This window comes from Peromyscus eremicus, chromosome 2 (assembly GCF_949786415.1).
Source record: "Peromyscus eremicus chromosome 2, PerEre_H2_v1, whole genome shotgun sequence".
In the NCBI taxonomy this organism is placed as follows: domain Eukaryota; kingdom Metazoa; phylum Chordata; class Mammalia; order Rodentia; family Cricetidae; genus Peromyscus; species Peromyscus eremicus.
In genome coordinates, this window is record NC_081417.1 from 71,729,026 (window position 1) to 71,801,114 (window position 72,089).

General features: G+C 39.4%; 1 protein-coding gene and 1 long non-coding RNA gene across 5 annotated transcripts; one reads left to right on the forward strand and one right to left on the reverse strand.

Moving 5' to 3' along the window:
• Positions 1-22,627: 22,627 nt before the first annotated feature.
• Positions 22,628-24,128, reverse strand: LOC131904703 (uncharacterized). The gene is made up of 2 exons (XR_009377804.1): positions 23,999-24,128; positions 22,628-23,273 (listed from the first exon to the last, which is right to left on the reverse strand). It is a non-coding gene; the product is annotated as an uncharacterized LOC131904703 (long non-coding RNA).
• Positions 24,129-29,568: 5,440 nt separating this feature from the next.
• LOC131903647 (E3 ubiquitin-protein ligase Topors-like) lies at positions 29,569-56,224 on the forward strand. 4 transcript variants are annotated; one of them, XM_059254352.1, is made up of 3 exons: positions 29,569-29,697; positions 32,355-34,434; positions 56,010-56,224. In XM_059254352.1, exons 2-3 carry the CDS (start codon positions 32,625-32,627, stop codon positions 56,015-56,017), a joined length of 1,818 nt encoding a protein of 605 aa, XP_059110335.1. In that variant the 5' UTR covers positions 29,569-29,697; positions 32,355-32,624; the 3' UTR covers positions 56,018-56,224. The 4 variants fall into 4 exon arrangements, with proteins under 4 accessions (XP_059110335.1, XP_059110336.1, XP_059110334.1 ...); XM_059254353.1 differs by lacking the exon at positions 56,010-56,224 and adding an exon at positions 40,404-41,137; XM_059254351.1 differs by lacking the exon at positions 56,010-56,224 and having other exon boundaries at positions 32,355-34,975.
• Positions 56,225-72,089: the final 15,865 nt, after the last annotated feature.

Consider the following 72,089-nt stretch of genomic DNA (forward strand, 5'->3'; position numbering starts at 1 on the left):
TTCTTTTAAAGAAAAAATTCTTACTTTAGTATATAGCAAGAATCTGATAATTTCACAAGAAAATCCTGCCATTAGGTTTTTGTGATCATTTGCCCCACCCCAGGAAACAATAGACAGTAAACCATACACATGCTCACTCAAGAGGCAATTCTGCAATGCTGTTTATGAACTTCTTTTCTATAAGATTCCCTGATTGTAGTAGCAGGTTCTTCCCTTGATAACTACATTAAAATTTGGTTGGATTATTCCTTGTCATTTTCCCATTGTCCTTGTTATTTATTACTTATAATGTAGGAGTAGAAAAATCTCTGTGCTTCCTTTAGTGCAAATATTTCACATAGTTTTCCTCCATTTCCTCTCTAAATCACCTTGAGGACTCTTGGTCACATTTCCCTCCAAACTTTCAACCTTGTGCCCTCCTTTTAAAAATTTCATTTTTAATTAACTCGTTGAGTGCAAAGAGTACTGCCATGGGCATGGGGTCATCCACTGGGACTTGGGGAACCTACCAGTGGCCACACTCATAAAGAAAAGTGACATTTTCCCAGCGCCATAAGCTGTCAACAGCTCCTCATAAATCAGTGAATGATACTTTATGAATTAACTTGGGATACTCTTGGGAACAGTTAATACGTGTGTGTGTGTGTGTGTGTGTGTGTGTGTGTGTGTGTGTGTATGTGTGTGTGTGTGTGCGCACACACTGCAGTCTCATTTCATAGGAAACTGTTAGGGTTTAGCTGTGCCTGACCCCCCACAATGGAAGCTCTAATTTATGTTTCCCTCAAATCTCAAAAGATGACTGCATACTCTCCACTCCCCTCAACCTTTCGGGCTCCATTATGCCTCACTCCCCCTTCATGCCACTGGCGTTCTAACACCCCTTTCCCTTAAAAGTTCCCCCATAATCTATTACTACCTTCCTTACTTCTATAGGTACTCCACTTTAAACAGAAACATCTAAAGATTTAAAGCTAGGATCCACATTAGAGACAGAATATATGACATTTGTCTTTCTGTGTCTTGTTTCCACATTCAATGATTATTTCTAGCTTCATCCATTTACCTGCAAATTTCATACTTTCCCACATAATACCAAATGTATACATAAAGTGAAACAGATCATAATAGTACAGTTAACACATTTTCACAAAGGGATGTGATCCCAAAATCAACATCTACATCAGAAAAACAATTTTTCTATCATGCCCCTCTCAATATCTACATAATTCAAAATCAACAGCAATGTAGACTTCTAGCACCAGAGATTAGTTTTACCTTCCTTAAGTTCTATATCAGTGAAGTATATTGTAATGTAGAACTTCCTTTTGTTGAAAGTTTTCTAGCTGTTGGATAAGAATTTTATTGGCTCTATGTTTAAATAGAAGGGACCAAGCAATGACCATCAACATATAACAGACGGTACAGAAGAGAAAGAACACATAAACTTCTGAGTGAAAGGAAAGAAAGGGAGGGAGGGAGAGAGGGAGGGAGGGAGGGAGGGAGGGAGGGAGGAAGGAAGGAAGAAAAGAAGGAAGGAAGAGAAAGAAAGAAAGGTAATTTAGAAAAAGAAAAAAGGCACATTAGATGGTAGATTAGAAGCCACTTTTGGCAGCCTAATGAAAGATGAAGTTGGGAGTCAAAGAATAGGTCCAATTACTACAAGAGAACGAGCGAAAAATAAAATCACTAAGTCTAGGCAGAACTTTCTTTACAAAGAAAAGGCCAACAGCAAATGCCAACTGGCACCCAGTTACATCATGGTGCCAGGCCAGGGTTAGTGGGATCTACCTTTCTCTCCTGGATACAGGCATGACAATAACAGTGACGTGGAGAGAAACTGGGTTTGGGGGCTAGATTTCAGCTTATGTGAAAAGACAGAATAGTACACGCTGTGGGGCTACAGGGTGCCTAGGTTGTGGAGACTCAACCAAGAGTCGCATGTTATTTGTACAGAGAGACCACTAGAGCAAAGTGGGCTGTGGAGTCAGGGGCTGTGGTGTGGGAGCCTAAAGATAAGATTCCCTGTGGGTACCATGGAGTCAAAGAATGAAAAGGCACCATTCCCAGCAGTCCCTGAGTGAGCTACAGAGGACAGAGGAATTGTACTGCTAAAGTTAATGTAGTCTCCTTATGAATTGAGCCAGGACAAACCTCCCAGAAACCAAGTACACTAATGTCACTGTGTCTTAACCTTACCTAGGGCATGTCTGTTTTCTACTACAAATTGATACTTGGACTTAAAGTACTGTGTGAGTTACTATACTCAGCTTTCCCCTAAATAGTAGTGGAGAACATAAATGTAGGTGAAAATGAGTCACCAGGAAAACAGTAAAATAAACAAAGAAGTGTGAAAGGAGGAAAAATAAAAACTGGATAATAAATCTGTACAGCCAAACACAAGAGAAATTTAGAACCCTAAACAGATATGACCAGAGAAGAACATCACTAAGGCAAAGCATAGTCAAAATGGCAAAAATGAAAAGCAAATATTAAAAGTCACAAGGAAAAAATGTCAACTACCTGTAGTGGGTAGCCATTCCAGCTTTGATCTGGAAGTTCCAACCCCCATTGAGACTTCGGCAACTGTCACGCCTACAAGGCAGGGCCAAGGGAGGAGCCTGGAGACCTGAGATCTGGATGGGCGGTGCACTCAGTCGGTTCCGGGACCATGAATGGTGAAGGTGGGCCAAGCAGAGCTCCAGAGAACACCGCTGAACTGCGATACACCTTCCCCAGACCCCGCGACCTACCTATCCCTTAACTTGTAAGTTACGCCATTAAATAAATCTCCTTTTAACTACGTGGTGGTCTTAATAATTTCACCAATAACTACCCTATAAAGACGAACATGTCACAATCACATCAGAACTCTTTTAAATATAATACTGTTATTCTCTCACAATTTCATGCAATGTGTTTTGGTTCTATTCACCCTGACTCCTTGCCTAACTCCTTCCAGATCTCCCACACCCCTTACCACTTTTGTGCCCTTTTTCATTTTTAATAACTCACAAAGTCCAATTTGTGTTATCCATTTTCCTGAGTGGGTCTATTCACTGGAGAGCAGTGACCTACCAGGGGATATCCCCTTGAGGAAAACTGACTCCCTCTCTCCCCAAAGCCGTTCACTGTCCATAGCTCCTCTTGCAGGGATGAAGGATCATGAACCCTGCCACCTTCCATGCTAGAATGTTGACTTGCTTGGTCTTGACAAATATATGAGTTTATGAGTATAGTGATCCTATTGTGTCCAGAAGACCTCTTATCAGAACTCCTTAAGCCAAGAAGGAATGTAATATATTTCAAACCCTAAAAATAAGTTTGCTCTACTTGAAAAAGTTATCACTTAAAACTGCTGAAGAAATAAGAATATTTCAAGATAAATTTGAATGAGGATGACTGGTAACAATCAAGCCAGCACTGCAGAAAATACTCAAAGGAAAACCATACATAGAGGAAGAAGAAAGTCTTATTCATGAAGACACAAGAAAGAATTTGTTAGAGGGATAGATGAAAGTATGAGAGTTGTGAAGGAATCCATCACATCTAACATGTAGAACCAGCAAAGCCCGAACACTTATAGGGCAGGAAGAAAACCCAGAAATAATTTAAACAACAAAACAACCACCAATCCATAAACAAACCCCATCAATGAAAACCTTCAATGCAAATAGCCCAACTCACCATTTAAAAGATGCAGATTAATTGACTAAGCTGTGATCAAACAAGTCTCGGGTATCGGTTGTCTCCAAGAAATACTTTTCAATGGCAAAGATCCCTGCAAACTGAGAATCAAAGGATGAACATCAACTACCAGAGTAAATGAAAGCCAAGAGCAAGCTGGTAGAGCTATCCTCCTATCCGATAAAGTTGACTCTAAACCAAAATGAATCAGAAAAGAGAAAGAGAGTCATGACACACTAACAAAGAGAACAATTGTAAATTTATCCACCAAATATTAGACTTTCAATTTCATAAAAAAACATGAAGAGCATAGACAGTCGGGGTCTGGTACAATAGCTGTGGAAGACAGCATTGACACCCACTCTTATCTTTAGATGGGTATTACAAACTAAAACTCTGAAAACGAAGCTAAAGCTAAATTACACCATAGAAAGTTGGATTTAAGAGCTATCTGTAGAATATTCCATTAAACAGACGTAGAATACACATTCCTCTCAGTGTCCCCCCAAAACTTCTAAAAAATAGTCACATTATAAGCTACAAAGCAAGCCTTAACAAATACAGTCATGTTAAACTAATTCCTTGTATTTTGCCAGATCTCAGTGAAGTAAAACTGGAAGCCTCCCAGCGGTGGTGGCAAATACCTTTAACCTTAGCACTCAGGAGGCCGAGCCAGCCAGATCTCTGTGAGTTCGAGGCCAGCCTGGTCTACAGAGCAAGATCCAGGACAGGCACCAAAACTACACAGAGGAACACTGTCTCAAAACCCCCCAAACAAACAAACAAACAAACAAACAAAAACCCACAAAACAAAACAACAAAAACTGGAAGCCTATACTATGAGAAAGCACAGAAGTCACACAAATTTGTGGAAAGTGAACAATACATTTTTTTGAACGATCAGTAGGACATTGAAGAAATTTTGGAGGAATTAAAAAGTTTCTAAATCAATTGAAAATAATATCACAATTTACCAGAACCTCTGATATAGAGCTACGGAAGTTCTAAGAAAGTTTATAGATATGTGAGTTTGCAATTAAAAGATCAGAAATATCTCAAATAAACAACTAATGGTCTAGCTCAGGGTTTTAAGTGCCAACTGGAAATGCAGTAGACGGCAAGAATAATAAAGATTATGGGAGAAAATCAGGAATAGAGATTACAAGAACCACACACTGACTCAATCAAAAGAGAATTGGCTCTGTGGAAAGAAAATATTTACAAAGTCCAGACAAGCTAATGAAAAGAGGCAAAAGACCCAAACTAATAAACTAAGAGATGAAAAGGGAAATTTACAACAGATTTCAATAAAACCCAAAAGCTCATTAGGGAATACTCTGAAAACTTTTATAAAAGCTAGAAAAAAAAATGAAAATAAATAGATAAATTCTTAAACACACATAAACTACCAAAATAAAGAAAATGTAAACAACATAAATAGAGTTATAAACAGCCATGAGATTGATGCTGTAATTAAAAGTCTCCCCACAGGGATGAAGAGATCCTCAGAGCTTAAGAGTCCTGGCTGCTTTTCTAGGGGACTCAAGTCCAAATCCCATCACCCACATAGTGACCAACAACTGTCTGCAACTCCAGTTCTAGAGGATTTAACATGCTCTGCTGGGCTTTGCAAGCATTGCTCACACAAAGCACACAGAAGTACATGCAGACAAAATATCCATATCCTTAAAGCAAAAATAAATAAATCTTTAAAAAATTTTAAAGTTTTCTCCACAAAAAAAAAAAATCCATGATTAGAAAAATTAACTACTAAATTCTACCAAACTTTTAAAAGGAACATCACCAAACTTACTCTATAACATGAATTATTACCTTGATACAAAAACAGTTAAACTAACAATAGTAACAACAACAAAGAAAACCACATAACAATTTCTCTGATAATAAATTGAATTACAAACTGAATTCAAGAGCGCTATGAAATGATCATACACCATGACCAAGCTGGTTCTATTTCAGGGATCCGAGGCAGGTTCAACATATGCACATAAAAATTTTAATACAATATATAAATAGATTTAAGGACAGAATCCACATAGTCATCTCAATAGACAAAGAAAGTCCTTGATGAGCTTTAACATCCCTTAATGATAAATTCCTGAAGGATCTATGAAAGGAAACACTATATTCCAACATAATAAATGTTATGTATGATAAACTTAAAGCCAGCATTATTTTGAGTGGGAAAACTGAAAGCATTTCTTCTAAACTTGAAGTAAGGAAAGAGTGCCCATCCTCTGCAATCTTATTCAAAATATTGCTTGAAGCATCAGCTAGAGTGTTAAGACAGAGAAAGAAATAACAGGGATACAAATAGCAAAGAAAGAAAACAAATTATCCATGTCTGCAGATACCATGATCTTATATTTTAAAGTTCCTAGAAAGTCCATCAGAAAGAGTATTAGATCTGATAAATATTTCAATAAAGTAACAGGCTACAAAATCACCATAGGAAAAAAATCAAAACTCACTGAGAAACAATAGCTTAAGAGAGACAGAGAGAGAGAGAGAGAGAAAGAGACAGAGACAAAGAGAGTAAGCCCAACAAAAGAGGTAAAAGACCTTCCCAATGAAAATTGTATGATAATGAAAAGGAAATTGAAGAAGATACTAGAAGATGAAAGACCTTCTATGCTCATTGAATTAATATCATGAAAATGCTGGACAGATTCAGTGACGTACCCCATAATTATTTTGATTGCATTCAACAAAGAAATGGGACAGAGAATCCTTAAAAAAAAAAAAAAAAAAGGAAAAGAAAAAAACACACACACACACAAAAGACCTTAAAATTCCAAAGCAGTACTAAGCAGAAGAAGCAATACTGTAAGCACCACAATGCCTAAAATCACAATGCTTAAACTCAAACTGTACTATACAGTGAGAAAATCAGCATGGTGCTGTCACAAACACAGACACGCAGATCAGAGGGACAGAACAGAGTGTGTAGCAGAAAACTCATACAACTACAGTCACACAATTTTTGACAAATAAATAAAAACATACATTACATAAAAGATAGCATCTTCAACAAGTAGTCCTAAGGAAATTGGCTATCCACAAGCAGAATGAAACTACTTCTATATATCTCTGATCCTGCACAAAATTATCTGTAATGAATAAAAGATCTGAAACTGCTCAAGGAAACCCTCAGGAAAACACTCCATGATTTAGGTGCAGAAAAAGACTTTCTGAAAAAGAAAAAAGACTTTATTAGCTGAGGAAATTACCCCCAAGAATTGCCAATAGAAATTAAAAATCTATTTCAGAAAAAGGAAGTAATCACAATGATGAAGAGATAGCCCACAAAATGGGGAAAATTTCCCAACTGTACATCAAATACAGGTTTATCGTTTAGGGTATTTGAAGGACTACAAAAATTAAACACTAAAAACCTCCCCATATCTTCCAGTCAATAAATGGGCTAACGTATTGAACAAGCAGTTATCAAAAAAAGAAACACAAAGCTAAGTATGTTGGCATATGGCTTCTATCCCAGAGTTTGGGAGGTAAAGGCAGAATGAACAGGAGTTCAAGGGCAGCCTCAACTATACAGTGAGTTTGAGGTTAGCCTGGGCTACATGAGACTTTGTCTCAAAAAGAAGGACAAGGAGAAGCTGGTAGCATTGGTTGGGGGACTAGGAGCAGCACACACACAAATGATCAGTAAATATTTGAGGGAGTATTTAACACCCTTAGGCATCCGGTAAATAGAAATAAAACTGCTTTTAGATTCTATCTCCTCTCAATAAAAATCCTAGCCATCAAGAAATCAAATGTATTTGCTGTCACCTTGAATGGGGTATAAGAAAAGAGGAAACTTTAGTCACCACTGGTGGAAAAAACTGGCGCAGCATTAGAATAAAAAGGATGGAGATTTCTCAATAAACTAAAAAAGGAACTACTTTATGGTTCACCTATACAACTCCTGGGTAAATTCACAAAGACACTTCACATTGTTGTTTTTGCTATACAAGTCACCATATCTAAGAAATGGAACAACCTCTGTGTCTATTAGCAAGTGAATGAATCAACAAGCCCAGGAAATAGGTACAATGGAATCTTAGAGTTCCGAGGAAACAATGGGATCATGGCATTGGCAGGAAAATGGATGGAGCTAGAAATCACTGTTAAGCAAAATAAGCCAGACTCAGAAAGACCAAACACTCTTTTTTCCCCATAATGGATCCTAGGTTTTAATTGTATGTGCACACACACACACACACACACACACACACACACACACACAAGAGTTCTGTGAGTAATGAAACTAGAAAAGGAGATCATAAAGATGAAGAAGAGATAACAAGGGAGGGAAAAAAAAACAGTGCCCATGGAATCCTTGTGCTGTGAAAGCAGGAGGCTATTTGGAGGAAGAAAGAGAAAGGAGCAAGGGGGCAGAAGCACTGAGGAAGGGAATGAGGGGGGGTTAGCAAGAAAAGAAGTACAAGAGCTACAGTGAAACCCACTTCTTGTATGTTTAGAAAATTAATTTTAAAATATATAAGGAGCTATAATGATCTAATGTCCCACTAATAGAAGTCTCACAGGGAGAAAATAGAAACAATTGAGACAGAGGAAATGTCAAAGAAATTGTAGAAAGAAAAATTCCCAGAAGTCAAAGACAAGGGTCCTGAGGCTGAAAAGGCCCATCAAGGGGTTCAGTCCAATAAAACAAATGGCTTCTCAAAGTCTGAAAAGGTCCATGAAGGGTTCAGTACAACAAAACAAAGGGTTTCTCAAAGTCTAGATGTCTTTAAAATTCAAAACATCAATGATAGGCAATCCCAAAAAAGGAATCAGAGAAAAAAATATATGATTTATTTTTAAGGCAAAAACAGTAACTTTAGCATCAGCAAAATTGGATGTGCAGTAGAGAAAGATGTAGTAAGGCCCCAACTTTCTAAATCAAAGATATTTTTCCATACAGCAATCTAGATTCAGCCAAGGACTCAGGAAGCATTGAGAGATTACCTGCTTTATGCCATTAATATTTTGTATGAAGTAATTTGAAGAGATATTGCAGCCAAATAAAGGGATAAATTAATACATTATGAGACAAACACGATCCAGAGAGCTTTAACTTTACTTTAGGAAAGCAAAGAAAACAAAGTCCCCTATTTGCAGCTTTTTAGCCAACTTAGAAAATGATGGAGAATGTGGTACTAAGATGGGCTGCTCAGTGAGAAAACAAAAGAAGGCAGGAAGGAAGGAGGGAGAGAAGAAGGAAAGAAAGAAGAGGGAAGGATGAAGGGGGGATGGAGGGAGGGAAGGGAGGATTAAAGGAAAGAAGAGTCCACTGTAATTGAAAGTATGACAAAAAGAAACATCACTGAGAGCAGCATAAGACAGATAATGTAAGACTAGGAAAGAAAACGGAGATGTGATCAGCGGCAAGCGGTCATCAGGACTCATGCAGCATTAGCTCATTTGGTTTGATGCTGTTCAATATCTCTTAGTATAGAAGTTACTTGTTTTATAGAGAAGAAAAACAATGCCTGCAAACCCATGGTGTTCATAAAAGTAAAGGCCATGGCTTCTAGATTTTGAAATCGTCCTATTATAGACAAAGCACAGGATCTGATTGCAGAACATGATATAACCATTAATGACAGTTTAAGAGTGGAGCTGATGTCACGTGAGAAGGGAATAGGCAGAAGGGTGGGGTGGACAAAAGTGTTACTACTATCTTTCAACTAAAAAACAAGAAAGGAAGACTGAGGAAGCTGACGGAAAAACTTATACAGATAATAAAATAATTAACATATCATATGACTATAAAACCAAAAGATGGATTTGGGGGAAGTATATAATTGTATAAAGTAAAATCCTATCATTTCGATGGGAGAGGCTTTCAAGTTGTTTATACCAGCAGAAAAGGGAGTCAATGATAACTGACTACTAACAAAGCACTTGTTAAGGGTATTGGAAAACTGTGTAATTTTCAGGATAATAAAATAATGAGGTTCAGGATTAATCTGCCAGGAACAGTATCTAAGACCACAAAGTAGGACTAACACAGTAAGGAGATTAAAGTGTCTATTGCACCCAATACTGAAGAACACCAGGGTCAGTGATGGACTCCCTTCACAGCCAACTAATTATTACCTTCTGCAGAATGCCAACCAAAGCCCATTTCTTCAGCTCACTTCCAAAGCAAACCCTCACCCTGTTGATTATCACTGAGTGGGATGAGACACCAATCTGTCCGCTAACATGTCCTCTGACTGAAAAGGAGCCTGAGAGTTCTTTTCCTCATTTAAAGGAGAAAAGATGCATAAGCCTACATTCAGCAGGCACAGAGGGGTTGCACAAGCAGAAATTTGAATAAAAGAGTATTGTTATTTGAGGTTGATAAATCCGAAAACAGAGTAGGAGCAGATCCTCCACAGCTCTAAGATAAGCACCAGGCAAACCAGAAAGCAGAAATCATCTAAGGCACTTGCATTCTGGGTAATGGAACAGAAGGCAGAAAAGGGAGGACACAGAGATGCTTTATAAGTTCTTTTGTTGACTTTATCATTACCAGAATAATTGGGTTTGCTAAACTTAAAAGTGTTAAAAGAATAACGAAGTTGGGGGTAGGGGGACCTGCCTGGACAGATAAATTCTCAAACAATGGGCTAGAGAATTGAACAAGTTCTTTTTAAAGCTAAAAATTAAAGGATGCAATTTAACATGACAAAATATGGCAATGTTTTAGCAGAAATAGATTTCCTATACTAAATACTATTTTTTTTATTTTAATGAATTTTGAGAAAGCTCACGTTTGAGCATAGAAATAAGGAAGAAGCAATGGTTTCAGGTGCTCTGACTTTTGTTCCTGCACCAAGCCTAATGACTAGATTAGCCTATGGGGACCATTTTCATTCAAACTACCACAGCATGTGACTGCAGGTGTCTATGGAGGCTTACATGTTGTATCCCCTTGGAGCTGGAGTTACAGGCAATTGTGAGCTGCCTGACACCAGTACTAAAAAGTGAACTTGGGTCCTTTGAAGAGCAGTGTGCTCTACAAACTGCAGAGCCATCTGCCAAGTCCTTCTTTGTGTAATGTTTAACAGGCAACAACTAATGTTCACCAATCCCACAACTGTACAATTAATTAAGCACCAGGCTGAACTCCGGGAATCCAGTTGATGAGAGAGAGGAGAGATACTGGAGGCGAGGGACGTCGAGATCATGATGGGAGGACATGCAGAAATGACCGGCCACACTAATGGAAGCCCATGAACTGTGGACTGGTGGCTGTGGAGCCCCCATGGGACTGGTCTAGGCCCTCTGGATACGGAAGATGGTTGTTTGGCCCGAACTGTTTGGGGGACACCCAGGCAGGGGGATCGGGATCTGTCCCTGGTCTATGGGCAGGCTTTTGGAATCCAGTGCCTGTGGTGTGACACTTTGCATGGCCTTGGTGCAGTGGGAAGGGTCTTGGACCTGCCTAGGCTCAGTGTGCTGGCCTTTGCTGACTCCCCATGGGAGACCTCGATTTGGGGGATGTGGGGATGCAGGGTGGCTTGGGAAAGAGGGCTGGGGGGTGGGAGGAGAGAGGAGGGGGGGTCTATGGATTGCATGTGGAGTGAGTAGAAAATTTCTTAATAAAGAAAAATGAAAAAAAAGACCATCTCTCTGCTTACCTCGTTCCTAACAATATTTTTGAGATAATCCTAAATTCAGAATTTCCTAGAATTAAAATATAATGTTAAATACATTTTCAAGAAAACTAAAGGATCTGGAGGTGATGAATATTTTATCTTAGTGATAAAATAATAAATCATTTCAAATAAGACCCATATTGCTTATTTCCAAAAAAGTTCAGGTTATACTTTTTGTACTAAATGTGACCAATAGTGACATTTTAAAGAAACATTTTGTTATTTAAAAATCACATAGGAAACAAACATTTCTATATAGAAAAATATCAGGACTTGAGGACTTCAAAGTAACAATTGCCTCTAAAGTAATATGATTAGTGCAAATTTGACTTTCTAATGATACAACATTATTCTTTCTCTAATCAAGAAAACTTGGTAGGATGATGCCTGTACTTTTGTAAAGCTGCTCCTTTGTCCACTTACTTGCATTCCTATTGCTTTGATAGGCAGCTAATGAAACCCATGCTTTATGAAAAATAGAGTATTGTCTATGTATTTCTTGTGTGTGCAAGGACACACACACACGTGCAAGCACACACACACATGGTGTATGCATGTTCAAGTGTGTGGGGTGCACTTGTTTGTGCATGCTCATGTGGATGGAAGATGTTGGCTTTGGTATTTCCTCTATCTTTCTCTACCCTATCTTTTCAGATAGAGTCTCTCCTAGAACTCATCATTTCTACCAGACTGGAAGACCAGTAAGCCCCAGGATTATAGATGTGCTCCATCCTGCCTGGCTTTTGTGTAGGTTCTGGGGATCCATACTCAAGTCCTCGTGCTTGTATGGCAAGCCTTTTCCCAAGGAGCCATCTCCTCAACCTAGTCTAAGCATTTCTAGGACGCTATATATTTACAAAACATAGGTTGTATTCTAGCTACTATCTGCCTATAAAGTCTTTCATCTTCTGGCCATATAAGTTGGTATGAGTTAAAATAACAATAAGAAATTTATACTTAGAACAACGTAGATCTTAGGCAGGCAGTTCTTTTTTAATATATCTTATAATTCAAGCCTGTGTAGTGTTGTTTGGTAGACTGCTGAAAACATCAGTCATCTACCCACTTAAAATATCTGCAAATATTGATAGTTAGGTGGCGGGGTTAGAGGGTCTGTCAGCAATAGAGCATTTATCTAGCAGCATAGAGCCCTAGATTTGATTCTCAGTGATAACCCCTTAGAAAAGTATTTTAAAATTACAGGTTTAAGGTAGAGTACTTCCTCAATGAGCTCTAATGGTGCTGATGGCACAGGTCTCTAAACAGTCATTCAAAGTAAGCAATCCCACTCAATGGCTGTGTGGCACTCTGGATTAAAGGTCAGGAGGGAAAGCAAACACAATTACAGTGCAATGCAATAAGCATAAACTTAAATATACTTGCCTTTTTATCCCTAGCAACTTTGAAAGCCACAAAGCCCTCAATGCTGATGTGATTGAATGCTGAAGGCCATTTAAAGTTATTGCAGAGGAAGATTAGACAAAATACACCTGGGGCTGATTATGAACCTTAATAGATTTGCAATGCTCTGGTCCTGTGCTGTATGCTGGTGCCTGGGGATCTTAAAGCTGGCAGATGAGAAAAGGCCTCATAGTAATTCATAATACTATCAAAAGATGAGTTCAATTCCCATGTATGCATAAAAATGAATTTCTTTCCTTTGATTTTTTTTCTGAAATCAGTTATTATACGTGGTTTCACTAACTCATGCCAGCTAGATCTAGTTGTCAGATTTACTTTTATTTCAATAGTGAAATTCAAGAAAAAATGAATTGTTCGACATTAGAATTCTTTCAGAACTTTTCAAAACATTAATATATATGAAAAGCAATAGGTTCTTGATAATAAAAGGGTATAATATAAAATGAATGTATATTCATTTAGCCACTTAAAAAATTTTAAAGATATATTGATTACATTTACTTATTTTTGTCAGTGCATGTGTGGAGGTGAGAGGACAATTTGAGGCAGTAGGTTCTCTCCTTCCACCCTGTAGGTCCCAAGTGTCAGCTTGGCAGCAAGCTCCTTTATCTACTGAGCCATTTTGCCAGCCCTAGACACTTTTTTTAGAAGCTGAGAATCTCCAAGGTTTAATGCTCCTGTGACAGATCTGGAAGTATGGATTCACTGGTCTCCTAGGTCCAGTGCACATTGTTTGTTAATAACTTATTGTCTAGTTTATTGAAAGAGAAACTAGTTGGGAGATTCCCAGGCTGACGTGAATTTCCAATAAGTGACTTACTAAAATTGCAGTATTTCTTCAAAGAAACTACTTGCTACACGTCTGGTTTCACTATCTATGGGGGATTATATAAAGTAGTTCCAGGGGACAGAAAGAAAAGTGCTATTGACTAAGAAATATTGAGTGGCAGGTGCATCTCATCCATTATTTCTTCCACCTAACTTCACTCCTTTGACTTGTTATTACCACTCTTAATTCACAAAAGGGGGAAAGTACAGTCCACCAGGATTCAGGAGTTTCCCCACTACTGCGTGGTAGACTTTGAGTTGGCACTTGAAGTTGGGACTCTTTATCCACTTGAGTCACTTTTGAATGGACCCAGATCATTAGAAATTGAACTCAAATATTCATTTTTAAATATTTCGTGGTGAAATATTTTTTTGTGAACTTTGATAAATAGTTCAAAACTATGTTTAAAATTCCATGTAATAAGACTGTGTAGACATAATATGCCATATCACTTTGTGTGCACATAGTTCCTAAGATGGAGTCAGACCACAGTGGAAAGAAATGGAAAGAAGGACAACCTTTAGAAGAAGGTAAGTGTATTAGTCAGAGTTCTCTAGAGTCACAAAACTTAAGGAATGAATCGCTATATATATAAAAAGGGAATTTATTGGAAAGGCTTACAGGCTGCAGTCCAGCTAATCCAACAATGGCTAGCTGTGAATGGAAAGTCCAAGAATCTAGAAGTTACTCAGTTCTACAAGTCTGGATGTCTTAGCTGATCTTCTGTATATGCTGGGATTGTGAAGAAGTAGGCTCCAATGCCAGTGTGCTAATAAGGTAAGGGCAAGCAGGCAAAGAGCAAAAGCTTCCTTCTTCTTTGTCCTTATATAGTCTTCCAGCAAAAGGTGTGGCCTAGATTAAAAGTATGTCTTTCAGCCTCAAGAACCAGACCAAAGATGGATCATTCTCCCTTAAAAATAAGGACTAGAAGTGGATTCACCCACTTCAAACCAAGCAGAAAATCTCTCACAGGTGTGCCTTCCATTTCTGGATTGCACTTTATTCCAGATGTAGTCAAGTTGACACTCAAGAAGAGCCATCAAAGTAAGAAAAGTTCTCTGACCTACCTTAGCTGGGTAAATAAATATTTCTCAGGCACAGAACTCAAGGGGAACATTCCAACATGGCATAGCTAACTGATTACTGATAACTAGTGACTGCTGGCTGTGAAAAGGTGAGCACTTGACACGTGAAAATCTCCACCGAACCCAGTGTCCTGAAAGAGGGACGTCAGCCTCCATAGAGGAACAGAGTTGGAGTAGAAAGCAAAAAACAATCTTCTAAAATTCTTTTCATTTATTTTACGTATCAGCCAGTTTCTCCTCCCTCCTTTCTTCACATTTCTTCCACCCACCTCCCATCTATCTCCCCATCCAGTCCTCCTTTGTTCAGAACGGGGAAGGCCTCCCATGGGAGTCAACAAAGTATATCATATCACATTTAGGTAATCATAGAGAAGAGAGTCAGAATGGCAGACAGAGAGAGATTCAGGAAGTAGAAGAGAGGGACTTTGAGTGTGGCGATCTTTTTTGGTTTGGAAGAGCAGAAGGATGCTCCCTTTCTGAGACCCCGGTGAAGAAGGAAGGTCAGCTAGTTGCTCCTCAGCCTCTCTGAGCTAACAGGTTTTCACCCTAGCCTCTGACTCACAAGTCTTATTGATAAATAGAATGATAGCAGTTTAGTTCAAAGCTACATTTGGTGGCAGCTGTGGTAATAATGTGTTCTCCAATATATCGTGCACCCTAATAAACTTATCTGGGGTCAGAGAACAGAACAGCCACTAGACAGACATAGAGGTCAGAAAATGGTGGCACTCACACCTTTAATCCTAGCATTCCAGAGGCAGAGATCTGTCTGGATCTCTGTGAGTTCAAAGCCACACTGGAAACAGTAAGGCATGGTGACTCATGCCTTTAATCCAAGGAAATGATGGCAGGAAGCAGAAAGGTATATAAGGCGTGAGGACCAGAAACTAGAAGCTTTTGGCTGGTTAAGCTTTTAGGCTTTTGAGCAACAGTTCAGCTGAGATTCATTCTGGATGAGGACTCAGAAGCTTCCAGTCTGAGGAAACAGGATCAGCTGAGGAATTGGCAAGGTGAAGTGGCTATGGCTTGTTCTGCTTTTCTGATCTTCCAGCATTCACCGCAATACCTAGCTCTGGGTTTGTTTTTATTAATAAGACCTTTTAAGATTCATGCTACAGGCAGCAGCCTGAGAAGTAGGCCAGTAACTGTGCAGCCACAGTTACTGGCTGAAATAGCAGTAAATTCAGGTGCAGCTGCTATGTTAATGGAAAAACTACAAAAAAGATTTATTTTTGGCCTACTGGTTTAAGGATTCTGTCCACGGTTGCTTAGCCCCCTCACAGCAGTAGAGGTACATGTTGGCAATGAGACATTCAACTCTTGGTGTATCAGAAGCAGACAGAGAACACAGGAGACTCTATAAAAAGAAACATCTTCTAAGAACACACCCTCAGAAACCCATTTCCTCCAAGTAGACCTCATCTCTTGCCTTCATTTCCTTCCAGTAATCCTGTCATGAATTATGAGTCCATCCAGGGGTTAATCCATTCATTAGTCCAAAGCCTTCATGATCTAATTGTTTTTGGAAGCACCATAAAAGACTCACCCAGAAGAATGCTTTATTGATCCTAATCCAATCAAGGTGGTTCATCAAAATTAAACATAACATCCATAGTAGTTTCTTAGGGTTGCTTTAACAAATTATATAAAACTTATAGATAAAACCAAATCTATTATCTCATAGTCCTGCAGTTCAGGAGTCCAAAATAAGTCTTGGTGGCTAAACTCAAGTTGTCAATAAGGTAATTTTGTAAGCTCTTCAAGAAAACAATATGTTTATTTGCCTCTTCTAGAATCTCGATCAGTGGTTCTCAACCTGTGAGTAGTGATTTCTTTGGGGGTTGTATTTCAGATATCCCGCATATCAGATATTTATATTATGATGATTCAGTAACAAAACTACAGTTATGAAGTAGAAATGAAATAATTTGATGGTTGGGGATCACCACAACACGAGGAACTGAATTAAAGGGATATAGCCTTGGGAAGGTTGAGAACCAGTGTGCTAAAGTCTGATAGAATTCCTGGACTCAGGGAATCCTTCTGTTTCTTCAGATTGAGCCACATACAATCAGCTGAACATTCTTCTGTTCAATTTAGGTATAAATTATGAACAGAAAAAATGCAGCTCCCGTAATATTAGGAGCCGAGCTTTTGAGTGCTATAGCTCTCAGCTCCTGGTGTTTGCTGCTGCCCATTACTTTCCTAGCAACCAGAGCCAACAAGCTGCTGACTGCTCTCTGTTGCTCTCCATCACTGTCTGCTAGCCCCACACATGGTGCCAGAGACCCTTAGTATTACCAGCCTTCAGTGCAGCCAACTCAGCCTGCTCCCCTGGAGATAGAAGTGCAGGCACAATGCAATGATCTGAAAGAGGCTTTATTAGGCATTAGGCTGCAGCCTGACAGGCTGCCATGCACAGAGTAACCTGGTATGGGTGATAGGAGTGCTGTGTACCTACATGGAGAGAACAGCTCATGCACAGTCTCCATCGGTAAAAGAGGGGCTCATTGTAACCCCAGAGTGAGGGGATGTGAAGTGGCTGTAGAAGATTGAAGTCACCCCGGAGGACATTGGAGCAGGGGCATCTGGGATGGATAGTCTTAAATGATCTCAGGTTCCTGTGGGGAACTGACCCTGCCTCTTCTCTCTTAGCATCTTCAAATCTGTCTGTGACTGGAATCTTCCATCTCCCTTTTCACTTCAAAGAGTTTTGTGATTGGGCTAGGCAGCTGAGAATAATCTCTGCATTTCAAACTCCTTAAAGCGCTGTCTTCTACAAACTCCTCCTTGCCATGGTAGATAACAGTCACAGGTTCCAGGCTTGGGAAGTAGGTGACTTTGAATCTGACTAGCAACACAGAACTTCTGTAAGTTCTCCTAGTAGGAAAGAGTACTTAAGATGTTCTCTTTGTATCCCAGAGGAAGGCTTTAATATACCCTCTCAAACGACATTGCTTGTAGCAGCAAGTGAGTAGACACCTCTCAGTTATGGTGATATTTTATTTGTACTGAAATGTGATTTTATTTGTATGTTAACAAATAAAGTTGCCTGGGGGTCAGAGCTAATAGTAAGCCATAGTAGATGCCAGGCGGTGATGGCTCACACCTTTAATCCAAATCACATGACAGACAGATCTCTGTGTGTTCAAGGATATAGCCAGCATGGAGACACACGCCTTTAATCTCAATACCAACCATAGAAGACCTGGAGGTCTATATAGACAGGCAGTGATGAGGAGGTCATGTGGTTGGGTTTACAACCAATGAGAAGGCAGAACAGAAAGTGAATAAAAAGACAGATACACAGGAAGTAGGTCTCTTGCTGAGGGGAAGGACAGCAGCAGCAGGAAGGGTAAAAAGGCGGTTTTAAGTCTCAGCTCTCAGCTACTACTCTGACCTCTTGGGCTTTTAACTCTGCATTTGACTCTGTGTTTCTTATTAATAAGACTGTTCATCTACACTCAGTGATAGGGGCTGGTAGTTCATGCAGATCCCAGTGTGGGAAACAAATATATCCTAAGCCCAGAAATTTGCACATAAGAATATCAGCAAATAAAAATCAGAGTAGCTGCCACAAGACCTCTTTTAAATATGTACCTACTCCTCCCTCCAGCTCTGCCCTTAATGCTCTATGTTGATAACCTGGATATTTTGATATTGAAACATTTATTATTCTGTGTTTAACCTATCTCTTCAGAAATGTACCTTCTTTGCTAAAATGGGAGAACATCAAGAGCAAAGGCAAAAATTTGTCTATATACCTCTCACCGAGGACAGAACTTGGTTCAATTTAGATATTCCATATATGTTGCGTTAGCCTCTGATTATTTGCTTTGACAATTTTTCCACCAAAAGCACTCCACACAATGTTTTTACAGTGTTTGTTACATATAGCATACCCATTGCATCTGGAATCTCTGTGGACAAGGGGTCTACAGAATCTGTGACATGTGTATGTGCCAGATGTTAGGTGTGTGAAAAGGAAAGTCATCCTTTTCAGCAGATGGAATATAGTTTCCAGATCCTCCTACCTCTGGCTCTCCTCCTGGCAGAGACATTGCACACATCCTTGAACATTTTGATAGGGTGAAGGTTCAACGTTACCCAAAGCAGAATGAAAGATGGTCGCAGTTTATTTTTGAGAAGCAATTGGCTATCTTAATCATGTCACTGTCGAATGGCCACAGTTACTTTTTCCATAATGAAAGGTCTAATTGTTTTGGGTTCCAGCTTCCATTTTCAAGCTGGCCTGGGGCATTAGTGTCTGTCTCCATTAGCCTTTGCTGGAAGTTATTTGTATGACACTTTCAGTGCCAACTGCATTACAGAAATGTTGACGGCCAGTATTTTGGCCTGTGGTAATTGGTTGCTTTCAATGTAAGATGTGCCAAGCTGTTAATTAGCTTGATGTAAGGATGGAGCAACCCCATTTTATCTTCATTCCAATCTGCCAGCGTTATCTTCTTTTCAGAGTTGATATCTGTTTAAGTGTTTTTGAGAAGTGCTTGTTTTCACAAAATAATCATCCTGGATTAGTGAGTTATGAACAGCTGCCTATTATGAGAGCCGCCTTAGTTCATTAGTCAAAGCATGAACCACGGCATCACTGGCGCACAGAGACTTTACAGGAAACCCTCTTTGCCGTGCTCTGGCAGCCGCACTGCAATTCAGTGTGTGCTCTGGGGCTGACACAATTTTACCATTCATAGCACTCTAACGCCTAATGCTTTCCTGGTTAGCAAAGAAAAGGTCCATGCATCAGAACTCAAGAGAAAAGCGAGATCTTGCTATTTCCTCTGCAGGTATTTGGATTCCTCCATTTCCATTTGTCTGTGCTAAAAGTTTACACTGTTAAGCAAAAGTTTGATTATGATGACCCCGAGCCCATGGGATTTGGACTTCTAATGCATTTTCCTGCTTTTTATCAGTCATTTTACCGACAGATTTTCAGAGTGCGCGTTGAGTTTGCTGAGTCGGCAGCTAGGCAAATAATCATTAAAAGTTAAGATGGAGTGGCTTTGACAGTGAAGCCCTTGAGCTCTTTTGAAAGCCAGGAGTACCTGGAGCCACATGTGTGGTAGCTGCTATTCCAGAAGAGATCATCTGTGCAGGGTAAAGCCCCGACTAGGCAAACAGCAAGTGTTAACGGTTCTCACCAACAGCAATGGTGAAAATGCTAATGAAATGACAATGATAATGTGATGGGTGTGTAAAAAAAAGTGGTGTGTTGACTCCCAAATTTAATTATTATTGAATTATCACAGCAAAGATTTGTACAATTAGTGAATTTGGACAAAGAGGTTGTCAGGTGTCTTGTGTTCTAGACCTGCTCAGCACACTCATTTTTACAGTCTTACTAGAATGAAATCATTTCACTGACTGCCAGGTTCCTCAGTTATAATGGATAGAATGGAGAGCCAACTACACATGTACACATGAGGGCTTAATGTAATGACAGAAATGCTCTGAAAATGGACTGTTAGACTTGCATTTATTGAAGACAATCATATTAGAGATGTAAACTATATTTTAGTAACTTTTCTAAAAATATACAGGCTTTTAAAATTCCTACAGTAAATGCATATCACATTCTGTTTTCAAAGAACTCATAATCTGAAGTTGGAGATAAATAAGCTTGCAATCACCCTGTCATCACAGTGTAACTTGCCAGTGTGGCATCTCTTCACTGCCATGCACGGTTCCAAGCACTGCCTAGTGCCATTCTTCTGTTTCTTCATAATGAATATCCTCTCTCTGCACAGTACACATTTATTAAATGGTGGAGCTAAAACTCAAATCCAGAGCTTTTGGACACTAGACTCCCCTTTAATCTCTATTTGTCTCTATTTAGTTTTATTGCCATAAATGAAGTACCATTAATGTTGTGTGTTTACGTGCATATAAATATATGAAAACATCCTGCCGAGTCTGTTTATTTTTGCTCATATGCATATGTTTTTAGGGCTTAAAGTTGGTCTTAGATCAACAATTAGAGGGCTCAGTCCTAGGAAAGACTGATCTCCCCCTCTCTAATGTCATTAATTACCTGTAGTTCTTATCTAGGTGTAGGGCCTTGCCTTCTCTTCGGAGAGGTCTCCCGAGTCTTAGCTGTAGTGGTTGTTTTATAGATATATTAACTGAAGCTGGGTACCCTATGGTCAGTTGTTCTCTGCATTTTGACCAGTTATGGGTTGCTGTAATGTTCTCCATCGGCTGACAAGTTAATCTTCTTTCATGAGGGGTGAAAGCTACAGATATCCAAGAGTCTAAGGATAAGTAAGTATTTAGGATGCAGTTAGAAATTAGATTGATTTATGAAGGTGGTAGTAGTAGCTCAGACTTCTCAGTGGTAAGAAGCATAAAAACATAAAGCACTGGGACTTTCTACAACACCAACTTTTCCAGAAAGGATTTTCAAAGGAGCTGTGAAATATATGCTAAAAGTTGACAAAGAATTTACTGAACAATGAAAGTTAGCCAATGTTATATGCAGGTGAACAAAAGGGAAGAATTCATTTATTATTTTATGTGGCCTAATGTTGGCACTTTCCTTCTGCTACATAATTTTTCCTCTATGAGTTATCTGGTACAGAGAAACAAAATATAACACGTCTTACTTCCTACTTACTGTGTGCTAAGAGGAATCTCATGGCCAGCCACTTGGGAATCTACAGTACAAAGTCACTGTCTTAGTTTCCATCTCATCCAGAGGCAGGGGGAATGGGAAGGACTTGAGGATAGTAGGCACAGGTGCCGAGTCCATTCTAGTTCAGTGGGGATTGCTGTAGGCAGGTGGCTTTGCTTGCAGACATATGGTCCCATCCAAACTATCACCACAGTAATGAATCTGCCAAATGCTGGCATTTAGGTTTTCTCTAAATGATTTGGGTCACTGATCTGTTTTAGGATAATATTCTTTTCTCACTTTTTACAATGTGTTATCTTTTTACAATGTCATCTCTAGTTTCTTTAGCAACTCACCTACCTCCCCTCTTTTCAGAGTTGTTCATGTTTATCTCTATTTCCCCTATGTTTTTGGACTCTCAAGTGCTCCCTTGTTCAATTCCTTTATGTCCTTGTTTTATGTTTTTTTTTTGTGTTGCAAAGAAGGCTTGTAAAGCCACCAGGTTGTGTGTAAGCACAACTCTGGTCACTCTAAGCTTTACTGAACAGTTAGTTGTGATTCACTGAATGAATAGTACCAGCCCAGTGAGACTTACACAGGAGACTGTTGAATTCTTCATTTTAGTCAAAACCTTCCCTTACTTTTTATTAATATCTTGGGAATATTTTATATCACTTCTGATTATTAAAATTCAGTTCATTTATATACTCTTTCACAGTTCTAGTAGGTTTGGTAGTGATAAGAATTAAATAAATCAACTCAAGTAACCATGTGAAAGTGAGAAGATATAACAATATAAGGAAATCAGCCTTTTAGAAGGAAAAAAGCACTTAATATGGTCCAAAATCAATTGTGTCATGGTCTAGCTTGTTGTATGAAATTGATAAGAATATCCTCAGAGGACAATAATCTTTTGGAAGGCCATAATCATGTAGAGTAATAAAAATAGGTGCTGGCCACATTCTAGATCTGGGTTTAGAAACATTTTCTGCAAAGAGATGAATAGAAAATATTTTCAAATTTGCAAGTCAGATATTTGTATAGCAGCTACTGGGCTCTAGGCTCATAGTAAGAACTCAGCAAAAAACTAGGTGTGGCTGCACTCCATCAAGCTTTGTTTTCCAAAATTATGTATGACTATGTATTGTATTATTGTGTGTGACAGAAATGTTAAGAAAGGAAAGGAACTTTGGGAGGAATATGCGGAATCATTAAAATAAATTTGTACTGATTATATCCAAGTTGTATTCAGAAAGGGAGTCCTAACCATGGAATTGATAGAACTATGGGACCATGATTTCAATGACATTGAAATATTTGCTTTCCATTTGACTCGTTGACCATGAAGAATATTGGTAGCGACATTTCCGTTTCTAGCAATGCTTGAGGAATTTATGACTTGCGAAGAAAATAAATTCTTTGGGAAAAGTGGAGCAAAGTCCTTCTTGATCACTGAAAGCACTAGCCCAGGGAATATGTCTGTGAGAGCACAGACTAGCCTCGATTATCTGGGTGAAGAACACTTACGAATATATTAAGTGTTCTCTGCTTCTTGGGCTTCTGCATTCCTAGGCTACCACGGCTTCTGATGTGTGTTCTTGCATGCTGAGGTGGCCATTTATAAGCAACCAGGTGATTCCAGGAAGTCTGGATAATATCCAGGCCATGCTGAACTCCATACACACTGAGGTGGTCATAGGAGAGTGGAGTTCACTGGCCTCCATATTTCATAGGAGCCACTCGCTTCTATTCCATCCATTTTCTTAACGATGCATCTCCTGACACTCTTTATGATGCTGCCGAGGTATAGCCCGATTGAAATGTGGATGCATGCTTGGCTTGAAGTGACTGTTAGTACACTCTGAGCAAATGTGATAAATAGGTTTTGTGTTTCTCCTGGTGCCTCTCCATGTAAATTGATGACTGCTGCCCAGGGGAATGAGCTGGGCCTGAAAACACGAAGAGAGATTAGTTTAAGTGTGACAAGGCCATCATCTATAACGAGGGGCATATATCACTGTCACATAAGAGAACCACGGTGCCAGGAAGACCCCTACTGCTTATGGAAGGTCTCCGACTCCATGGCTGACTGTCTAAGCCTTCATAGCTCAACTGCACTTGTTCCCTCCAAAAGCACTCTTTATTCAAATATGACAAAATAATTACTGCTACCATTTGGCTTTGAATGGCTCAATTATGGCTGCAGTCACTTGTGTTAGTAATTACTAAAATTATGGTTTGGGCCTAAGGCCAGTTCTATCTTTCTGCTCTTCCCCATGGAAGCAAGGAAAGACACTTTTATGGGAAAATAGATGGTGATTTCAAGAGCCAGGTTGTAACAATTCATTTTAAATGACCTCAGTCAATGAGAAAATAAAATGAAATCGTCTAGCTGAGAACAAGGTTGAATTTTTTTTTTAATGTTCTTTAAGAAGTCTGGCACCCTAAGACTGTACGATAGGGTTCCTTGCACAATTCTAGTCTCTGCAAGAAGGAAGAAAAGCCTGTATTTTCCTTTTATAACCTTCTTATTACACTGGCCTTGTTAGAAAGTCTCATTAGTTGGCTGTTATTTGATCCACTATATTTTGCATTTCCTAGAGCAGAGTATTGGTGAAATTATTAAGGCCACTCAACATAGTTAAAAGGAGATTTATTTAATGGCGTAACTTACAAATTAAGGGATAGGTAGGTTGCGGGGTGTGGGGAAGGTGTATCGCAGTCCAGCGGTGTTCTCTGGAGCTCTGCTTGGTCAACCTCCACCATCCAGGGTCCTGGACAGGAGAGAGCACTGACCCATCCAGATCTCGGGTGTCCAGGCGCCTCCTTTGTCCCTGCCTTGTAGGTGTGACAGTTGCCGAAGTCTCAATGGGGGTTGGAACTTCCAGATCAAAGCTGGAATGGCTACCCACTACAGCAGAGATTCTGGATTCTTAACATAGCCTTCTGGAAAGAAGAATGTACTGGGAGTTGTATGGATTTTAGAGATTTTAGAGGGGGAGTTTTAGTAGCTTTAGTGGCTTTCTTAATGTTTTGCTTCTGAAATTCCTCAGGAGACAGGAGATACTCATACAGGGAATACAGATGACCAGAAGGGCTTCCTCTGACAGCATATGGGAACAGATGCAGAGACCCACAGCCAGATATTACATAGAGAGATGGTCTAAATGGAAGATCTCCACCAAATCCCTCCCCTTGGAGCTCAGGGAATCCCATGGAAGAGGAGGCTGAAAGATTGTAAGAGTCAGAGGGGAGTGGAGGACACCAGGGGAACAAGACCCTCTGAATCAAATAACCAAGGTGCATATGAGCTCACAGAGACTAAAGCAGCAAGCACAGGGCCTACATGGTCTACACCAGGTTCTTTGTGTTTATATTATAGCTATTAGCTTAGTATTTTTATGGGACTCCTGACTATGGGAATGAGTGGGTCTCTGACTCAGTTGCCTATTCTTGGGACTCTTTTCCTCCTGTTAGGTTGCCTTGCCCAACTTTAATAGGAAAGTTCTTGCTTTACTTTATTATATTTCATTTTGTCATATTTGGTTGTTATCTCTTAGAAACCTGTTCTTTTCTTATGAGAGACACAAAGGAAGTGGATCTGGAGGGGAGAGGAAGTGGGAGGACCTGGGAGGAGTACAGGGAGAAGAAACTATAATCAGGATATTTTGTATGATAAAAAAAAAATCTATTTTCAATAAAAGAAAAAATAGAACACAGATGACTTTTTAATTCTGGCAGTCAGTTTTCTCCTAAGTAGGTTTGGTTAATTAAGTCAATTAATACTCCTTGTTTCTTAATCTCTAAGTGGGAATTAACACGAGGAATGTCCATCTTGGAGTGTTGGTGAGCCTCAAACAAAGCACCAAAAAGAAAAAAAATAAATTAAAATGTGACAAATAGAAAATAGATAAAAGTATGGCTTGTTGGATAGAGTTTTATTGTCACTTGGGTGCAAACCAGAGTCTCCTGGGAAGAAGGAAACACAAGTAAGTAAATGTTTAGATCAGATTGACCTATTAGCACGTCAATGCAACATTTTCTTGTTTTCTGATTGATGTAGGAGGACCCAACCCACAGTGGGCGGTCATCCCTAGGCATCCCCTACATAAGAAAGTGGGCTGAGCAGAAGCCAGAGAAAACACACCAGTAAGCAGCTTTCTTCCATGGTTTGGCTGTGGATCTCTGCATCTGCTTTCATCAATTATTGGATGAAGACGCTGTGATGACAGGGTATTCACCGATCTGATTACTGGGGTAAGCCAGTTCAGGCACCCTCTCCACTATTGCTAGCAGTCTAAGCTGGGGTCATCCTTGTGGATTCCTGGGAACTTCCCTGGCACTCAGTTTCTCCCTATCCCCATGATGTCTTCCTCTATCATGGTATCTCTTTCATTGAGCAAGGGGCATCAAGGTCATGATGGGGAAACCTACAGAGACAACAAAATCAAACTAGTGGGAACTCATGAAATTTAGACTAACACCTGTAGAGCCTCCACAGGACTGGACTAGGACCTCTGCATAAGCAACACAGTTGTGTAGCTTGATCTGCTTAAGGAGCGCCCCCCCAGCCCACCCCTGGCCATAGGCAGCATACATCCCTGGTCCATGAGCTGGCTTTTTGGAGCCCACTGCCTATGGTGGGACACCTTGCACAGCCTTGATGCAAGGGGAGGGGTTTGGACCTGCATCTTCTGAATATACCAGGCTCTGCTGACTCCCCATGGGAGACCTTACCTTCTTGTAGGAGGGAATGGGGGGTGGGTGGAGGGGGAAGGCTGGAGGGGCAGGAGGAGGTAAGAGGGGGATCTATGATTGGTATGTAAAATGAATAAAGAATTTCTTAATAAAAAAAGAAAAACACAGAGAAGTCATTTAAATTAGTCATCTAAAAAATTTCAAACAGAAAAATATCAAAATGTAAGCTTAGACTTTCTGGCTTCAAACTCCTGCTCTTCTCTTTTAGCTTCTTTATAGTTGGTTCTTCTCATGGATGTGTGTGATGTGGGGTAAGGACTACTCTAGACATGGTGAGAAATGCATCCCAAAACATAGTAATCTAACACTCCAGAAAGGGTTCTAAACTGTGCAGGGTGGGCAATAATAATACCTGGAGACATGTTTGCTTGGAGTAGGGTACCACTTGCATCTTCTAGGTAGAAACTAAAGACAGTACTTAGCATCCTATAGCATATAACAAAGAATTATATGTCCCAACTCATGTAGAAACTCTGTTCTAAGGCCATGAACAAAGCCAGAACTGGACTTCTAAGGATGTTGCTCAGGACTCTGGTCAGAAAACAAAGGGCCAGATCTCTGGCTCCAGATGATATGATGAACTGCTTGGTATGGTTTTGCCATCACTACCTCATGATTTTGCTTAACCTGGCAAGTTCATACTTTGGATGGCAAGGCATCCCCTTCCCACCATCCTCTTCCCCTCCACTCTGCATAAGAATTTTGAGATCTTAAGAACTAAGTGTGTGTGTGTGGGGGGGCGGGGGTAAAAAGTAAAAAGAAAGGTAAAAATTAAAGGAGGGGAAACAAGAGGTGGATATATTTTTTTCTAATTTTTCTGTGTTCATAGAGATGACTTCTAAAATAAGTTAACTTTTACCATCGATGATCTCATCTGAGCCATTCTGTCATCTACATTTCACAGTAAAGCTCAGAGAGTAAGAGGCTAGTATTAGAAGAACTCATGTCTGCCCTGTACTTCCCTCGAAGTAGCACTGGTGTATGTAAGAAGGTTAAGATAGCATGTGTGGTCCTACAGTTGCAAAATTTCAAACTTGCTACATATCTGAAGTTACAGAATCAAATAAGACACATTCCTTTTAAAGAGGTGAGGACGAGTGAGATGGTTAAGTGGGTAAACGTGCTTGCTATGCAAGACTCATTGCTTGAGTTCAATCTCTAAAACTCATGCGAGAAAGATGGATATAGTGGTGCAAATTTGTAATTTCAATATTGTATGGTAAGATAGCAGAAGACTGGATAACCATTCCAAAGGTCATGGGCCAGCTAGCCTGGAGTATATGCCATGGCAGAAATAACAAAAGAGGTCACGCCTTAGCAAGGTGGAAGGATAAAAGCAACTCTTCCAGAAAGTTCTTCTCTGATCTCCACACACAGGCCAACTGTAGGGAAAAGGGGCTGGCTAAAGAAACCCACCCTGACCCCGGAGCCCCGATCCAGGGAAAGATGGCTCAGATCAGGCAGGAAGAAACATAGTTTGGCTCAGTCAGATCAGAGCTATCTCTGCCCCTGGCCAACTGACTTGTAAAACCAACCAGTCACAGAGTAGGATAGTAGAACCCTGGGCCCGGGGTTGACTGCACCCCTAAGACTTCCTGTGTAAACTGCCCTGCCTAGTCAGTTAGAAAAAAAGGATGTTCTCTCCACCCTGGTAAAGGCAGCTACTCTCCTGGACTCCTCCTTCCCAAATAAATCTCGTTCTCAAAAGAGGTTTTTTGGGTGTGAAGATCTTCATTCACTGGCATAGAGAAGATCCTTGCTGAGACGTCTCCCAGTGGACAAAACAAGGGAGAGCTGAAACAGCAGAGCAAGTAGGAGCAGAACAGATCTTTGGTCAGAAGTCCCTCAGTGGATAGAGCCAGAGAGAGAGCTAATAAGTAACACTTTTCTCTAGAGCTGAGGATATTGCTACATTTCTGCAGGGGTTTCCCTTTCCCAGAGTAAAGCAAAAGAAGCACCATCTTAGGCTGGAGAAGCAGAGCTCTGCTATGAAGTCCCCCTAAGTGAGGACTGAGCAAGGCTCAGCTGTAGAGGCTCTCCAGGAGAGGAGCAGGATTGCTATATCCTGCAGGGAGACCATCCCCCATCACACCAGGTATACCCCTTGACTTTCCGGAAGAGTCAGGATACCCTTTCCCGCTGAATCAGTTCCAGGCCTGACTCTCCAGAGAAGTCAGAAAAATTTCCCTTCCAGGGCTGAACTGTCTCCTTGCAGTTCCAGCCATCACAGCTGTGCTAAACAGCTCCAGATGTCCAGGACACCTTCAGGGCTGAGCTGATGTTCTGAGCCGCTTGAGGTGTCCGGGATACCTTGCCCTCCAGGGGTGAACTGTCTCCTTGCAGTTCAACTATCAGAGCTGTCCTAAGCAGCTCAAGGTGTTGCCTGACTCCCCAGGTAGACAGGACACCTTTTCCCAGAGTTGTTGCAACCCATTTACCTACATTTTTTGGTGCTGAAACCCAGGACACCAAACCCACAGGGTTGTAAAACTCACCTTTCGCAAAATGCGCAATTTACCTACACCAGCAAACACACACACACACACACACACACACACACACACACACACACGATGATACAGTGTTTTGCATGAATTCATCTCTAAGTCTAAGTAACACCTAAAATGACTGTTCTATTAAATGGCTATTAGGTACCAAACACCTTCTCAGAGTAGTTTATCTGATCCTCACAAATGTTCTTTAATCTTAGTTGGTTTCATGCTAGGTCTGAATAACTGAATGACCTGAATAACTACAACTAAACTAAACTACTGAAGCACAAGAAAGTAGCAACAACAAAAATAATAGCCTTCCAATTATGTGGTCTGCCAACTATTATTTAGATGTGAATGAGTAAAAATCCTGAAAAAAAATAGTATTTTTAAAAATCAGTTTGTTTCCAAAATGTTGGTTCACAGCCAAGTTGTAAGCAACCCACCATGTATACATATTAAGCTATGGACTCATATCTGTCATTTCAAAGGAAAGTGACAAGTTTGTGATTAAATAATTTAAATCTAAATATTCACATATTTTTTTTAAGATTTATTTATTTATTATGTATACAGCATGTATGACTGTGGGCCAGAAGAGGGCACCAGATCTCATTACAGATGGTTGTGAGCCACCATGTGGTCACTGGGAATTGAACTCAGGTCCTCTGGAAGAGCAGTCAGTGCTCTTAACCTCTGAGCCATCTCTCCAGCCCCTTCACATATTATTTGAGGGGATTCATTCATTAAGAAAAATTGCATTCCACTTGGTGTTTACTTTCTCTGAAACAGGTTTCTTGCTAGAGCATTGCCTTTGGTCTGCTAGAAGATGAAAGAGCTTGGGTGTCCTCTAAGCCATGGGTCTGAATCCTATCTTACTCACTGTTGAATCTTAACATCAACTTGCTGATTTGAAAGGCAAGACACCAACCTTCAAAGTGCTTTCCCTTTAACCCTCGTCTGAACTAGAACTTGTCCTGAGTTCTGAATTCTGTCTCTATGGCAGACAAAACAGAGGTTATTCACTATAAACAGATGAATCTGGCAGCTAAGGCTCAGTTGGATGGGGCCCCTTCATCTGCTGAAGAATACACTATCATTTGATTTTCAAGATGAGGACTTGGTGAGTAAGCAGGATAATGAAATGAGCCGTGCCTAGAACATAAGAACCTATAAGAAATTCTCTCAATTTTCATCAAATACTGGATGAATTTCTGAAATCCATTTTCACTCACCTCATTATGGTATGACAAATTGGCTTTATTTAGGTCTTTGAATACAGTTTATTCAAAGGTGAAAGTCTGCCATGGGATTACATAAGGGATTCCTGCAGCAGTTAGACACGGAGAGATATGTCCACCTGGACTGGATGGATGGCCATGGTTGAAAGGGGTTTTGTTGTTATCTTAACTCCATATGGCCTTTGTGATGTTCTACACACTAAGCAGTTCTACACACTGCTTCCTTATATGGATCTGTGCCTACTGGGCTTTCCTTACCATTCTGTCTTCCAATTCTGTTTTTTTTTTTCCTCCAGTTATTTTTCTTACAGATTATATTTCACACACACTCTTTTTGAGATGCTGTTTGTGGTTGAGTATTTGGAGTTTTAGTTCTCCCAAATATCTTTCTCTTAAATTCTACAAAATTTTGATATGATCACTGGAGTCTATTTCCAGTGAACATAACATATGATTCCAGAATGGTATTTGCTTTAAACAGTTCCTTGAATATATATTTATCTTTTTAGTGACTTAGGTAACAATTGAAAAGGTACTTTATGTTTCATGGACTGCCACTTCACTTTGATTTATTTTGATGTGGGTTTCTTTTATTAATTGTAGTTGGGCTTAATTATAATTCTGAGCCTGATTTACAAATTTTTACAAATTCTTAAAAGCTGTTAGGCCTTATCTCTTTAACGAATGCTTTCCTTAACCTCATTGTTTATAAGAATCTTATACTTTCTCATTTTGTTTTCATTATCTACATCTTTCAGTTTATCTTTTCTGTCTCTCTGATGCAGTCTGTGTAGTGGGTTCAGATCTCTACTGTACCATGGCAATAATTCTATTCAATTGTATTTGTACTGTTTGTTTGATCCATTTATTTTTTAAATAGTTATAACTTGTATTTCTCTTAATCTTATTTGGCTGTGTTTCAAATCCTTCTGGACACACACACACACACACACACACAAAACAGCCTCAAAACATTTTTATCTTTTTGATTCCATCTAGTTTATACATTTTTCTGATTTTCTTAGAAGCCAATTTTATTATCCATTTTTTCCTGTAGTCTTATTCTTAAAATAGCCTATTGCTTGTGTGTTGCTGGAGGACTAGTTGCTGTTGTTTGCTTGAGATGGTACTAGGTGTTGAAGCTATGGCCTCACACATGCTAATATGTGTTCTACTAGTGAGCTATATTCCCAGCCCTTTTTGTAGTTTTAATTGTGGGACATGATCTTAGCTAAATTGCCCTGGATATCATTGAACAACTACTCTGTAGCCCATACAGGCCTTAAACTTCTGATCCTCTTGCTTCAGCTTTCCATGTAACAAGGATTGCAGTAGTATTGCACTACCAAGCTTGTTACTGATTTTCAACTGTGAATTTATTTATGCGAATTTGTCATGAGACTTGAGTTTCTGTTATGTGCTCCTGAGAGAACTTGTTTGCCTTTGCCAATTAGAGTCACTGTAAAATTAAAATAAATGGTCCTACTGCAACCTTTCAGAAATACATTGCTTGAATTTAATCTGCAAATACATTGACTTATTTCTAGTTATAAGTTTTCTTGCTGACTCTTCTCATGGTGATTTTTTAAAACTAATTTCTTTTAACATATCAACATTTGGATATACAGACTGAGGAAGGTGATTTGTACTGGATGTTCAACCTCAAACACCATCTATTCTTTGACCCCTGTCAATTGTAGCTGTCATATCAGAACTGAAGCTCCAGAACACCAGATGTGGGCAATGACCAGTGTTCATGTCCTTCTCTGGATCCCAATATGCTTTTAATCTCTTTACTTCTGAGAAATTTTTTGTATATCACCCACATAGATGTATATATTAGAGCTGCAGTTTGTTATTCGTAGTGCAAATTTATTGCTTCTAACTTCATCTAGTTAACAATACTACTAAGATCAAATAATTTGTCTCTAAGAACCCAAGCTGGCTTCCATAGAACTCAAGATTCTTCCACCTCAACCTCCTTAGTTTTGGTATAGCAAGAATGAGCCATTATGCCTGATTGTCCTGGAGTGTGCAAAGTATTCCATACTTCTAAATTTAATGTAACAATATATTCAGCCATCTTCTTGTCTTGGTAGATGTACATCTCCTCACTTCACTTGAATATATGCCTAATATTAAATACAATAAATAAAGCATCATTCATTCAACACATCTCTCACTGATGTATATTTAAGTAATTTTTAGTTTTTTAATGCCATTGAAACTGTCAATGTGTGTTAGTTTCTTATACATCTAAATTAAAACCATATAGAATTGCCAGGTCAAAGAACATGATACTTAAATTTTTAAAATAGTTTTTAAATTTTTTGAAATTATAACATAATTACATCATTTCCACTTACCTTTCCTCCCATGTAACATTTCCCCTTGCTCTCTTCCAAATTTGTGGCCTCTTTTCCTTTAATTGTTGACATATACAAATAAATACAACCTGCTTAGTCTGTATAATATTACTTGTTATGTATATGTTTTCAGGGCTAATACTGATTTTATTTTATTTGAATTTTCTTTTCAGAGCTTTAAAAACTACTTTGAGAAAGAAAAATTCAATGTGCCTGTATCTTCATTGCCTTTATATGCACTGGGTTTCCTATGTATGTTATCAATAATCTAAGAAACACTGTGTCTCCAAACTGTACTCCTGCGTTTATTCCACGGAGAGAGGAGATTATAAAAATTCGCATGGAGGACCTTTAATAGATATTTTTCATGCCAGATGAGAAACTGATTTGAAGCCATTTTCTTTTTCTTACACTCGGTTCATGAGCTAGAATCTGTTTAACCAATGGCGGTGGAGCTTTCATCGAACTGTGAGTGTCCTAACTGTTTGGAAGGTATTCACAGTGAGTCTAACTGGATTTCTTCCAGAAAGATAGATGATGATGCACCATACGCCAGATCAAGTAAGAAATCCACACTTTCTCCCATCATGAAACGCTTTCTTTCTCAGTCTTATTCCAACAGGCTGGAGAATGATAACAAGGAAGACCCTGGGTTTCTCCCTTCAGAGAGGGAAAGTTCCATGGGCTTTTCTCAAAGACAAAATCTCAGTGAGACATCAAAGAACACCAAACGGAAGACCAAACCATTGAGAGAACTGACTATCCAAGAACTACTGAGGAAGTTTGGAGATGGTGGGAAGTTCCAACCGTACTCCAGGGCCTTGGGCCACTTTAGAGATCACGGGGTTGTGAAGTTCAGAAGAGCACTGTATTATTCTGGAATCTGGGTAAAACGTGTTCAAAGCTCTAAATTGGAAAAGCACTTTTCAGCTAATTATTTCAAAAGAAATCCCAGTAGCCTCCACCGGCTGATTCCCTGGCTGAAACGGGAACTCATAGCTGTTTATGGAGACAATGGCTACACAGTTAAGAATGTTCTAGCTGCTATTCTCCATCACATGACAATATTTAACTTAAACAGTGAATCTTTCACTCAACTACTGGAGCCTTATCTTCTACAACATACCCACCACTTTCTGCACGAGTTTATCAGTTTTGTTCATTCATCTTACAACATGGAGACCTATGACCGGAGCGCCGAATATCAGTGTCCTATTTCAAAATGGATGAAAAACAAGAATGCTTTTTCAGCTCCAATCTTGTCTTTGCCTGAGAATCTCTCCCTCGTGGTGTCTCAACAAGGTACCAAGCGGTCTAAGAACACCCGGGTTCAGTGGAATAAGACTAGGCCGAGGCCTCACCCTAGCTTGAAACAGTTCCCAAATGGCAGTAATTCCTCACGAAATCCCAAAACCTCAACAACCCATCAGAAAACAACAGACAAGTTCCATGGGACTGAAGACAAATGGGAATTAGATGATTTCAAGGATGTGGTTTGCACTACCAAATTGTTACTGGATTGGGATAATCTCAGGGAAAGCAGCCCAGGCACAGAGTGTTACAAAAACGATAACCAAGAGAAAAAGGCAGAAGGCACAAAGCTGCTCCCTGGCCATGTCCACGATCCTCAGAGGAGCAGAGCAAGTTCCCACATCAGCGGAGCATCAGTGGATTCTAATCGGGTACCACCAAGAAAGTACAATTTAAGAGAAAGGAATGTTTTGCATACTGGCCAACAGGTACATTATCAGAAAAAAGAAAAAAAGAAGCTTGAAGAATCTTCACCAAAGGGTTATCAAAGATTGCCTACAGAAAGAATCTTGATAAACAGCAAATCCAGAGAAACGGATAGTTCTAGTAATTGCATCTCTGGAAATTTCCTCTTTCCTATGAGAAATGATAAAATGCTGGGTTCTTCTAGAAAAAAGAAGAGAAAGTACAGCCAGTCTTCCCAGTGTGTAGAAGTTGGTTCACAACACAGGGCAAGAACCCAAAGTCGATCCAGTTCCAGGACACCCAGATCCAAATCCTGGTGTGTTGGATCCAGAAAGCGATCCATAAGCAGAGATCGGGATAATCTCTCTACGAGGGGAAATCACAGAAGAAAATGTCTCACCCAAAATATACACCGTGGGCCATCAAGAGGAAGTGTGCACGGCTGTGAATCTGCCTACAGGATGGCATCCTTGACCCCAGGCCACCATGGCAAGGTTTGTTTAACCTCTGGGCGGAGACACAGCTGCGCCTCTACAGGTAACTGTGTTTCTCAAGTTGGAAGAGAGTGTGACAGTCTCACAGGCCTACAGACTGAGAAATATTAGTCCCCAAGTAAGCAGCAGAAGAAAGGAAAGAACCCAGTCATTAGAGCAAGGAGAATTAGAACACTTGGGACCAAAAAACCCCATTGCCAGTGTGTGGGTACACAAACCACGGCACAGTTCTGTGTTGAGTTGTGGCATCTCGGTGATCAAAGATCAATGAATGGTCATTCTGAATGTGTGACTTCCTATAGAAAGTAGGTTTAAAAGAAAGGAATTCAAGACTTCAGAAGCATCTAGCCACGAATGAATCCAAAACAGATAGCATCAGAAGCATAGAGATATAAATTGTTTGAAAGGCAAATTAGTCTACTTAGACAGCACCAAGGCTCATTGAAAGTGTGGATATAATCTGAAATATATGAAAATATTTATCATAGTACTTTGTAACTAAAACAAAATATCTGATGGTTAAATTCAAAGCTCTTATTGGAGACAAATATATATTATTAAATTATTAATGTATGTAAATAGTATTTCTGTCTACTCTTTGTAAATGAGTAGAATTCCTGGATATATTTTACTTGGACCCTGCATAATGACTTAGTGGGTAGACACACTTGACCCACATGGTAGAAAGGAAAAAATAGCTCATATTAGCTCACCTCTGACCTCCACAAGTATGTCATAGCATGAACATGCCCCCTCAACACACACACACACACACACACACACACACACACACACAGAGAGAGAGAGAGAGAGAGAGAGAGAGAGAGAGAGAGAGAGAGAGAGAGAGAGATGCAGTTTAAATTTTTTTTTTTTTCGAGACAGGGTTTCTCTGTGTAGCTTTGCGCCTTTCCTGGAACTCATTTGGTAGCCCAGGCTGGCCTCGAACTCACAGAGATCCACCTGGCTCTGCCTCCTGAGTGCTGGGATTAAAGGCGTGCGCCACCACCGCCCGGCAGCAGTTTAAATTTTTAAAAAATATTTTCCTTCTATTTTAGTTTTGGTTTAACAATGAAGATAGCTGCCCAGATTTATCAACACTACAAAGACTATATTAATAATAGGAATGTAAGTTACTTAAGAAAGTTATGCATATTAAGTATGCTGCTAGACGTGTGTACGTACCTGTGTGTCTTTCTCTCTGTGTTATATTTCAGAACTAGTAGAATTTTGTGTGCCTAGAAAATATGACAGAACCACTGTTTTTTAATAACATTTTTTAATTTATTTTACATACTGACCACAGTTTCTCCTCCTTACTCCTCCCCGACCCCAGCTTCCTGTCTACCCCGCCTCCCAATCCACTCCTCCTCCATCTCCATTCAGAAAGGGGCAGGCCTCCCATGGGCTTGAACAAAGTGTGGCAGGACCTTGAACAAAGGTCTTTCTTTAAGGGCAGGTGTGAAAAAGTTGAGGCAGGACCAAGCTCTTTCCCTTGCATCAAGGCTAGTCTAGGTAATCAAGCATGGGGGAAAGGTTCCCAAAAGCCGGCAAGGGACAGGTCTTGATCTCATTGCTAGGAGCCTTACAGTCACACACATGTGGAAGGCCTATGTCGGACCCATGCAAGCTCCCTAACTGTTAGGACCACTGTCTTAAGATATATACTTGCATATATATCTAGGATTACTGTGTAGTCACTGGTATTTCAAATCTATTTAAATAAACCAGTTAAATAAACATTGCTAGGATTTTTTACAACCTTCTCCACACATCCTAATATGTAGGTATTTTAAGTTCTGTGTTTAAGTAATTCTGATTTCTCACTCACAGACACCAGGTCCAGTGATGTCGAATACACCTTAGACAAGCTATTCAAAGTAATTTGCCCTTGGCTGTGAGATTGAGGAGTCCAGTGGTGATTAAATTCTTGTATGTCCCAAGAGTATTCAAACTATTTTGAAATAAGAGTCTTTTCTTCCCTGTGGCAGATGGTAATAGAGCTAAAGCTTGGGCACTCCCAGGAGCTATGTTTATGGGTTTGTGAAGCATGTGAGTTTAAGATGAAAGGAAAGAAAGTCAACAGAGAGAAAAGCAAGGTAAGCCAGAGAGGGTATTGGAAGCAGGACCTGGGTCTTCTGAACTTGGTTCATCTTCCTGGCTTTCACCTGCTTTTTAATTTTAAATTTTACTGAGTTTTGTTTAGTCAGTGCATTGTGTCTCTGCATCCTTATAAAACCAGGACTTGGATTGAGGTGCACAGGCACATGAGGGGACACACAGGGAACAGGGGCCTTAAAGGGAAGCTTTTGAAGGTTTCTTGTGCAGTCTTGGGAAACATTTAGGAATTTGTTAGGTGAAATTTTTGGCAAGGGCTACCAAGAAAAAGAGGTGACTTTAAGTAAAGGAAGCAAATGAAAATGTCTAGAATTTTCCATGTAGTATATTTGAAGATCCTGAGAGACATAATGAGAGGAAAGGCTGATGTCAAGCTGTAAACAGAATGAAATCAGATTTCTGACTCATGTGCTGCTGCTTCCTCAGTAGTCACTTTCCTCCTAGAGATAGCACAGGACTCCAAATTCAAATTTATTGGTTTTGGAACACATTTTGCAGGAATCTTAGAAAATGTACACAACATATATTTTTTATTTTAATGCATATTCACTTATGATCAATATCATAATTTTATGAATTTTTTTCTGAAATTTGCACTTTCATCAAGGTAGGTGAGCAGCCATTGCTAAAGATCCAATAGCATATGTAAGGTCCTGAAATTGGGAACAGGAAATCAGTTGCAGTGGTCACTGTTTAATCGAAGTTCACTGAAGTGTCTCTGTGGTTAAAAGTATGCTCATGACCCAGCAGTGTTTTTCTAGCTTGGACAAGCCAGTAGCTAATGGTTTTCAGGTAGATGAGTGAATGTTCTCTAGGGAATAAGGCTTCTTGATTTGGAGGGAGTGTATTCGTGAGCATGTGCAGATACACACACACACACACACCATAGGGGATATAGAGATGCAATCAACAAAACTCATCAAGGTTAAACAAAAAACAAAACTTGAAAGACAGGAAGATGGATCACGTGAAAAAAAGACCAGGTCCTGCCTCCGAGACTCTGTCCTCACGACTTGCCCTGCTTTTCTCTCTGTTCATTTTTCTCTTTTTTACCTTAAACTCAAATTCTTCACAAATTCAAGTGTCTATGAGGCTTGCTTAATCCACATCTTATTGATGATGAAAAGGATCAAGTGTTGCCCTTGCAGTGGAACTTGAAGCCCCAATATCCCCAACTCCAGGGTCAACAATCTTAAATTACAGTTGATACGACTTACTTTTTGTGGTATCATTTTTCACTTACCTATTTTTCTCTCCTTGTGAGAAAATGTGGCAAATACATTCATAAACACTGTCATTTTACTTGAGTACACATGATGAGGTTACTTTAATTATGCTTATGTTTTCAATGAGGGGAAAGAGTTTCAGAGAGATCATACCATTAAAAAAAATAGCAGAGCTGAGACCTAACTGCAGGTCTAGCTGCACACGCTTTGTGTTTTTTATAGCTTGTTATGGTTGACTGAATTTCTCAAATCTCACCCTGACATAGTTAGGACCCTTAACATCTGGTCTTCTCCACTCCTGAGAACACATTTTCATTCATAATCCAGAATGCTAGCATAACCATGGAAGTGAAGGTTCTAAGGGGTCACTTCTGTTTATTTGTAAGAATAAAAACCAATTCCTCACTCCCAAATTCACTCTCTACTGTCCTTTTGATGCTAATGGGTTCATCTGTGCCAGCTGGGAGAAAGGAGGTGACTGATTTTCAATACACATGCTTCAGTTCACACAGCGTCTTCGATGGCATGTGGGTCAGCTGAAACCTCTTAGGTTCAAAGCGAGTTTTTCCTCTCTGCCCTTGACTCTCTGGTGCTCTTGGTGCAGTTGCTTCTTGAGGCATGGGTCACCTTTCTAATGAAAAGCAGGTAAGGAGAAATGACTTGTTGAAGATACTGAAGTCATTGGCATGTGTTAACATAGAAAATAAAAAGCATCAAATGTTTTCATCTTTCAGTGCACATATTTGATATGTATAGGAAGGGTTACCACTTGACCTTGCCATAACAAGCAGAGTATACTTTGAACTGGTTTCACTGACCCTGGGGTCCCTTTCTCCAGATCAAGCACATTGCTACTGACATTCTGATAGATAATTTTATTCATGCAATTTTTCTGCCTAAAGTTTCCCATCAGTACCCTATTTCATATATATATATATATATATATATATATATATATATATATATATATATATATACTGTATCTCTCTCTCTCTCTCTCTCTCTCTCTCTCTCTCTCTCTCTCTTGCAAGAAGATATTTCAGAAGAATACCCACAGACACAAGTGACATCTACATGTACAGTTTTGTTTGTTTGTTTGTTTTTACCAATAGAATATACTATAACTTCCATTTTAGGCAAACACCTCTCTCTCACAGCACTTAGTCTAGGGTCCTCCATGTGGGAATTGTTTGGTAAACGTGTTTATGGAGTTACTGCGGTCTTATTGAACTGTATGATCTCTGATAAGTAAGTTGTCCACAATCTACTTTTCACCTCAGTTAAATGAAACTGATCCAATCACAATGTGTAGAGAATCTAAGCTTTCCATTTTAATTATATTGTTCTTGACATTTTACGTTATAGTAACACACAAAAAATTGAGCTCCTAGAAATACTGTGTGTTTAAGAACTGAACATAAACTTCATGACATTACTAAGAAATACCAAGTGAAACTAGAGGACAATGTTTTGAAAGTCTGTCTGTCATATGCAGTTTTTTCTCATTCATATATACTTTTTAAAAGGTGACTTATAAAGTATTGGAATTACAGGTAGTTTCGATAATTTTAATAATATTAGAGTTACTCAGTGGGCTGAAAAGGTTTTTTTCTATTAAGCTTCATAACAAGATGCATATTTATACATTAAATACTACACACACCAACCTTTGAACTGTGAAAGTTATATATATATATTACATATAATATATATATATGCTATTTTTCAGGAATGCAAAAGAATGAGGTACCTAAATACAGAGTCTGCACGTTAGAACAATCAGGAAACAGATGTGGCCTGACTAGATACAGATGCAATTATCTGTCACCCTTTGCCTGAGCCCTTTAATGCTTTTTCAGCTTCTACTGTGGCAGACTCTTTTCACCAGTGCTGGGACAGCTTTGAGTAGTCCATGTTGCTAAAATTCCTTCCCAGAAAAATATGAAAACAGCTTCTGTCCCCTGTTCTATGGTTCCAACAACAAATCAATGTACAATATTTACCAAAGTCCACTCTGGGGAACCAATGGTTTAACTAAGCTTACTTACAAAGCGTAAGTGAGGGATTACTTACAAGAGCATAGGTTCCTCCTCAAAAAAGGACACACTGGGAAGTCTTTACTCAGCAAGGATGATGGCTTTTCTATAATCATGTAGATGGAGTCTCTCTCCCCTAGCCTTCCCTGGCTTATAAAGCTTGCAGCTTCTCACCGAGGCCACCTGCAATTAGGGCAGAATTGTATACGTAGGTGGCACGCAGTGTCTGCATACTCTACTGAATGTTCTATGACCCTGTCAGCCCATTTTTCTATGAATCAATGTCAGAAGTCCACAAGACCAGCTGGGATGGTCTTTTGCAAGTGGACACAGCTGAACTCCCAAAGATAGAGGCTGGTCTGCTGGAGCATAGTCACGTACAACATCCCATTATGGAAAGTCATTATTATTTTTATGCTGAATGTGTATCTTCAGAAGATCCTTGCTCCAATCTTATTTAGAAAGTGTATACTTTCTAGAATACATCTTTTCTTTGAATGATTACTTGACATTTTTCTAACTGTCCAGCTGTTAGAAGTGAAAAGTTACTCAAACTTTTACTGCAATACCAAAATATCTATGTGACCATTTTTGCCTACTCATCTAAGCTTGCTTTCCCTTTTCTTTACCTCAAGAATGAACATCTTTAAGACAAGGACCGGTTAGACATGTGATTTCTTTGTGAACGCTGAGTGGGTAAATGATGAACACAAAACAAAATCTCAGATGTGAACTGAGTAGGATCAGTAGCTCTAAGAACCACCATGAAGAAATTATGATTTAAATTGGGCCCGTGTTATGAAGGCCACCGTCATCTATTTTAACCTCTCCTCTGTATTAGCGCCTAAGACTCAGTCACCTGTGTGCAGGTAAGCAGAACCCAAAGGGAAATGCCAAGGAAGCCCTTGGGCAATCCCTATGCATCACTGTGAAAGCCTGTATGCTTTCACATGAGATTGGCTACTTATTGTCATCCCAGGCCTCACCCAGATCAGGACCTGTCTTTTAATAATCTTCTAATTTCCTATGCATGTTATTTTTTTAAAGTACTTCTGGGAGTGTGTATGTGTAGACATGTATGCGTGTGTGTTATATGTGAACATGTGTCTATGTGTGTGTACATGTGCGTCATGTATGCATATGCTCGTGGAGGCCAGATGTTGATATTGGGTGTCTTCCTCAGTTACTACCCATCCTGTTTTTGAGACAAGGTGTCTCGTTGAACCTGGAGCTCACCAATTCTGCTGGATTGGCTGTCCAGCAAACCACAGGAGCCTTCCTGTCTTCATCCTTCTAGTATCACATGCCCACCTTTTCATGACTCTGGTTCTCATGCTTGCATGGCAAGTACTTCACTAGCTGAGCTGTCTCCCAAGCACTTGAAAAAAAAATGTTGCCTTAAAAGATTTACGGGACAGAACTCCAGCAAATAAATAAATAAATAAATAAATAAATAAATAAATTTCTTTTTTGTGGTACTGGCAATTGAATCTAGGACTTCATGTATTCTTTAGCACTGAACTATATCCCCAACCCTAAAAATGTTGAAATTCAAGTCTTCTATAGTGTGACAGCCATCTGATTAAAATTAATCAAGATTATAGGTTAAAATTTGCATTTAACAGCAATAATTTGAGAACTTCATTATTCCTTATAATAACTTTAATGAGTTTCTTTTTAGGAAAAATAATATATAGTTTTCACATTATCTGGAAGAAAAAAATAGATGGGCCATGCTATATGTGGAGTATACATGAATGCTTATATTAATACATAAATTGTATTGTATGTTTGAGAAATTCATTGAGATTTTGAAAGTCACCTCAGCAATGTGGTGGTTTGAATAAGAATGGCCCCATAGGCTCATATATTTGAATGTTTAGTACCAGGGAGTGGCACTATTTGAGAAGAATTAGGAAATGTGGCCATGATGTAACCAAATGATGTAGGTGTAACCTTGTTGGAGGAAGTGTGTTACTGGAAGTGGGCTTTGACATCTCAAAGCCCATGTCAGGCCCAGTCTCTCTCGGCTTGCAGATCAGCATGTAGTTCTCAGCTACTGCTTCATTGCCACGCTCTCTGCCATGATGGTAATGGACTGACCCTCTGAAACTGAAAGCAACCCCCCAATTAAATGCTCTCTTTTGTAAGAGTTGCTATTTTCATGGTGTCTTATGGTGATATTTTATTTGTATGTTAATAAAGTTTGCCTGGCGATCAAAGGGAATAGCAAGCCATTTTAAGGTAAATACAAAAGTCAGACGTGGTAGCACACGCCCTTAATCCAATCACGGGGCAGGCAGAGTTTCTGTGTGTTCAAGGACACACTAGGGAACAGCCAATCGTGATGACATACGCCTTTAATCCCAGTGCCAACCATAGAGACCTGGAGGTCTGTACAGACAGGCAGTGACAAGTAAGTGAGGTAGCTGGGCTAAGAGGCAATGAGAGGGCAGAACAGCAAGGCAATAAAAGCCTGGGTAGACAGGAAGTAGCTCTCTAGGGAAGCTATGGCAGGATGGTGAGTTAAGGCTGGCTGGCGGCTCTCACTATTTCTCTGATCTCTATGGCTTTCACCCCTGTATTTGGCTCTGTGTTTCTTATTTAATAAGACCGTTTAGAAATTCATCTACAGTGTCTCTTCACAGCAATAGAACAGTGACTAAGACAAGCAATCAGAGAAGCATAAAGGTTAAAAGTGTGATGTCAAGGCCAGGCAGCCAAGATTTAATGGCTAACTTGATGCTTAACAGTGTAACCTTAGTCAAGTTATTTAAAATGTCCATTTCTTAATTTCAATTATCAGCAGTGCTAACAATACTACTCTAAAGGGTATTTATGAGGCATCGATCTATGTAAAATGCTTGAGAACTCCTGACAGGCAGATAGAGAAAGGTGCCAGAGGGAGACATCAGGGAAGGGAGGGGAGGGTGGAGGAAGGGGAGGATGGAGGAAGGGGAGGAGCGAGGGAGGGGAGGAGGGAGGGAGGGGAGGAGGGAGGAAGGAGAGGATAGAGGGGAGGGGAGGGTGGAGGGAAGAAAGGAAGAAAATGACAATATGAATCGTTAAACATTGGTCTAGAAACAAAAACTAGGCCACTACAAAATTGAACTGTTTTGTTCAGGGTTTTCCAGAGAAACAGAAATGATAGACTATATAAAGATACAGAAGGGGAATTATCAGCCAATTGATTCTCTAGATGGCAGAGGCTGAGAACTCCTATGTTATTACCCCTGCCAGTTAGAGACTTATAAAGCCATAGGTGTGGTTCTGCACAAGTTCAAAGTCCTGAGAATGAGAAGAGATGATGGCCTGAGGTCAGTGGTCCTGGTATAAGTCCTAGAGTCCAAAGATTAGAGAACTAGGCACTCCCATGTCTAAGGGCAAGAGATGCTTAATTTTTCCACTCAAAGAGTACAGGATTCACCCTGACAGATTAAATGATGCTGGCCCACTTTTCTACCGACATAATACTAACACCTCTTTCTGAAGCATCCTCACAGATACATTCAGAATTTTACCAGCTATCTGGAGTTCTCTTAGCTCAGTCAAGTAGATACATAAACTTTCCATCACAAAAAGGCAAAGAAGAAAGGAAAGAAGATGGACACCTGTGGTGTGGTTATTGTGATTTGGGCCTCAGAGCATGAACACCTAAAATAGAAGACATTCAGAGGGGTCAGACCTCCTTATAGGAAACTGAGACCAAGGAAAGAACTATCAATTACTGAGTAAAAACAGTGTATCCACAGCCTTTAAATGAATTAGTCTCTGATGAGGCTATAACACTAGCTGCATATGTTGAAACTGGGATATAGAAATGCTGCATGCACTGAGATCTTAAAAATTAAAGAGGGTGCAGATCTTAATTGGGACACTGGAATAATAATAGGACCATATAGTCCTGCACCTCACATCTGCCCAAAAGAATGTGTTTTTAATCAGTCATTGGGAAATGAATTAATTCTTTCTAACATAATCTAAAAATTCAGTGGCCTTACTTATTTTTTTTATTTGTTTGTTTGTTTGTTTGTTTGTTTGATGGGTGTGTGTGTGAGTGTGCGTGTCACAGAGTACATGTGAAGATCCAATAACAGTTTGGAAGGGTCGGTTCTCTCCTTCTACCACGTGAGTTCTAGGGATCAAGCTCAGGTCCTCAGGCTTCACAGCACTTTGGCCTACTGAGCCTTCTGCCCCTTCTCCAACCCCCTCTAGCCTCCTGTTAAGAGGAAGGTCATGATGACAACAGTCAACACTGAGCTTATTGATTGTGTCGCCAAATGCTTTTCCAGAAATGGTTCTTGTATTCTCTGTTATAGTTTTGCCAGGAATCCTATGTGGGGGGTTATTGGTATCACGATCCCTCTTTTACAGATAAAGAACCAAGCGATAACAACAGCAGAGCTGAGGCCTGACCCTAAATAACTAGAGCAATGCCAATGGTCTTTACCAACACACTCTTCTGTTTCCCATGGAAAACAATAACAAAACATTGGAACATCAGCAGTAAAGTCAGGCTTTTGAGGTCCTGTTGTGCCTTAGAACACATGCTTCCATATTTAATTATCACTGTACTTCGAGGCAGGAAGACCATTGGCTGTGAGACCTTAGAAAATTGGAACAGAAAATAGATTATATGAGCAGGGGAAATAAAGGATCCTTGAACATGTTACAACTGAATTGGAATTCACAAAATGTTCTTGATCAGATATCAGCCAGCTTTTCTTATCAAGGGGCAGATGATAGTTTGAGCATTTGGGGATGTGCTTTCTGTTATAACCAGTCATCCCTGCACTTATAGGGTGTGTACCATAAACCTTTGTTTGTAAATGCAATTACTGAGCCAGTTTCTCCCTAGTACACAGTTTCCACACTCCTCTTATAATCTTTACATGATCAAAATCACTTTAGTTTTCTAGAGATGAGGCAATGCAACGATAAAAGAAACTGTTATTTAGGATTCTAATTAAGGTCACATTGGAGGAACCTACAGAGTCGTTGAACTATATAGAAGGGCCACAAAAACTGAATGTGCCAAGGATCTGTTTTGGGAAAAGTAAACTGTCTGAAGTGATGTGGATTCTTTGTTCTATGCTACAAAACACAAGTAAAACATGAATCATCATAGACAGCAATAATACATGGGAAAGGAACTTAAATTTATGAAAATAAGTTAAAGGTTGTTTCCTTAAAGATGTCTTCCAAAGTGAGGTGTCAGATGGACACCACAGATTGTGTCCCTCATTGTTCCCTTCACTATGCCTCATCCCATAACCAGGCAATTGGACTGTCTCTGTGATCAAAACGTATGGCCATCTCATCTTGAAAGATCTATTGCATCCACATGTGAGCCCAGTGATTTAATCCTGGTTAGTGCTGTCTGTAGGCTTGTCAGATGTGTTAGCAATTGGTCATGTATTTCAAAGCACTGCTCTTAAAGTTCCTGAGAATTAACATGTTAAATCCATAATCATGCTTTATTGCCTGTATAATCCTAGGTTAACTGAAAACGAAGTTGATTCATTTTTCACGTGTTCACCAAAGTGAAGTCATATTTTTCCCTTAACTAGTAATTAACCTTTATGGCTTTATTAACTGCTTTATTAAATTTAAATGAAATGTTTATTGGGAAGAGTTCATGGTAAGTATAAACTATGGTGACAGTGTGGCCCTGGTAATGTCCTGTTTTTTGGAACTTCTCTATTAAAATGGTTTGTATTACATAGAGTTCATTTTTTATCTTAAGGTACCAGTGCTTGTAATGAATGTGGGATATAATAATAAAAAGAGGAACAGCTTTGGAGGCAGGAAGACTTGTATTTAAATTTGTATCTAATTACTTACTGGTTTATTGGCTATGTGACCTTGGGCAAGCTACCCCATATCTCCAAGCCTCAATTTCTTTATATGTAATTTATGGACAATAATGAGTGTATTCAGTCTGTTGGTGATAAAGGAGGAGAAGGAATTGAATTGAAGGTATCAGAGGTAGTTAATTCATATAAGGTAAGTTTATACTAGTCTATTGTCACTTGAAACAGGGAGACTTTCCTATTCCACTCACTTGAAAGAGAGAACTGGAGACCACAGGAAAAATAATTTTTCCAATTCCCCCCCCCCCCCATCCTAGCTGGATGGACTTTGAGAGAACCTGTGGCATGGACTGATGTACTTTACTAAGAACTGTTAGTAGTGTCACTAGCCTAAATAGTTACTCTGTATATCATCTTACGCAAATGTGCAGATTGGGACAGAGATAATGCTATGAAAACACAGCTTTGAAAGCAGAGCTTCACTGGTGGAAGTATTAAGTCAAGTATTAAGTTAAAAGGGAGGTTTATTCTGTGGGGTAACTTACAAGTAAAGGGATAGGTTACAGGGTCGGGAAAGGTGTAGTGCAGTCTGACAGTGTTCTCTGGAGAACTCTGCTCGGTCTACCTCCAGCATCCAGGATCCAGAACCAAGAGAGCCGGCACATCTGGATCTCGTAGGCGTGACAGTTACTGGAAGCCTCAATGGGGGTAGTACTTCCAGGTCAAACCTGGAACAGCTACCCACTACAGAGCTTCAAACACATGAACTGGATACAGTAGCTTGCTAAGCAGAGCATGGGTTGAACACCATTTCTGCTGGGCTTTTAGCAGAGAGCACTTGTTCAAACTATAGTACAGATCTACAAGTGGCACACTGAACCCAATACTCTTAAGGAGCATTTGGTAGTCTATCTAGGCACAAAGTTCTCACCCTCTGTTGTAATAGGTGAGGGCTTGTGAATTAGTTAATCACTAGTGCAATGCATGTAGAAGTTATGCTTATAGTAGCTTGCAGACATCTCCCTAAGCAAGGCTCCATTGTCCTCAATCTTCTCTATCCTTTTGTGTATCTGTGAAATGGTAACAATGAATGATATTCTTGGATAAAGAGATAAAAGCCATATTTTGAGGATAGCAAATACAGTCCATCAACCTTTGGAACAAAGCCACCAACATTAACCACAGGCTCCTTACTGCTAGGAAACATAACAGTGGAGATTAACTTCTATTATGCTGACGTGTGTTGGTTTTGTTCTTGTTGATACTATGTTGGTCTAGTTTGTTTTCTAACTAATATGAGAAGTTTGAGATTAAAGGTGAAGGAATATTATGATGGTAGATTCTGATTTCTAGTATCACAAATAATGTTACTTAGGGCCTTACTTATGTAGATAATGAAGGGCAGAGACAAACACATGGAGTGCTTTGTGCCACTGCCCATGTCTAAGAAGGATGCATCAAAGAAGCAATGGAGATTAATACATGGTAGGAAATGGTAGATGTCCAAGAAACTGGGCTATGTAGTGACTATGTCCCACTGGGTTAGCACACACAGGGCATCCATCTTTGTAGATGAAATTCTAAACGGTCTTAGTAAATAAGAAACACAGAACCAAATACAGAGTCAAAGTCTAAGAGATCAGAGCAAGAGCCACGACTCCCTTTAGCTTACCACTCGCTGCTGTTGCTTTCCCTGAGAGAGAGAGACCTTCTTCCCGTGTGACTGTCTTTTTAAAAGCTGTTCTGCCTTCTCATTGGCTCTAAACACAACCACATGATTGCCTTGTCACTGCCTGTCTATACAGACCTCCAGGTCTCTATGGTTGGTACTGGGATTAAAGGTTCAGGTCACCATGCTTGGCTGTGTCCTTGACCACACAGAGACTCTGCCTGCCATGTGATCAGATTAAGGGTGTGTGCCACCACTGCCAGACTTCTGCTAAATGGCTCGCTTTTAGCTCTGATCCCCAGGCAACTTTATTTATTAACATACAAATAAAATCACATTTTAGCCCAAATAGAATATCACCATACATCACATAATCCCTGTAATTCTCAAGGGAGATAAATACTGCAGTTGTAAAATGCATAGGTAGGGGATGGAGAAATGTCTCAGCATGCAAGGGCACTTGCTGCTCTTGCTTAAGACTAAAGACCCAAATTTGATTTCTAGTACCCAGGTGGCTCACAACCACCTGTAACTCCAGTTCCAAGGAATCCAACACCATCTTCTAGCCTCTGTAGGTACCCACACATATATACATACACCTACACACAGAGACACATGTAAAAACTAAACACAGATATAGGTATAGACATAGATAAAAAAAATAGATACAGATGATAGATATGGATATAAATGATATAATACAGAGATAGTAGATATGTGTGTGTGTGTGTGTGTGTGTGTGTGTGTGTGTGTGTAGATAGATAGATAGATGATATAGATCAGAGATAGAGACAGAAATGAGGGAAAAGCAATCAAATCCAGAGTGGCTGTTGTTCTGACCTCTCCTGCGCTGACAGGCTTAATAGCGCCTTGAGTCCATCAGGACATTCAGTCAGAAAAAGAGAAATGACAGAGATATTTTTCTCCAACGTAATTGAAGAATTACAAAGAAAGAGTAAGATGAGGTAATAAACAGATTAAAAAGATAGAAACAATGGGAAATTTCTAAATCTGGAACCGTAACAGCAGCATGGTACTAACAAACCCAGGACAGAGTCACTTCTGACGCTGGCTTTGAGGCCATGGCTGCTATTGTTGCCGCTGCTTCAACTGAGACCTGGAATCCTAGCAGGCAGAGTTACTTGAGAGCTACTCCTACCCCCTGATGGGAACTGGGGAGCTCACTGGGGCTCTGAGTCTATGAGAGAGGAGGAAGGGAGAGGGTAGGGAGAGGAGGAGAGAAGGGGTGGGCAGAGTCAGGAAGGAGGGAAGAGTGGGAAGAGGAAGGGGAAAGGGAAAAAGAGTGAGAAGAGAAAGCACTATCACAAAACTAAGACGGAGTATTGACTCATCTCATGTTAATGTAGACTAAAGAATCGGAAGACAGAGGTGAGGGGGGGAATCCACACCGAAAGTTCTGCTGTCCCCACAGCCTCTAGAATAATTACAGCAGGTGGCAATCCTCAGTATTATGAGGTCTAGAAGTTAAACCATTTGTGTTTCATTGGCATGTTCTAGTAAGTCGTGTCCCTTTTCAACACAAAACTGAAAGTTCCAGATGCAATTTTTTTTAGGCAGTGAACAGTATCGCCAGGCACCTTTTGTACGGCCTTGGCATCACATTTTGTAAGCTTTTTACAGTATAAAAGAATTTACTTCACAGCAATTATGAAAAAATAAAACTCGGATTTAAAACTAAGAGGCAATAACTGTATGCTCATGGTTAAACTGAAATACAAATTTTGGGCCTGCAAAGATCGCCGCATGAGGATTATCCCTGTATAATTCTAATAAATGAGAGATCCACATGCTAAAAGTGAGTGCTAGTGTTCCTGCTGAAATGCTGACACTTACTCTGTTCCTTGTTTATTTCTCAAGGAGCTATTCTGCCTCTGATCTTGAGGCTTGAGTCAAGCCAGTTTTACCTCTACTCCTAGGATAAAGCAATACCCCAAGCCTTAGCTCACTCATCTATTAGACTAAGGAGTCCTGCGTATTGGGATTGCAATGACTGCTTAACTACCTGTCAGAGCAGACCCACAAGATCCAGTGACCCCATGTCTGTCTCCTCATTTAGATGACAGAGCTTCATTTGTCATTTCAAAATGATGCCTTTTACACCTTACTGGTTTCATTGGGTCAATATTACTGACAAATGACTGTCTCCTTCAAGACCAATCAGCGGTAATTCCTAATTACTTTTACTTTCCAAGGATTAATTTCAACTCTAAGTGCACTTGCAAGCCAGGAGAAGTCACTCCAAAGAAAATGTATGCTTTCTGGAGTATTCAGTTCTGTGCTACCTACAAAAAAAAAAAAAATGCCAATTATATAAGATAATAGCTACATGTCTGGAAGTAAGCCAGGCATCTCAACACATGTGAGCCCAGCTAATCCTCCTTTATACTGAAGACAGACTTCATGCTGTTTTATAAATCAGGAGACAGAAACTTAGGTTTGATGGTTGTTCTTGGTTGTTAGACTGTTTGGCTCTGGAATCAACAAAGAGACAGGACTCTAGGCTTATCTGTGAGGTTATTGCCCGAAAGGATTAAACAAGAGGGAAGGACCATCTTCCAAAGTGGATAGCACCTGCTAGTGGAGGCCCAGATATAGAGGGGGCCTAGTGAAAATCATGGCTGCTTTTGCTTGCCTGCCTTTGCTTCTTGCTGATGAGTGCATCTACTTAGTTGCTGCTGCTGCTGCTGCCATCATCCTACATTGGCATCACAACCCAGCTTCACTGGCCTTCCAATGTGGACTGAAAAACAATGGCTCTTTTCAAGAGTTCTCCAGGTCTTCAGGCTCATGGACTAAACAGTTCCTGGTGTCTCTCCAGCATATAGATAGCACATATTCTGTGAGACAACCTACCAAATTATCTTTGGGATATATATTAACTATATTAATTCTGTTCCTTTAGAGAAACTTGATTAATACATCAATGATTACATACGATTTACCAAGAATCACAGAAACTGAACAAATGGTAGAGCTGGGATTCTAACTAATCTCTGTCTGAAGCCAAAATCTGCACTGTTTACTGATCAGCACAGTCTCAACTGTGCCTTCTGTGCTTAACCATCTCTCTCAGGAGATGGTAGGAAAACTCATAGTCATCTTATGAATATCTGTTATCTGCACACACAAGTTTCAATGGACATACCAAGCAAATGCAAATGCAGTTTCAGTAAATTTGTACCTGACTTGCACCAATGTCTGCATTTGTGGTGGTCTCATGTCTCTCTGGACTCATTCTGGCTATGTGTAGTGTGTGTGTGTGTGTGTGTGTGTGTGTGTGTGTGTGTGTGTGCGTGTGTGTGTGTGTGTGTGTGTGTGTGTGTGTGTTTGTCTGTGTGTCTGTGTGTGTGTGTTTACTCTAGACAATGGCTGTACAATGGTTCTTTGGTGTTGTCACCCCTAACTCAGGAAATGAGTTAAGAAAGTCAAGCTCCAGGCCACGTAGCATTTCTATGCACAGACTGGTATTTCTGGTCTCTTCCTTTTCTTGCTCTACAAACCCAAGATTCTCAAGCCTCCTTCTTTTTGTCTGTTATGCTTCTATGACCTGTTATGCCCTATGGAATAATGTTTGGTCTCCCAATACTACTTTTTTTTATACCACTTGCAAGCATAAACCATGAGACTTGCATGTGTATGTTTTAAAGATTTTAACCATCATGAGAATCCAGTTTACATAAAGATTAAAGAAACAAACAGGTTTGCAAGGCTTGCTATTGTTATTGCTCCTAACTCCATAAAGATGAGGAACATTTACCCCAGCTCTCCAAATGAATTCATGATTCTCCGCCATCAGTGTAAGAAGTTCCAAACTACTAATTAAGATTTTTTTAGTTCTGTATATGTTTGCCTGGTGGGCCAGTTTGATACCAGCCTCTGTGATTTTTCTTTGTTTGTTTTGCATTCTAGCTGGAGACTATGCCAATGAATGCTCCCTTACACTTATACCTCCTATGTACTTGCTATTGTTTACGAATAAACTCACATCAGATGAATGCAATCACCCACAACTTAGCTCCTACTTGACATTCCCTATGAAGCACAGTGAGCTTCTCTGAGCATTGTAAATGGTTTCTTCTATTGTGCTTACCTGCCAGTACATTGTGCTCTCTCGCTCTCTCCCTCCCCCATCCCTTCTTTTGGTGGTATTGGAATCCAGGGCCTTGCAAGTGTTTGTCACCATCCTGCCACTGAAGTTTATCCCCAGCCTCTGTATCATCTTTCAAGCCCTGTCTCTTTGAATTTGAATCATATTCCTTGCCTGTGCTTCCTTCAATGAGATGTTCTTAGTGGCATGGACCAGATTGTTTATGCCTGTGTTCCCTTGGCACTTCCTGTAAGTATCTGGATCTTAAAAAGAATCTAACATTTTGAAGAATGCCTAAATGAATACACACATAAATAAATGAATTAATAAGCTCCCGATGAAGGTGAGGCATTGTCATAACCATATGCTACACATCCCAAAGCCAGGAAGGTAAATAGCAATTGTAGACCCTTGTATTTATATAATATCTCTATTCACATCACATTTTATGCCAGTTTTTTCTAACCTAAGGATGTATAAGAATTGGTCTTTTCCATCAACATGAGGCAGTCTAGTGCGTGTCTTGTAGCTAAGCAGTATGCTTCACAAAGCAATTGCCTGTCAACCTGTGACACATTATGGCAGGCATCACAGCAAGCAGCTCCCTTTGGCACGGAGGAGCATTAATGAAGAAGTGGGGGACATCTAGACAGATGCAGACAGCATGGCTGGGAGCTGAGATGGAGGCTGAGCCTTTCATGCCTCAGACATAGCATCAGCCTGTCTTGCAGTAGAAGGAAGGTATCAGAGAAACCTGCCTCCCAAACCTCTTCAGTTGCTTCTCTGGTAGGGTGGGACATTTTCTCTTTTTCCTTTACTCTGAAACAAGCATCCAATGTATTCCTAGAGATAATTTTTGGTAATAAAACCATCAAAAACAATTTCAAGCTCACCTGTTCAGAAGGGAAAAACGGATGACTAAGAGGGAAAAGATGATAGACATTCTCTGATCTATAGAGGGTAATTTTGTCTAGAGAGGACTCTCTCACTTTCTTCTTCCCTGTCACCAGATAATATGACACTCAAGTCTGGAAAATAGTTGTCCCATTAATTGAGATTAATATTTGTATCTACATCTGGTCTTCTGACAGATTGATATGGGTCTTGTCCTCATGGAGAGTAAGCTTGATAAATAAGCGTTCAAGTTGATCAATGATCACCCCTTGACAAACATCTTTTAGGGGAGAAATCACAAAGAGACAGGCACTTAAGACAATCCTAGGGGCTTCTCATCAGACTCACAGTTAAGGTAAAGCATTCAGTGAGAGGCAGGATGTGAGCTGAGTTACAGAAAAAAAAAATCAATAGTTGAGTAGGCTGAAAAAGCTAAAAAGGCTTTCAAGCCCAGTAAACGATTAACATAGGGAGCAGTGTAGTCTTTGGGGATTACACTTTGACATGACTAACATAGTTACAAGTAGAGAATTGGGATGCTAATGAAAGAGTTTGTCTTAAAGATGATTGTAATGGACTTTGTGAGCAACACTGAGGTGCTGGGCTTTAAAGTAAGCCTTCAGAGGAGCAGCTGAGGGTTCCATTCTAAGATTCCACTCAAGGTGTCCAGGAAGAACTGAGAAGGCTGAGCACCAGCTCCCCAATTCCACACAGAACACACAGGGTTTCCTTGCTGCCTATTCCAAACCCTGTCACTCCAGTCACTCCACTTCACACTCCATCTTTTAAACCTGCAGTGGGAGTTAGCTGTATTTACCCTTCAAACATTTTTGTGACTATCCAATCATATTAAATACAGGAAACATGAAAAATGTCTAGCATAACGTATGTCACATGTTTAATGCTCACCAAACTCGTGGATCGGTTTTTATCATATTTGGAATGCCAGACTGTCACTCCATGGGTGGAAGGTTTGTGGTGATGGAAATGTCTTAGACGCTTACCATCTAATAATGTGGCCTTTAACCACATGTAGTTACTTGAATTGGGGCTACAAGGACAGAACTGAATTGTTTATTCTGTTTTATTTGACCTAAATTTAGATGACCACACTTGGCAAGTGTCTAGTATATCCGACAACACAGTTGTATTATACAAAAATGTTTATATTTGAATATTTAATATTTATTATATATGTTCATTACATAATTGCATCATTTTATTCTAGAAATATAAACCTATAAGTTGATGATCTTCATCTTTCACCTACTACAAAACACTACAGCATTTAGTGTTATTCTTTATTTGCCCCTATATTGCCTTGGATAAAGGTTTAAAATATGAGAATAAGTTTGATATTAGCACGTTTCCATACATATCATAAAGTAGATTCATTATATAACTAGTCAAAAATAAGATTACATAACAGCACACACATGATAACTTATTCTGGAAAGATCACATATTTTAGAAAGATACCATTTATTTTGGAAAGATACATTCAAAATTGTTACACTTTATTCCAGGAATGCAGGATGATATGTGATATTTATCTCCCCTCTGAATGTTTTCTTATTGTCATAATTGTTTTAAGGGCTCAGATATTAATTTTATGGTTTGAATGATTTTGCTTGAATTTCAAAAGTAAAACTACATTAACTGTAAAGACTATGGAAAACAGAATAAACTGGGCATACAGAAATACAACTTCTACTTCTGTCTCCATTTAAGATATCTGAGTCTATCTTTTTAAGTACAAGATTGCACCCATTTTTGATGTGAATCTTGGGAGAAAAGAATTAAAATAGACACTCTAACATCCTTCTACTCTTCTTACCAAGCGAGTGAGACAGGCCACCCTGCCTAACCTTGCTAACAACTGGATCTTTTGCCAAGTAGTTGAATGATTTTGCTGGGAGCAATATCTTCACAAGACCTTAGCAGCAGGTCTCCACTTACCTACTGCTTGAAGAAAATGAACTAGAAACCTAGGATTTATGAGCATGGCTTCTAGCAAATGTATGAATAGGAAACTTTGTTAACCAACAGCTTTCAATTTAGGGTTCAGTAAACCACTAATCCTCCAGAACTCTGAACTCTGGGGCAGCGAGCATGTGTTCTCTACAGAAAGACAGACCCAGGGCACAGCCTCAGCACCTTAGACCTCTCCCAGCTTTACCTGAGCCTCTGAAATGCCTGTGTCTATAACATTGGTAACAATGTTTGATATTCTATAAAGTCTCTGATTTGCGGGTCTTACTTGACCATCTGAATCACACATCAACAGAAAGCTTATGCAGACCCACTTGGTTGATAGCTCAGTATATGCACATATAGACAGAACAGTAACTTCTGCTTCACAAGCTCATCTTCATTTCTCTCATAACCTCCATGGTGAGGAAGTATTTAAAATAACACCAATAATTGACTTTTGTTCTTTCTCTGTCTTCATGAAATGACTTGAGGTGCTTAAATGTGTGCAACACTTTACATTTTATATAATAAATCTGTGTGTGTTTCTCCTAACACACCATGAGTTTCCCAAGGCCAAGGGAGGTATGCCTAATTCACCCATTTTCAGGAGCAAGGCAAGTATACTTGTTTGCTAATCTGTTTCGTCCCTTAGCTTCCATTTCAGCTCCTGATTCTGCCTACCAACAGAAGAGATCCTAGTCACTCTCAGGTTCGTCCAACCCTTTTTTCAGATTCTCTTAGCTTTTCTGAGCAATTTATTCACTCAGTTCAGGAACTGAACTCAGTTCTACATTCTTTTCTAGAACTTTCCTCTCTCCAAGTGCCATCTACAATACAGAAGCATAATGCATGATGGTAAAAAGGAGAGGGGATAGTTAGTGGTCATTCCTTGTCCTTTACAGTCTGAAGTTTCTTCTGCAGCCATGTGCTCCGCCCCCTCCCCAAATGCATGCGCCAGTACCACCCTTCATATTCACACCCTCAAGATATTTGTGAAACCTCTGCTTCTCACAGCTGTTTCCAACTCAAGAAAGATATGCTCTCACACCTCAGAGGCAGAGCTCAGATGATTTCTGTGAAGAACAGAAATTACTTGGACATTTGTCAATTTCAATCCCATACACTCAGCCTTCTCTGAAACTGCCCTCAGACCCATGCTCTTAAATAGCCATTTCAGCAGCTATCACACCATCTTCTGGAACCTCATGAGGCTGCTCTACGCCTTGGCCACTGTTTGAAAGATGGCATGTTACATGTGGAATTCTTTTCTAGCATTGCTAATTCCTGCTCAATCTTTTAAAAAAATTTCTTTTGAGAATTTTATATATAATTTATTATGATCATATCCACTGCTATTTACCTCACCAGCTTCCCCAGGAAGATTTGGGCATGGTAGCAGAATATGGGATTTCACACACCAGGAGCTACCTCAGTAGCTACTTTTATTGTTTCCAACCACAACTTCTTGGATTCTCTCTTCCTGGTTAAACTCTACCCCCAAGACAGAAACTCAGGTCTTCATTATAAGCAGTACTGTACTAAGCCAGTTAATTATTTATTAATCAAAGCCAACCTTTAAAAATTCAACTCAAAAAAGAATATGATCTCATTTTAAAAATAAGAAAACAGTAGATTAATAGAATTTATCTCCACATGTAATATGACAGAACCTATTATGCCTAATTAATATTAACTGTACAGTTAAAGTTTTACCTTGAATAAACAAAACACTCCCAAAAATTTAACCAATAAATCTAAATGACTTTCTTTTATATCTGCCTAGAATTATAACACTCCTTCTCTTGGCAAAATGAAGGAAAGTGATGACGTAATAGAGGCCAGCCATGGGATCAGCAGAACCAACAGGTCCACAATATTTTTGGATCAACTAAAGTGGAACAACCCTTTTGTGTTTGTAATCCAGCTTGTGTCCTCAAGAACCCGAACAGCTTGGACATCGAGAAGAGTCAGAATAAACATGAACATGAACATTTGGCAGCATTTGCGTTCTTATTTAATAGTTTACTGTCTCAACAATTCCTTGAGAGAATCCAGGAAGGTGATGTGTCATTAGTTGGTACATCTAAAGGCTGCACATGAGTTCTCAGCCCTTTACACCCAGCTGCTCTTCATGCCTTGTGTCTGGATGTTCTCTCTTCTCTTAAACACTAACCTACAAACTCTTTGTCAGAATGCATGTGGAAAAATACCCTTTATTTTGTGATCAATTATCACACACTTGTACATACATATCTATACACATATATGCACATAACTGAAAAAAATTAATGAAAGCACACACATTCTTGTTAATTGATCTGTGCTCACCTGGCCTCCATTTGTTCCTATTCTTTTACTTTATGAAAAGAAACTCTGGTCACCTAGTAGATTGATTTTATGATCCACTAATGGAAGGTGAAAAGGCTGAACTGAAATGTTACCTTTACTGTTTTCCGTCTCCCAAGGCAGAGCTCCAGAGCCAACATTACCACAGGAAAATAGTGAAAACGTAGGCTGTGACTCATCTTCTGTATTTTATCTCAACCCTTAAGTCCTGATAATCACAAAGCAAACACTGAAAAATCCTCTAATGTTTCTTGCTAAGCCCTGGTTCACACACTGGGAGTTTGTAGAATGTGCCTTATATTCCCACTTTATAGTTCTGATGCACATGGCTTTATCTGCTTCCTTAACGTACATCGGACTTATGCATTCTAACTCAAGGATAATAGCTGATTATGCTCACTGCCTCCAGAACCTTTCAAAATCTCCAAACTGGGGTTCTATGACAGGTTAAATTAATGAATCAAAATATCTGGGAATAACCTAAGCCAATTCTGTTGAGAAGTCCCTGGCTTAACTCTTAAATGCTGTCCAGGTTGAGAACTCATGCCCTGTAAGAATCAAATGTGTGCTTCCTGCAGTACAACCTCAGAAATTAAGACTATAATGGTTTCTGGTTGCAACCCCATCATGGTTGACTTTACAGATACATTCTCAGAGGAAAGCCATTTGTAAAGTCCTTCTAATCACAGAGGTAGGAATGGTGCTTTATCCAGTAATTTAGTGAAGATTTTTATTTAAAAGCTTTCATAGATTTCTGCTATTTTGTGAATACTTGAATTTCTGCATCCTTGGACTGTTTCCTTTTCCCCTGTGACTTTTTCATAAGGCAATAAATATTATGCTGAGACAATCTGATCAGACAGCTATCCTTTGAAAGGAAAGTGGGAGGATATTCCGGAGGTAAATGATGGATGCTATGTATTCCTAGGGAATATAAAGATCTAAAGAACACATTATGTTTTTCCTCTCCTTAACTGAAATATATCAAAATATCACAATTGGGTTAAGTTTAAGTATCAACTATTTAGCTTTTCCTAATAATGTTTAATGAGAAATAAAAAAAAAGCATCCACCAAGACAGAATTTCATTTTAACTAAAGTAACATGGACTCCAAAGACAGAAGTTTGACTGCTATAGAATATCAGTAAGAAAATCCCAGGCTCAGAAGGGAAAGAAAGAACAAAGCATGTTTGGGAAACATTAACAAAGTGCATTGAAGTTGGAGATGGGGCTGTAGTTTAGTTGGTAGACTGATTGCCTAGCAATGGAAAGGCCCTGGGTTCAGTATCCAGAATCATGCAAAACCCAGAATGCTGGAATACATCTGTTATCCCAGCACTTGAGAAATGAATGCAGGAGAATCAGAAGCTTAAGTCGGTCCTACAGTCAAGGCAGCCTGGGCTATGTAAAAATCTTGTCCCCAAAATAAAATAGAGAAAGAATTAAAATGGAGATAAAGTTGCTTTGTGTCCTCTTTTGGAAATCTCCCAAAGAAAAGGCAGATAAATTGTTCATGTGCAATGGATAGTGTAAGATTTAGAATATTAAAACTACATTCTATCAAAATACTGAAATAATGTCTTCAAAAGATAATATCTTATGTGACTGAAAATGGTTTACAGAAATATTCTACGATGTTATATATGAATTGACCTTGGGACTTAGGATAACTACTCCGTTTCCCCTTCTCCTATGTAATTTTCTCTGTTGTCTACAATGTATGTTTTGATCTAAAGAGAAAAAAAGTCTTATTTTATGATGAAATGCTCCTGTCTTTAGAAGTGAGTGATCACTTTCCAGTTTGAGTAGACTTAAGTATGTTGCAACAGGAAAAAATTTTCAGTTTCAAGTGTGTTTACAACTGAGGCCATGCCTTGCATTCCTGATTGTCCCACCAATATGGAGGTGTTTAAGTGTTAACAGAGAAATCATGTGGATACCTCACAGCACATTTTAGCAGGGTTTAATTAGTTTTATTTCCATTAATGGTTAAACAGGAAAAAATTAAATAAACAAAACCAGCAATAATGTATGTAGCTAAGTAAATCCTACCACTCTTCATCCTGGGACATACTGAGTGGGGGAATTTTTCAACCAGTGAAAAGAGCAGAGGACATCTCCAAGAACGTGTTTCATTTCCCAAAGTCAAAACCACAAATCTCAGCCTATCGAGATGGCTTCGTGGGTAATAGCAGTTGCCCAAGCATGAGAATCTGAGTTCTAATCCCCAGTACCCCGGTAAAAGTTGGTTGTGGCCGTACATATGTCTGTAACCCCAGCAATGTGTGGGCCAGAGACAGAAGGGTAGCTGGGGCCTCCTGGAAGCTAGCCTCGCTCCAGTTTCAGTGAGAGACCCTGTCTCAAGAGAACGAGGTGGAGAGTGATGGAGCAGGACATTCCAAATCTTCCCCTGGCCTCCATGTGCCCATGGATGTATGCAAACACACACACACACACACACACACACACACACACACACACACACAGAGAGAGAGAGAGAGAGAGACAGAGACAGACAGACAGCCACACCTCTTCTCTTTAAGGTGACCCTTAAAAACATTAGAAGAGGAACAGCTTTCTAGGATCCTTTGCTTGTTAGGCCCCACCTGAAAGAGCCCACTTGATCCTGAGTACCTTGAGAGGGGTGCAGAGCCGCTTCTCCAGCATCCCTCCCTTCTGCACTGCTGTGCCTCGTCCTGCTGCTGATTTCAGTGTTACAGATAATCATTTCCTTATGTGAACATCTCCCCATGCAGCTGTTAGCTTCTTATACTCAGGAAAATACATTCCCTGCTCTCTGGCCTTGGGGGCCGGCTCTGGGGCTGCAACCTAATGATAATCAGCTCGAATTCATTTAATTGAGCAACAATCCCAGAGGACCACTTCCTGCTCCCCTGCCTCCAGGCCTGCAGGCAACTGCTTATTTAACAAGCTGCTAAGTTTAACAGATGGATTTCCAACCCTGGAAAATCTGATTCCAGTGTCTTCTCTTTTAACTATAGGCTAGCTCTTCTTCAGATCTCCCCCTTTTAGGAAAAATGAGAACAAGTTTTAAAACATAATCTTTTAAACTATGCTCTTAAAACTCCTTACGAATTATCTTCCACTTGAAACATCTTTATGTTTTAAAGGAAATAACTGGTTCATGATCATCTTGAGATCATTGGATCGTTAATTACTGGTGTCTACATCCTGAACCCTGGCTGTCATCTCATTATCTTTAAAAATCAGTGTCACTCACTCCAGCAGGCTCTGGTTTGGTGTTATCACACCAGTCCTGAGCACAGCACATACAACAAAATCGTAATATTCCTATCACAGAAACATTCATACAGGACACAGGGTATCTCAGAACAGAAGAGTCTGACTCTTGAATTATTTCTTACTGGTGGCTCCCTCAAGACTGTTCTGTATACGGTACTGTGTCACACACTCCAGTCATGCCTGCATCCCACATGTTTAAAGAAGCACAGGGATTGACCTGTGTTCCAAAGCCTTAGAAAATGCTGCTAAATGAAGAAAAATCAGAGAGAGAGAGAGAGAGAGAGAGAGAGAGAGAGAGAGAGAGAGAGAGAGAGGCTGTAATCAAAATCTTCCTTCTAAAGCAGTGACATTCAACTAGACAAAGCTAGGGTTTGTACAGGGTGTTCATGCCCCAGAGTTAAGGAAGTTTGTATAGTAGCTTGTCTCTGTTCCCAGAAGCTGTCAAACTCTGGCCACAGATGAAAAGCTCACCTTAACATCCTGGTTAGACTTACCTGGGAATTTTCTCATTTGCTTTTCCCTCTGCTTGGTGTATGTTTTATCCAGTTTTCACATAGCTTTAGTCTTTCTTCTTCTTGGTCTCTGTTTAAGCTACGCTCTTGTTAGTAAAGCTTTCCATACCAACATACATAAAACAGCCATAATTCTCAACTCACAGAAACTTCTATTCCCTTTATTTGGCTTTATTTTTATGATCTAACTTGTTATGTTGTAATCATGTGTACATGATTATGTACTTGTTCTGGTAAGTATGTATATGGGGGATACACGTGAATGTGTCTGTACCTGGTACCCAAGCTCAGTGTCAGGTGTCTTTTTACTTAGACGTCTTTCACTGAACTTGAAGCTCGTATATTCAGCCAGACTGGCTATCCAGTAGTTTTCAGGGATCTGTGGACCCCACTCCATGCTGGGGTTGCAGGAGTATGCCCCCAGCCCTGGCCATTTACCTATATATTCTGAGGATATGAGCTCAGTCACTGCACTTGTACAATGGCCTTTTACTGACTGAGTCATCTCCCCAGACCCCAACTTGTTATTTGTATTTGTTAGGGGTTTTTTGTTTATTTGTTTATTTTCACTTAGTATCTTCTCATAATAACATCTAAACTTATAGTTCAGGCACTGGGTTTGTTTATGCTAGTATGTTATTGTTTATGGCAGCATTAGCACATACTGAATATATGAGTGGATTAGGTCAGGCATAGGACAGGAAAACTCTCATGTGAGCTTTTTGTCTAACCGTGGAAAAATTCACAAGGCCTTCAGAATAGAACCTTCAGGAAGTAGTCACCACCAAACACAGGATACTGAAAAGGGCAACTGGAAATTATTTTGTTTGGAACACAGAGTCTTTATGTTCACAAGAAAAAGGCAAAATCACTTCTATTTTTCATAGTAAAACATATGTTGTGATACATATCCATCCATATACACACACACACATACATATATATAAATTTTAATTTGACTATAAACCACACTGTAATAGTCTCTTTATATCCATGTTGGCTGTTTCAAGAGACCCCACACCCTGAACTGTAGGTACTACTAACCCTTATAGATTTTCTCCAACATATGCACGTGTCCTAACATTTAACTTATAGATTAGACACAAATAGACATTAAAGACAATGATGCCTAATATACTAGGACATGGCAGGAGAACAAAATAGAATCATGGGAAAATGACCTAAGCAGTAGCTGAAAAAAAAAAAAAAAGACTTCATTTCCAGGCCAAACGATGAAAGTGTTAGTGGACAAATCTTGGTCTCAGTTCATCATTTCTTAAAGAACTACACTCCAGTATGCATTCACCAGCCATGTGATGAAGGCTGGATTCCTGGTATAGTCTCACAAACCACATTTAAAGCACTTAGAGGGTAAGGACAGCTGGCAAGTACCACTGGGTGGATGAGTAGAGGGAGAGATAATATGTAATTAAGGATACAAAGATGGGTGGATACATACATACATATGTTTGAACAAGGAAGAAGTAAGACTTTTTCATTGTATCACAAACTTTTATTGTTCTAAAAATGATAAGAAACCAAAAAGTAAAGCAAGTCTAAAAGTATTTATACACACATAGACAGACAATCACTCTGCAGTTACCCATGATTTCTTACACCGTAAGGCATGTTTATACAAAACCACCATATTCTCCCGTTTATTTACCACTGTCCCCATACCTACCTGGATTTATTTCTGATGTTTTTGGGGGTCATTACAACATAGCTTGGAAATACTTTTCTGTCTCTTTTATCTTGGTGAAGACTCTCACTGACAGAAAACTGTGTGTTGTTACCTGTGTTTTGTAAAACAGCATACTTGTGGGACAAAAGCTGTGGGAAAGGCAGTCTTTATTTTCTCTTATGTGTTGTTCCTGTGACCTCATAGTTCCCTGGGATTTTGTTTTCCTTCAGAATGATTGATTTACTCATTTCTAAAAACACAATTAGAGCTTCATTATCTACTTCATTTCCCACCAAGATTGCATCGCTTTCTCGATAGCAGTCACAATATTCAATTCTATATTGAATAACATTTGCATAATCAAAATTTTGTCAATATGGTTTATTGATTTTCTTGCAAACTGAAGCTATAGAAAAGACATTGAAGATTATTACAATTATAGAAGAGAATTCAAAGTCAAGTTGGTAGCTCAAAGTCAGCTGTAGAAGTAAGCAAAGCCTGCACCACTGAGTCAGCTGACCATCTAGATATGGCCATGAGGCTCAGGTTCCGAAGAACAGCTATGTGACTATTTAGATGGGAGACCTTATCAGTAAGTAGGTCACATAATACCAATCATAAATAGACACTTGTATGTATTACCTGGAGTTATAAATAAACCAGTATAAGAATTAAGTAACTATAAATAACAAAAGTAGGAAGATGTTGAATATATTACATGCATACTTTTCATAGGCATACATTTTAGTTATCTAAAACAAGTTAGTCCAGAAGATATATATCAACATATTTTTAAATAACTGTACTAAAATCTGTTCATTTAATATTAATTCAACTTTTACTATATTCATATGTTACTTTAACATATGTAAGATTCCAAAAATAAAAACACATATGAACTATAATATTGACTATGAATAAATAACTTATGGATGATTTTAAATTTACAAAAAATAAAGCAAATATAAACATTTATTGTGTGTAATGTTAATCTCATAGGAATTCCTACATTAATTGGTTCCTGTTAAATCTTGCTAATGTCCCTATTAAGTAACCATTACACAGGAGCCCCCTTAAAATTTAGTGTTCGGGAGAAAGGAAGCATATATTTGGGACAGCTTTTGTTACACAGCCTAGAATATTATCTGTTCGTACACTAACTTTTCAGCAATGTCAGGATCTCTTCACTCTCCTTAAAGAATAGAGTGAGATGTGAATAGAGGCGAAAGCATATTATTCTTTGATCATGCTTGCTTGGCCACAGGTGGGCAAGCAGATTGACCTGTCCATCCAAGCCGAGTCATTCTTCACTCTTTCACTTTTTGTTTATGACTTTATTTCTTCATCCTTGGCAAGAACAGAAAGTAAATCACAGCATATCTTGGCTGAAAGGCAGAGTGAAACAGCTGTGACCCTTGAGATATTGTTTACTTTACTGCCTCCTGATCCACACTCAGTCACTTTCGTTGGACATGCTTGATGGCTTCTGTTCACACGGTTGGCTGTTCCGTCTGCTCCACCAATTGATGAAGAGGCAGACAGTGGCTGCTTTAAGCCACATTTATTAGTTTGTTCATTAACAATTTATGAGGACCTACAGCCTGCCAGATACTGAAGCAGCTGGAAATAGTAACAGAGAAGGTAACCTACCCTTATGAGCCTAACAGTTTAGCAAGGGATGGCAGAGATGGGCGTGCTAATCATGATGTAATAAGAAGTGCTAAAAGATGTGAGATCAGTTAAAAACATAATTCTATATCTGAAAAAATGTGAAGAGAGGCAAGGGGCAGGAGGGTTTCTTGATGTGATATTTATACCTTTGGGGTAGGCGTTGGTGTAAGACTACAGAAGAATTCATGACACAGTAAAACACAAAACCCAGAAATAAGTAACTGTGGTGCAGTTACAAATCCTATAAGGTAGTGGGTTGAGTAGATGTGGTATGCCATGCAGATCACCCCTTTAGGACCAGAACACTAATCTCCAAGTGCTAGTGATATTTTGTGCTGTAGACTCACAGCCAATATTTCCCCAGAAGTTGCCTTCCCTTAAAGGCAACAGGCCTCTAAGCAAGGGTATGCCCTTATGCTTAGGCATACTTGGACTCATGATTTACCAACTGAAGGATACAAAAGGCTGACTGCCTTGCCTCAGAGCAGGAGTGAGTATGACAGAGTTCTGTAAGTTCTCATCTGTAGAAGGCCGAAAAATGTTGCCCCAAAGGTTAGATCTTAATCCCTTGAACTTGTGAATGTTTGTATGGAATCCAAATGTTCACGGAGGTGATTAAATTAAGGGTTTTGAGAATGGGAGATGATCCCAAAGTTTGAGGATGCAATCACTGAAGAAAAGATAACGTAAGGGCCTATGGAGATTAGAGATTTGCAGCCACAAGTCAAAGAATGCCCACAGCCACAAGAAGAGGTAAGGTACAGTGTTTCTCTAGAACCTCTATACAGAGTATGTCTCTTCATAAATCTTGATTGTGTTTGAGTGGTCCTGAGTTCAGAATCCTGACCACTGGAACTCTGAAGATTTAAAAGAAGGGGTGCTTATCGTGGAGCCGTAGTGTGTTGTAATGTGTTATAGTACCCTTAGAAAGCCAATTGTATGTTGGTTCAGCTGCTTCCTCTACCAGTCCTGTGAAGCAAATTTAAGTTCAGGTTATTATTCTCTAAGGTCTAATAGTCTGGACCTGTCTTTCATGGCCTACTTCAGCAAAGCAGGATCAATAAACATTTCATAGGAATTGGGTATAACAGTTAAATTTATATATCAGTTTGACTCGGTGCCTGGGGCATCGTCCAATCCAGTGATGGCCTGAAGAAAACAAAAGATGGGTGAGGGGCAGACTCCCTCTTTCTGCTTAAGCTCGGATGTCATATCCTTCTGCTTTCAGATGTGAGCACTCCTACTAATAAGGCCTACTGCCTTAGACCAGGACAACAGGGTTGGGTTTCCCCACTCTTCAGCTCACAGAGAGAAGTCTTCATAATCTCAAGAGCCAACCATTCATAATCAATCTCTTCTATATCTCTTTGGGTCCTACGGGAGCTAATTCTCTGGAAAAGCCTACTGCATGGGGAAGAAGAAAGGCAGGAAATAGTGTGTCAAAACATAGAGAGAATTGGGGGTCCTTTGGAGTAAATGTGCTATGGTGGGCTTTATTTCTTTGAAGCCTTACTCTGGGCCTCTTTATGAGTTAATTTCCACTGTGTTTCTGTTTTCTTCGAAGCCCAAACCTGAAAATAGAACAATGGTTCTGCTACATGTAAGACTTCCACTTTAACTTCAGGTGTTTGAACACTATCTCAAAAGCAGCGGGATTAGCAGTGAAGGACTTTTCTGGGTAGTAAACGAAACATATGTATGTTCTTCATAAGCAGTGGCATCTGTGTGCAAGCTGAAATGGAGGACAGAAGAGCCAAGTAATAAAGGAAAATGAGTAATGTGAAAAACAGCCACAAAGGTGCCAAGGCCACATGATCTCCTGTGATTGCCTTTTGAGCTTTGAAAGAGAACCACATCAACAAGCAGTTGTGTTCAATTAGTGCTGATCTTGAGCCTCATGAAAAAGGGTTTAGAAGCTAATGCTTTGAGAAGGCAGCAATGGAATATACCCTTGATCATGGCTGGTAGAAAGCTGTGAGATCTGGCTCATATCAGCTGGGTTCGGATCCTATTTCTGTCAATATTTTTCCACTTATTTGTGACACAGACTGATCAACTTTTGTTAACCATGCCTATACTTTCTCTATTATACAACAGGGTTAATAATGATATCTATCTCACAGGTGTTATTGGATTGATTAAATGAATTAATATAAATAAAATGCATAGAGGAAGCTTGGCACAGCGAAGCTTAGTTATAGTTATTTGCTGAGTAGTTTCCTCAAATAATTTATAATGGGAAGTGCGGTTATTCATGGATCCTGACCATGAGACCTCAGGAAATTCTAAGGAGAAAGGAGTATATTTATCAATGTACACTATTGGAGAGTTCTCACCTCTCCCTTCCCCTCTTCCAGTGAGAATGTAATATTGGCAAGGAAATTCCAGAAATTTATAAGCAGAAGTTTATTTATAGCCACCTTAGCAAAACCCTCTCAAGGCTAGATTCCTACTACACAGTCTTCCTAATTGTTTGCTTCAGGAAAATGGACCTGAACACAACTAACAACGGTAAGTTCACACCGTCTCCATCTTTCTGGAGATAGTCTAATGGAGGAGACACAGGCATAAACAAACACTATGCTTAGATAGCAACATGACAAACTCTATATGGAGGTCAACTTCAGAGTATGATGGCAGTGAAAAGAAAGGAAGAGCAGTATCACCTTTGGACAGATGGGCAAGGATTCACCGAGATAGTTTAATTTATGAGTGTGCAGGATCAAACTGTTCCTGTTAATGAAATCTGGGGATGAGCATTTAAAGCAAAAGGAACAGTCAACAAAGGTGGGGGTCTGGAAGGAAACCAGACTGTTTGGAAACCTTTGGTATCTGGAAGATTGCTTTATCAGCCATAGGGCAGGCTAGTGAGAGAAGGGACAGAAGTTTAGCCAGGGAACTGGTCAAGCAAAGCCATGCTAAGGTTTTCATGGCTGTCTTGCAAGCAAGAGGAGACTGGAAAACTCCGTGGTGAAACTGTGAGTGAAGGAGGACCAAATTATTGCAAAGTATCCTGAAAAGACTGAGGAAATGAAGCTCCTTTAGCACACCAAAGTCAAACATCACAGTGGTAACACAAAATACTATCTCAACATTCATGCAAAATCCCAAGCATATTGTGACTAACACCTACCCTGGGAACGTATATGTAATCAAGGATATTTTCAGATTATCCAGGCATTTTCTAGTTGTTTATATTACATGTATACTTCATACGTCCTTTATAGACAAAGCAGTTCAGAGGATATGCTTGCTTCTTTAGCCAGATCAAAGAAGTGAAAAGATCAAGCTAGAAAAGCTGTTTTGTTGTTTTGGGTTTTAGTGTGAATGTCTACAAAGGAAAAGTATACATCGTCAGAATGGAATTGCTCTATCAATCTCCACAAATGTTTCTGTTCTTGAGAAAAATCAGTGTACATTACTCAACACACAGGCCCATCAATCTCAACTAGGTAACATTGCCCAACAGAATAAAAAGTACTAAAATGTCACTTCCTAAAACTGAGAGCTTTCACCTACAATGGTAAATTTAAAGTACAAATTTTGGATGAAAACTAAAAGACATGTGATATGTTTTGGAAATAAAAATGTATGGATAGTGTGGTTTAGGTGTTTTCCCCAGAGATATTCAGTATGAAATAAAATTTAATGCCTTCATTTTCTGCTATGAGCACATGATGTGTTCATAATAAAACATAGGTACTAAGTTATGAGGAAAAACATTTTTAAAATTAAATATCTATACCTAGATTACAAGTACTTCTGAAGCCCTCCATATGCCTTTATGTTTGTATACATATATATTATATATTTATTAAAACTTCTATACATTTAAATTATATCTTGGGTATTTCCCTACTGCTGTTACCTGAAAATTTCTAAAATTAATATACCATTTAGCTCTACTTCTGGCATTATTATGATTCTATGATCGTAAGTAAATGAAATAATCACTGTTTCTTCCATAAACTGTCTAATTCTTTAATCTGTTTTGTGAAATTTTTATATACCAGTAAATTTACAACAGGAAATCATTTTGGATTTTTCTTCAGATTACTTAAACATCTCTTTTACATCAAGTTTCATCAGCTGTACTTATGACTTTATTTAAAGGTTTATTTTTTTTTTTTTTTGCTGAAACGTTTCGGAAATTGTACAAGAATTATAGAGATGTGATGGAGTTAGAGACGTAATGAGGGTCAAGAGTCTAAATCACTCATTACTCAAGCTGGTTCTCCCTACAGCATGGAAAATCAAAAGTCATGTAATCTTGCCACCTCAAAGATTAATTTCAATGGGACAGCCTTTTCAAAATACAGGCCATGTATTTTGAAAGTCATATTTCTCTTCTTAAAATTTTGTGGTGGTTTGAATGAGAATGTCCCCCATAGGCTCAGATGCTGGAATACTTGGTCCCCAGTTGGTGGTGCTGTTTGGGTAGGTTTACAAGAGGCAACTTTGCTGAAGAACATATGTTATGAGTCAGCTTTGATGTTTAAAAGCCACATGCCATTTTGAGTTTACTCTCTCTGCTTCCTGCTCCTGTGGCCACACATTTGCCCTGCCATCAGGGACTCTACCCCTCTGGAACTCTATGTCCACATAAACACTTTCTTCCTTAAATTGCCTTAGTCACGCTGTTTTATCACAGCAATAGAAAAGTAAGTAATACAAAATTGAACTCTATTATTTTGTCAAATGGCATCTGAGGTTAATTAGACTTAATTTGATTAAGCCACGTCTGTGACTTCATTACAAGACATCCTACCTTAAATTCAAAATAAATTGCACCTAATCTCATTGGCTTATCTCTAAAAAGCCAATTTGGGAGTAGAAAGCTTTTTTTTTTTTAAAGGTAAAAAGTATCTGCGTACCTCCCACCCACACTTAAAATATTCCTTTCCTGGGTAACTGTCATTCATTCCATTGATGAGACTTTTCTTTTTGTACCAATACTTGGGTTACTTGATAAAGACAAACCTTTTTTCATTTTGTTATTATTTTTTAAACCTTAACTCAAATTTGCAACTTGAAAATAATCTTGAAAAATCCATAGGGCTGCTGAGGTAGGCCTGTGATTCCAGATACCCAGGAGGCTGAGGCAGAAGAAATGAATGAAAGTCCTGCCTGGGCTGCACAGTGATTTGAGACAACGGGACTGGAATGTCTTACTAAGATCCTGTCTGAAACACAAAGAAAGACCAGGGCTGTAGTGCACCTGAGGCACACTCAACAAGCACAGACCTTGGGGCTGATCCCCAGTACTAGAATAAATTAATAAATAAAATATTGCTGTCAATGAGGCCCTTGAGAGCATATTTATTTCAGCATATTTTAAAATTAATTTACCAAAATAATAACATCACATTCTGGAACTTTCCTTATTAAAACTATATATAGTTAAATATTCAGAGATTAAAGGTGAAAGACTTTGGTAACAATCATTTATTTTCTTTTAAACAAAAAAGTAGTTAATGTTATTTAAAATAAACATTATAAATAATTATGCAAAAACTTATTTCACGATTCAATACACAGAAAATTAACAATCTTACTTTATACTAAAATCCACATAAAATTAGTTGTTTAGAGGTCAAAGAGCAAGGAAAACTGAAACCTCACTGCTCTTCAGATTTAGTAAAATTAAAATATGCCTCAAATAGTGCCTAACAATGCAGAGCACACCAACTACTATCCCTGCCAAATGTTTCAAGATATGTTAAATACTTTGTATTGCCAAAATATTAGTACGTAGTGTGATGCCAACTTGATTGGATTTAGTATGGCAATGGAAACACACTTCTGGGTGTGTCATGAAGGTGTTTCTGGTAACATATAACCGAGTAGGAAGATTCACCCTGAATGTGGGTCGCAGTAGCCATGGGTCCTGGACTCAGTGAGTGGGAATGGAGCAGTAGCATGCATCTCCCGCTGTTTTCTCCCTGCACACACATCTCAGTGGCACATTCATGCTGTTACGATTTCTTTACCATGTTAGACAATGCTCAAATTATGAGCCCCAAAAAACCTTTCCTTTCCTAAGTTGCGTTTGTCAGATATTTTGTGGCAGAAAAGAGGAAAAGTAGATAACGCATTAGGCATTCTTCTGAAGGAAAGGAAATATTCTGGGAAAGGGTAAATGGAAATGAACCACTAAGGCACCCTGTTTAACTCTCACAGAAATTCCCAGAGGACCCCCTCCCATAACCATGTTACTGAAAGAGATTTTGAATGCTAACTTTGTTGTATGCTAAATAAAAAATTTTCATGACTGTTTTAAAAGCTTAAGCATCACCCTGCTTCCTACATGTGTAAAAGAAAAACAATTTTCACCCTGAATAAAAGCAGGCTTTCTTCACTCAAGAAATCTACTTATTCCCTGTGGTTCTAGCTGCTCACCTTATGATTCCACAAATATCTCTGCTCTTTGGGAGATCTAGGGTTCATATTGAATCTGATAACTCCACCACAGAAACAGGGAAATCCAGTACGTGAAGGTTATGTTAAATACCTCATGCTGATCTTACAGAAGATGAAATGGCCACATCTTCTTCACACAGTTGTCTGTTTCTAAAGCAAGCTTCTGGTGGTTATACTCTGTCTGAATATGGATGGCTATGGAAGGATTTCTGCACTGTAGGTACAATTAAAATAATGGACTCTGTGGCCAAAAACAAATTTAAATTTGGTCATCTTTTAGTCTCAATCCAGTCCATTAAATTTTATGGACTTCTTGAAATTTTAAGTAGAAAGAATTCAGTGGAACCACTAAAGCCAGACTTCATAGTTGAGCTGAAAATTAGCAAAGTAACAGTGAGGCTCACGATTGTTCAAAGCCACTTAGCATCTGCCTGGACTTGGCAACCACTCTTTTCTTTTAATAAACACACACACACACACACACACACACACACACACACACACACACACACACGCACACACAGAGCCTTATTGCAGGAAAGCTAAAAATCGCTAGGGTCATCTGGGCAGTCCCTAAAGTCTGTGACCTACAATGGTGTGCTCAGCTCTTCCAGGACAGGTAGTCACCGGTACTCAAAGACACTTGTGAAAAGCCATGATTGACTATTTATAGAAACTGCACACAGACAACTTGGAAACTCTCATCCTTGGGGTTGAATAGGAATTGGTAGTAGCTGCCATCTACACAAATCACAATGACAGCCTTTGGCTCTGTTCTAAAGGCACAATACAGGGAGAGCCTGAGGGAAGCTGAAACTTGGGAAAATCCATTTAGTACTGAAATAGTTCAGAAGGAAACTAGCTGATGCTATTTATTCCTTTTTTAAAAATTTTCAACATCAAAAATATGTGCTATGGCAGGATCATGTAGGAAAATATGGTAAACATTTGCTGCTAGACAGCTTCATAGCTCCTGGGCTAACTGCACTGATGAAGTCGCAATTGTTCTTATAAAGACCTCTCTTGCAGATGAACTCACAGAAACAACTTCCTCTTCTCTACTTGCTGGAAATGCTAAGATAAATTAGAACAGAGAGCAGTCACAATGAATCATTGGCCAGAAAGCTGGTCAGCATCCATAAAGGACCTTAAATATGCTTGGTGTTAATTGTTAACTTAAATGTAAAATGCATTCCACTGGCTCCTGTGTTTGAACAATGTGGTCACCAGCAGGTAATGCTGTGTGCAAGACTATTACACTTTTGAAGGAGGGCGTCTCACTAACAGGTGGATCAGTGAGTGGTGGGCCTTTGATGGTCGCACCCCAGTCTAGTGCTTCCAGTCCATTTTCTGCCCTCCAATTTTCTTTGTTTTGTCTGCTAAGATGTGAGCACCCACCACCCTGTTCATCCACTCCCATGTTACCATGCCTTCCCCACCATGATAAAGTAACATCTCTTAAGGATGTGAGAAGAAAATGTCACCGTTAATGGTTTCTGTCAGATATTTTTGTCACAGCAGGGAGGAAGGTCACTATGGAAGAAAAGTGGTACCAAGAAATGAGGCCAGTACTGTAGCAAACCTGACCATGGGATTTTTGGGTCTTTGAAATTAGATCATGGAAGGAATACAAAAGAATTTGGTGATGCAAGATAGAGAAACCCTTAAATGCTGTAAGCCAAACATAATAGGCCACTTCTTCTGGGAGCCAAGAAAGCCAAAGCCCCCACAGAAATGCAGACAGCAAAGGCAGAGCTTCTGAGAGTTCAGGTGGGGAGAAGGACCTTAGACTGAGGGAGCACTCCGTCTGTGCTGCATTCTGCCAAAGCATGCCGATGTTCTATACTCATGTCCTAAATTTTCAAGTGAGGGTGTTTTCTAAAGTAATGAGCTATCTAATTTTGTGGAGGAAATTCACTCAAACTGTAGTGTGGTTAACACGTGTTCCTTTTAGTCAGTTTATAG

Coding starts and splice junctions, on each gene's coding strand:
- LOC131903647 (XM_059254351.1), top strand. CDS start 32,625: ATGGCGGTGGAGCTTTCATCGAACTGTGAGTGTCCTAACTGTTTGGAA.